General features: G+C 45.4%; 8 protein-coding genes across 8 annotated transcripts; 5 read left to right on the forward strand and 3 right to left on the reverse strand.

Moving 5' to 3' along the window:
- LOC8079524 (heme-binding protein 2) lies at window positions 948-2838 on the forward strand. Its single transcript, XM_002454912.2, has 2 exons — window positions 948-1283; window positions 2128-2838. The coding sequence occupies exons 1-2, from the start codon at window positions 1060-1062 to the stop codon at window positions 2567-2569; spliced, it is 666 nt and encodes a 221-aa protein (XP_002454957.1). The 5' UTR covers window positions 948-1059; the 3' UTR covers window positions 2570-2838.
- Window positions 3332-6373, forward strand: LOC8079525. The gene is made up of 4 exons (XM_002454913.2): window positions 3332-4078; window positions 4574-4774; window positions 5103-5699; window positions 5908-6373. Exons 1-4 carry the CDS (start codon window positions 3820-3822, stop codon window positions 6240-6242), a joined length of 1392 nt encoding a protein of 463 aa, XP_002454958.1. The 5' UTR covers window positions 3332-3819; the 3' UTR covers window positions 6243-6373.
- Window positions 6330-7896, reverse strand: LOC8079526. The gene is made up of 4 exons (XM_002457103.2): window positions 7148-7896; window positions 6951-7067; window positions 6772-6852; window positions 6330-6685 (listed from the first exon to the last, which is right to left on the reverse strand). The coding sequence occupies exons 1-4, from the start codon at window positions 7649-7651 to the stop codon at window positions 6527-6529; spliced, it is 861 nt and encodes a 286-aa protein (XP_002457148.1). The 5' UTR covers window positions 7652-7896; the 3' UTR covers window positions 6330-6526.
- LOC8081422 (cationic amino acid transporter 5) lies at window positions 14316-16438 on the forward strand. The gene has a single exon (XM_002454914.2). It carries the CDS (start codon window positions 14435-14437, stop codon window positions 16271-16273), a length of 1839 nt encoding a protein of 612 aa, XP_002454959.1. The 5' UTR covers window positions 14316-14434; the 3' UTR covers window positions 16274-16438.
- LOC110433278 lies at window positions 17448-34400 on the reverse strand. The gene is made up of 5 exons (XM_021455071.1): window positions 33317-34400; window positions 30922-32002; window positions 21956-22057; window positions 21367-21517; window positions 17448-17456 (listed from the first exon to the last, which is right to left on the reverse strand). The coding sequence occupies exons 1-5, from the start codon at window positions 34398-34400 to the stop codon at window positions 17448-17450; spliced, it is 2427 nt and encodes an 808-aa protein (XP_021310746.1).
- LOC8081423 (gibberellin 2-beta-dioxygenase 1) lies at window positions 36909-40031 on the forward strand. The gene is made up of 3 exons (XM_002454916.2): window positions 36909-37667; window positions 38717-39068; window positions 39529-40031. The coding sequence occupies exons 1-3, from the start codon at window positions 37201-37203 to the stop codon at window positions 39769-39771; spliced, it is 1062 nt and encodes a 353-aa protein (XP_002454961.1). The 5' UTR covers window positions 36909-37200; the 3' UTR covers window positions 39772-40031.
- On the reverse strand, window positions 44476-48027 carry LOC8079529. Its single transcript, XM_002457105.2, has 2 exons — window positions 47320-48027; window positions 44476-44896 (listed from the first exon to the last, which is right to left on the reverse strand). The coding sequence occupies exons 1-2, from the start codon at window positions 47901-47903 to the stop codon at window positions 44800-44802; spliced, it is 681 nt and encodes a 226-aa protein (XP_002457150.1). The 5' UTR covers window positions 47904-48027; the 3' UTR covers window positions 44476-44799.
- On the forward strand, window positions 52329-61154 carry LOC8081424. The gene is made up of 11 exons (XM_021455340.1): window positions 52329-52484; window positions 55667-55795; window positions 56377-56489; window positions 56654-56834; window positions 56943-57043; window positions 57345-57428; window positions 57538-57586; window positions 57670-57761; window positions 58827-58944; window positions 59099-59175; window positions 59271-61154. Exons 2-11 carry the CDS (start codon window positions 55703-55705, stop codon window positions 60886-60888), a joined length of 2526 nt encoding a protein of 841 aa, XP_021311015.1. The 5' UTR covers window positions 52329-52484; window positions 55667-55702; the 3' UTR covers window positions 60889-61154.

A 65395-nucleotide genomic window follows, 5' to 3' on the forward strand; every position in this document is an offset into this window, starting at 1 on the left:
GTGTCCAAAGATTCGATGGGATGGATGAAAATTTTTTTTGGGGGACTAAACAGGGCCTAAGCTCACCAACCCTTGCAACGACACCGAAGTTGGTCGCTCCCGTGCTATATTTAGCACAGACTAAAAGGCCACTTTGTAACGCGGAGTTTTCTGTACGTTCTCTGTGAAAATGAACCTAAAAGTCTGTTTGCTTAAACTTATCTATCTACTAATTATTTAATAATGTTTTTCTCTCATTACAAATTATAGTTACCAGTGTTTTATCAAGCGAACTGAGTCGATTCAGATATATGCAATCTTTTTTTTAAAAAAAAAATCTCAAATACCTGCAATCTGAAACTGAAAGCAACCGCAAATAATGTTTCAGTGTGGGCAACTGCCACCTGGTGTACTTGAATCAACGGAAGAAATATATGTTGTCACGTACTTGAATCAACCGTAAATATATGCTGAATAGCTGACAAATTCCGCTAATAAATTCAAACGAACAATGCCAACCCACAACCACAATTAGCGTCTCAAACAGAGGCCTTGTTTAGTTCGCAAAAATTTTCAAGATTTCCTGTCACATCGAATCTTTGATCGTATGCATGAAGCATTAAATATAGACGAAAATAAAAACTAACTGCACAGTTTAGCTGTAATTTGTGAGATGAATCTTTTGAGCCTAGTTATTCCGTGATTGGACAATGTTTGTCAAATAAAAACGAAATGCTACAGTACCCTAAAACGAAAAATTTTGCGAACTTCCAGAATCAAGAAAAAAAAATCTCAGAAACCAACAAAACTGGGTGCTTTCTACGTGTTTCTGCAGCCAACCTCACGTCTGTGGACTCTAGCAAGACCCCGAGATCTCGAACGGTGGCCAAGCGCTCGAAAACCAGCGACGTGGAAGCGCCCGCGCCGCGAGCATCCTGAGCCGGGCAAAGCAAAGTATTTATCGCAGCCGCACGGACGGAGATCGAGCACCAGACGTCCACACCCCATCCCACTCCAAGACCCTCCATCCTGCCATCCATCAGCAGCAGCAGCAGCAGCGCAGGCAAAGCAAGCAAGAGCATGGCGCGCCGTGGCAGCCTGCTCGCCGTCGCCGCGGCGCTGCTGGTCGCCGTCGTTGCCGCGGCGGTGCCGCCGACGTGCGAGCGCATCGAGTGCCCGGCGTACGAGGTGGTGGACAGCGCGAACGGGTTCGAGATCCGGCGGTACACGGACGCCATGTGGATCACCACGGCGCCCATCGAGGACATCTCCTTCGTCGCCGCCACGCGCACCGGCTTCCTCCAGTAAGCGATCTCCCTCGCCTTCCATTCCTTATTGGGCCACCTTCAAATGGGCCACAGCCTAAAGCCAGAGAGATGATATGCGCTCGTAGGCCGTAGCTGTGGCTCTTGCAGGTCTAATCACTGCCTAAAAATTAACAAGGGCCTGTTTGATACAAGGACTAATCACTAGCTAGTTAAAAATTAGGTAATTTTTTTGCTTAAAATATATACAAGATTAGCTCTTTAGTGAAGGATAATAGATGTGTCAATGTTTTAGTCAATCTTTAACTCTTTATTAACTAGAATATTAGCCAACTAGCTATATTCAACCGTAGCTGGTTTGAGCTAGCTTTGGTAGGGCTCCTCTCTGGCTTGGCTCCTCAAAAGGAGCTCTGCCAAACGTTTTTTAGAAAAGCTATTTTTTTAGTAAATAGCAAAGAAATCAGAGCCATTTTGACTAAGCCACAAATTATAACTTCTTCAAAACGGCTCTAGCTCTTTAGAGGAGCCTCTCGTGAGAAGTCGTGTCAAACATCTCCTTAGTACTCCCTCCATCTCAACAAATTGTAAGTCATTCCAAGAATCTTGAACAGTCAAATTTTTCTAAGTTTGACCAAATTTATATGATAAAATAATTGTTATTATAATACCAACTAAGTATCATTACATTCTTCTTTAATTATATACTCACTGTACGTTACAAATTTTAGTATTTTTCTTTATAATTTTGGTCAAACGTAAAAGTACTTTGACTCTCCAAGATTTTTAGAATGAGTTACAATTTGAAATGGAGGAAGTAATTGCTAATTAGCCATATGTATCAAACCAGCCCTCACACTGTATACGCGTGCGTGCGTGCGTGCAGGCTGTTCAACTACATCCAGGGCAAGAACTTGTACAACGAGACGATCGAGATGACTGCGCCGGTGCTGACGCAGGTATCGCCCAGCGACGGGCCCTTCTGCGCCTCCTCCTTCACCGTCAGCTTCTACGTGCCGGCCAAGAACCAGGCGGACCCGCCGCCGGCCGAGGGGCTACGCGTGGACCGCTGGGCTGGGGCCAGGTACGCGGCCGTGCGCCGCTTCGGGGGCTTCGTGGCGGACGCCGACGTCGGGGAGCAGGCGGCGCAGCTCGACGCCAGCCTCCAGGGCACCAGGTGGGCCGCCGCCGTCAACGACGCGCGCAGGGCTGACCCGGCATCGCCCTACACCGTCGCGCAGTACAACTCGCCCTTCGAGTTCAGCGGCAGGGTCAACGAGATTTGGATGCTCTTCGACGACGCCGCTGCCGCCGCCACCAGTATGTGATGTGATTTTCAAACGTGCTTTAAGGCACTGAGCGAGGCGGTTAGGAAAGGACGTGCATAAAGCACCTATGCTAGCATTAATATTTCGTACTCTTCTGCGCTAGCTACGTTTACTTTTGAGTAACAATGAGGTGCCTCTTGTGTAAGCAATAATGATAAAACTAATCCTACTTGTAATCACATTTCATGGCACAACTGTATATGCAATTTTGAAAGTTTGGGACCTAGATGACACTATCTTGCAAGTTTAAGTATTATATCCAACATGTTATATTACGCCATCTCTACTCGACAGTACATGTCAAATTGGCGAACGGAGCGGATCGAAACTCGTTTAGATTTTACTAGTAGTGGAGCCTGTGCATTTCTAGAAATCCAGAAATTAAGAAAAATAAAAGTTTAGAACTTGGATAAGACTGTTTATTCAATTTACCACCACCAATGAATTTTATTCTAAAAACAAATCAAATTGTCAAAGTTTGATCGCACCCTCGGTCCTAAAAGTTCGAGACAGAGGATGTGTATGTTAATATTATCACATCTATGTAAGTATGTAGAGATTGAAAAGAGATAGAATGGAACTGCTAGCACTACCGCGAAACACCTTAAGAGCATCTCCAAAAGGCTCTCTTTAGAGCCGTTTATCACAAAATTTAGAGAAAAAACAGACTTTAATAAACTCATTAAATCATTATCCGTATCTTCAAATTTCTAAAATCATCTTTCGCTCTCTCTCCACTTAAGGTGAGGCTACACCACTCTCTATATTCAATATATGGAAAATTTTCAAAAGAACTTTTTCATACAATGACAATTATGATAAGTCAATGGAGTATAGGTATAGTAGAGAACGAAAACATAGAAAATATACTAGAGATATATAAAGAATATTCATAAGATGGTTCTCTAGATAGAGATATAGATATTGAAACTTAAAGCTTGAATTTGCTCTAAACAGTTGAGAAACAGGGGGCGTCCGCAACAACCGAGCCGGGGGAGGCTGCATGCATACGACGCAAATGAGTACTGTGAACGCCGAAAGCTACTGCGTTCACTGCCTCAGTCTGCAACCAACTCCTAGTATCACTCGCTCTGAGTGCCCGGTCCACGCGCGCCAAGCGATCTGTTTATCAGGAAGAGTGGTCGAGCGCAGCAAGGCCCGGGCCGGCAGAGCCAAGCGGCAGCCAAAGCCAGGCAACCGCCGGCCGGCTGCACCGCACGTCCAGAACCGCCGTCTCCGGCGTGGCAGGCATGGGGTGGCCGGTGCGCGTGCGGAGCCCCCCGGTGCTGCAGTCCAAGCTGCTGTGCCTGTCCCTGCTCTACCTCCTCACCACGCTCCCGCCCGCGCTCTACGTCTCCTTCACCGACCCCGGCCGCCGCGGCTGCATCCGCCTCCTGCCCTTCCCGTCCCCGCCCAAGCCGCTCTTCCGGTACCCGCCCGGCTACGGCGAGCACCGGCACGCCCTGCCCACCCCGCGCGCGCTCTGCTCCAACCCCGTCGCCTTCGCAGGTCAGGTCCGCCCGGCAAGAGTTGCACTCCGCACTGTATGCACCCGTTTACCCGTCGCCGTCTGGCCGGGCGATCTTCGTTCTCTCGTTGCTTGCGTGACGCATCTTCTTCCTTTCCCGTTCAGGCGATGATGATCCGTAACGATCGGAGCCTTTGACATGTCTGCCAGATAGCCGTGGTTGTTCGTTTCATTTTGGAAAGATTTTAAATTTATATACACCGTCTGTTTCAAATTGTACGTCGTTTTGACTTTACCAAATGCATAGTTTTGTGGTATAGGAAAAGCTATATTATGTCAAGAAAAGTCAAAATGAATTACTACTTGCAACGGATGTTTATTAGTTTGGCGTTTTGCTCATTTGACTTGGTGTTTGTGGAACAAAAATCTCGGATCATGTCAGTTGCCATGCATACGATCTTTGCTAGTTATAGTGATGCTCAGGTGTTCTTTTTTTCCCCCTAAAGAAAGGTCTTCTACACTCACTGCTTGAGCAGACTACAAGACTGCCTTGGAAGAGATCCATGGCCTTTGCCGCAACACGTCGGCGTCCCCAACGTTGCGGTACCAGAGCGGCAGGAGGGTCACGTTTGCAGGCAACTTCTCGACCGAGAAACGGAGATTCTTCTTCAACCACATCGACGACCGAGTGGCGATTCCCTGTGGGTTCTTCCGGGAATTTCCAGTCCCAGAACATGGTGAGCTCCATCATCTAACTAATCACATTCACACCACGCATGGAAAACTGGAGATTTGGCGCGATCGTGCCCATAATTTGGAGAGCATTCGAGTGGCGGGCGGCCAGTTGTCTCTTGTGATCGCACGCCATTATTTCGCCTTCGGATGCAAGCCAAATGATACACAAGTGACAAGTGCTTTTGCTGTCGTGGTGCAATCATAGAGATTAAAGATAGGGTTTACGTACGCTTGTTCATAGATATGAGTGCGCGTGAGTGTATGTGTTATACCATGTAATTGTATAAAAAAAAGAACGTCACTGAATATTTTAACGTTGACGGCTTTCAGACAGACTGGCCATGGACAAGTGCAGGGGCGTGGTGGTGGCGTCGGCGATCATGAACGACTACGACAAGGTCCGGCAGCCCAGGGGGCTGGGTGCCGAGACGCTACGCACGGCGTGCTTCTTCCTGTTCATCGACGACGCCACCCGCAGGGTCCTCGCGCGGCAGGGCATCCTTCCAGCTCGCGGCGCGCGCGGCGGCGGCGGCGAACGCACCGCCGTCGGCGCGTGGCGCGTGGTGACGCTGGGTGGTCGTCGCGCCGGCGACAGGCGCCTCCCCTACGAGGACCCGGCGATGAACGGCGTGGTCGCCAAGCACCTGCTGCACCGGCTGTTCCCCAACGCCAGGTTCAGCGTGTGGGTGGACGCCAAGGTGCAGCTCACGGTGGACCCGGCGCTGCTGGTGCACGCGCTCCTTGTCCACGAGGGCGTGGACGTGGCGGTGTCCAGGCACCCCTTCAACCGGCACACCATGGAGGAGGCCATCGCCACGGCGCGGTGGCGCAAGTGCCGCGACGTGGACGCCGTCAGGGCGCAGATGGAGACCTACTGCGCCAACGGCCTGCAGCCATGGTCCCCCAGCAAGCTTCCATATCCGTCGGGTAAGAAATGCAGACGCCGGAAGGAGACACGACGCGTCCACGGCGGCATTGATTCTGTGATATCGTCTTGTTCGACGGAACCAACAAGATTTATGACCACATGTTGCCATGTTCTGTTCTGATGCAACAAGAACAACACGCCCGTCCAAAATGTTCAGAATCCTGAATCATGACCACTGTACGTGCTGTGTGTGTTGCCATGCTGCAGATGTGCCGGACTCGGCGGTGATCATCAGGAGGCACGGCATGGCCAGCGACCTCTTCTCCTGCTTGCTGTTCAACGAGCTAGAGGCGTTCAGCCCGCGGGACCAGCTCGCGTTCGCCTACGTCAGGGACCACATGAGCCCCAAGGTGAGCATCAACATGTTTGAGGTCGAGGTGTTCGAGCAGATCGCCATCGAGTACCGGCACAACCTCAAGCCTGCCGGCGGCCGCCGAGGGAAGCAGCAGCAGGGGGGCACTAGGATGGCATCCTCGAGAGACATCGCCGGGAGCAGCTGCGAGGGTTATCTTCTCAAGATGTGGGGGGAATCTGCTGACTGACTAAGGCTTTTGAAAATGCAGATCATTTCTAATTTTTATTTATCTTTTAAATTTTTGTTTGCACGGGTGTAACATATGCTGGAACAATTGACAAACTAGAACTTTTTGTAAATAAAATATACACTGTAAAAAAAAATTAGAAAATTTAGTGACAGGCATTGGAATTGAAACGACTTGACAATCACAAGACACACAGATTCATCAGTCATCCCTGGATCAGTCAGCACTCAATAGAAATCTTCAGCGTCAGGCAAACTGCAAGCACGGTGGTGTTATATCAGCTATCAGGCGGTGGAATCTGCTGCCCCCTTGGCTAGCTCGCTCTTGTTCTTGAACTCCTTCCAGGCGTCCATGGCAGTCTTGGTCATCTTCTCAATGTCGTCGTTGGTGGCCGTGTCAGGGGACAGCATGGCTTCCACTGCAATCATCATGTTGATCACAGCCTGAAGAAAACATGTAGCGTATTCAGAATTCAGATTCAGACCAAAGAAGTTCAGAAACCCTCAAACCCAAAACGTACAAATATTACCAAGTGAAGGTAAGGCCTCGAGTCACGCTGGTATCGTCCTGTGAGCTGCTGGCAAACTTCTTTCGCCCTCTGCCAGTCTCTCTGCGACGCATGTCGAAAATAGGGTTCTAGCTCAGATTACCAATGGAGGAAGATTGCATTAACATTTAACACATGTGCTGAAAGATGAGGCAGGTCACCTGATTGATCAGAACGTCAGTGAGCAGCAATCCGAGGTCAAGCTTCCTTTCGGAGTCGCGGGAAGCAGAGAACTCCTTCTGCAGCAGGCTCGTCAGCTTCCCCCTGTCGGTGATATGCTGCGCACGAACTCCACACCATTAGCATCGGCCGGTGGCTGTGTGCAATCGATCACTGCGAGTAGCTAGAAAGGGCACACCTCTTTGGTGACTTGCTCAAAGACGAGGTCCATGAGCGTGGCACGGTCCCTGGGCGAGTCCTCGCGCCGGAACAGAGAGTCCGAGAGCGCGTCCACGCTGGTCTTCATGGTAGCCGCGCCGCGCTGCTCCGTGGAGGCGCGGAGCGCGGCGTCGGTGACGGCGTTGAGGGCGCACACCATGGCCGGCTGCGTGACGGGGCCGGCGCCGGCGCTCCCGCCGCGCGCCGTCCACGAGACGCCGCCTAGCGCCAGCGCCAGCGCCACGCCGGCGCCCACCTTCAGCGCGGCGTTGGGCGTCGCCCGCGGGCCTCGTCCCGTCGCCGAGACCGCCTGCTGGTTCTGGTGGAGATCGCCCGTCTCCCCCGCCGTCCCCTTGTGGTGGCGGTGGGCGCGCACGGCGCCGCCACCCCTGTGCGCGCCGCGGTGGCGCACGGATGATAGCAGCGGAGCGGCATTTGCTCCTGCGGTCACCGTGGCGTGCGGAGTGCACAGAGACGGTTCCATGCGCTTGACTGGATTGTTCAGCTCTATTTGCTGTCAGATGGCGGGTGATCTTGTCTTCTCCGTTTTCTTTCCGTCTTTTGCTTTTATCCATGGCATCATCTTGTGCGCCATGCATGCCCCCGGCCGGCAGCCGGCATGGTGCTTTGCGTCGTCGGCCACCGCAAGCAAGGCATCTAATGCGCTCTGCCTTTAGCTAATCAACTGAGCTCAACTAGGCCCTAAGCCGGAGTTCTTTTGTGGCCAACACATGTCCGTTAGATTATGGAAGCATAAACCTCATTTTTGTTTCTCATCACTGCACTGATCACGGACTGAAACTGAAATCATGTGGATGTTCTTCTTTTCATCCCCAGACCTATGGTTTTTTCGTCCACAGTTTTTCTGATTGAAAATGATAGGAGATGCCAAGAGCCAAGCAAAGCAAGGCCTGCTACAAGTGACAAGTCGGTTGCGCTTGGGCTACTCAAAGTTGTTTCATCCCACCCCTATTTCCCCTTCCCGTTTCTCTTTTATTTATTTATTTATTTATTTATTTAATTATTTATTTAGTTAGTTAGTTAGTTATTTAGAGGCTATTTGAATCCGTTAGTGCTAAAAATGATATAAAGACTAAGACAAAGATTAATCATATTGTGTGTGTAAATTGATTAGATGACAAGCAAAGCTTACTATTAAGAAAGAAGAGACATGAACATGTGCATATGTGTGGTCTCATTTGTTTGAAATCTCCTATCTACGTGATATTGAGATATTGTATTCATTTTGCCAAACAATCTATGAAAACATGTCAAGCTATATGAAGAAATCAAGTGGCATGATGAAAATGTTTTGGTTTCATTGGTAAATGGTTGAAGAAGATTAAAAGGAATATCAATAGGCATCCTTGTTTAACAGATGAAAACAAATAAAATGAATATCGAAGATACAATTCTTGGAAATTTATGATTCGTATCTCAAATGAGATGAAGTAGAATCTTATGCATATTTATGGCCACTGACGATCCGCGTGAATTGGTTAATGGCAAATTGGAATCTCAAACATGTGCCTAATATTGTTGATGTAAAGTCAGGCTTGACTTGGGAATGATTAGGTAGATTGAATACTTAAACAAGGATTTGATTTCTTGGGATTAAGTAAGGGTGAAGAGCAAGAGATGGCTTGGTACTAAGGAACCAAAACTAGGGTGGAGGACTAAAATGCTTGGATTAACACCAAGGAACTAATTAAGACATGAGGAGTCATGGATGTGAAGTATCAAAAGTCATTCTTGAGTATATGTTTGCCATACCATATGGGGATGCAATCTAATTGAATGATAAGTCAAAAAGTGATCAAGCTAAACCCATGATCGAGTGAAGCTAAGAGAATTTGTAAATGAACCGAGAACTATATATCTCTTTATAATTGCTTTGTGATATTCTTATTAGGTTATTTGGTCATATTGGCATATACTCAGGCACTCAGCATAGTGTGTTTATAATGTTACCGATGTAGTTTTTCGAGTATGGGACAACCCATGAGTACTTGCTACCCGCATGGACATAAGTATGCGTGAGAATTCGTACCCACCATCAAGCATGAATTTCTTTTGGTAGATATGTTTATCCTATCGGGTACGGGAATGTGTAGGCAATATGAAACAAGTTTATACCCATTGTCTCCTACGATGCCGACGACTATGACCTCAGAAGCTGCCACAGAGTTGATTTATGATTATTGTGCATTGGGCTGCGTGATGATCTCTCCTCTCGTCTAAGGATTGACTCAAATTTAAACCCCACACTATGCATTAGTCCAAATAAATGATATTCTTTTTGATAAATTACAACCACCATACAACATTATAGTGGGGCTATGTGTATAAAACCGTCGATGCATTAGTCCATACAATTTTTTTTCTCGAATACGCACGAGTATGCATATCGTTGTACTAGAAGGAAATGTTTTTACAAGTAACTAGAGTGCCGCTCCCGACGTTAGTGAGTCCATACAACATCAAACATAAAATGTTTTGATTCTCTAAGATTATTCGAATGACTTATAATTTGGGATAGAGGAAGTAAAAAGTAAGAAAACAAACCGCATAGAACCTAGACGGTAAGGGGGAAGAAAGTGATGGGGCTATGTGTATAAAACCGTCGATGCACTTGGTTGTGGTATGTTTGCACATTTTTCAACTTGTTGGACCAAAATGATACACCCACCACTGGCCACCCCGGACGGCCAGCCGGGCTCCTCGCAAAAATATAAAAAGAACTTTTCTTTATATTTACATAGAATTCTGTAATTTTATAATTAAATATTTTTGCTTAATGAGAATTGACTGGGCTCCTAAAATCTTCTGCCTTCCACCCATATGAGTTGTTGTATGTTGGGTACTATTTACTCATTCTTTTGAGCACTTTGAATATGAATAGTCCACATCTAAGGGATTAGTGCCAATGCTAATCGAATAATCGATCCTCCTCACTTTTCAGTCTGCCGAGATTCGGTTGGGTCCGTCTATCGCATCAACACGGTTGCCATTCAAAACCGCTGTTTAATCTTATTTTTTTGATGAATATGTTTAATCTTATACTTGACTGGAAAAAAAATCAGTGGACATCTCCATCTATGCATGATCCTATCTCTTCCTGCGCACGATATTTCCAGAAGTTACGTTACGTACATCCTGCAACCTGTGATGATATACTAGCTTGTAATCTAATGACAAAGAAACTACGTACCCTTGAATAGTTGAATGAGATGCGCAGACAACGTGTTTGTGGCACACACGAAGGTTGCTGCTGCCTGCTGGTGGTTAACTCATCAGCGCCTCACTAGAGAATCCCTGATGCGTTACAGCGTTAGTTTAGCTTCTAGATGCATGGATTTTTCTTACATAGACTCTGTACTTACAGAAAAAAAAAGGACCAATGCAAGGAGAGAGATCAGAAGATGGTTGAGGTCGCCGTCGCCAACGACCGGTTTTCTGACCTTCTGCCAGGACCAGCCGTGGGGGAAGCGTGGTCCACAAGAGCGTGATGGGCATGGGCCTAGCGCCCCGGCCGAGATGCTACTGGCGTGTGGACTTGGGCTCCTGCGGTCACGCCGGAGAAAAGAGCGCCAGAACGAAGGCCCACTCCCCCGTCTTGTCTCGTTGACAAATTTTGAATCTGCCTTGTTTAAGCCTTTTTAGATGCACCCAACAACCCAAAACTTTACAAGATTCTCCATCACATCGAATCTTGTAACACATGTATGAAGCATTAAATATAAATAAAAATAATAACTAATTACACAGTTTACCTGTAAATTGCGAAACGAATCTTTTAAGTCTACTTACTTTATGATTGGACAATGTTTGTCAAATAAAAACGAAAATGCTACAGTGTCAAAATCCAAAACTTTTTGCATCTAAACAAGGCCTTAGTTTCCAAATTTTTTCAAGATTCTCCGTCACATCGAATCTTGTGGCACATACATGAAGCATTAAATATAGACGAAAACAAAAACTAATTCTGCAGTTTATCTGTAAATCGCGAGACAAATCTTTTGATCCTAGTTAGTCTATGATTCGATAATATTTGCCACAAACAAACGAAAGTGCTACAGTAGCGAAATCCAAATTTTTTTCTCAAACTAAACAAGGCTGCTGGTACGCTCCTTCCGTCACATAAAAAGTAGGAATGTATGATTGTCTTTCTTAAAAATAAAAAATAAAAAATGTCATTGTCACTTTCAAAAAGAGTAAAGATTTTAAACTTTAACTAAATATAAACTAGAAAATATTATTATTTACGATATTATCACTGTATAGATCGTTAAATATATTTTTATAATATAAACTTCTTTGGATATATAAATATTGCTATAATATTTTTTACGAATCTAGTTAAATGAAAAAAAATGTAACCAGCACAAGTTTCATACCAACTCTTTTTATAGGACAGAGTAGTCGACGTGACTCAAGGTCATCTCGCTGTGAACCATTCTTTGCCACTTTGTTTCGTCGATTCGTGGCACAAATGCAAGCCACGCTCCTCGGGTATGTTCTGATGATAACTGGGCAAGCAACATCTCTCTCTCTTTCTTTAAAATAAAGTTTGTGAAATATATAGCAAAACAAGGTTTACCTCGCCTTTTAGTGTTAGTGAACCAGATACCTATATCCAAGACCACTCGTTTTCCTTCTGACTACTTGGATCCCTTGATAACCAATAAATCTTCTTTTTTTTGTTTTCCTGTGAAATGACGTATCGTATTGATCTCACCACACAAGGTTTAAGTGAGACCAAAATCAATGGCGGATCCAGGATGGGGATAAAAGGAGGCTAAATAGTAAACATTTAGAATTAAAACTAGAGATTAATTAAGATTTAAGGTTAATTAACATTAATTTGATGGACAAATCAGATACTTAGGGGGGGCTGGAGCCCACCCAGCCCCCCTTTGAACCCGCCCCTCATCAAAATATATAGGACATCGCAATTGCTTTAACCAAGATATTTATTGTTGGCCTTAATTTGCAAACAATTTCTCCTTCCACCTTGGGTTCTTTAAGATCTTGGTTTGCTCAATAGACCGCCAATATTTTAGGCTAGCTTGTGGTCCGGTGTAAAAATATAAATTAGGCTTTTTTTATAACCACTGTAAATGTAATAAATCTACCATTTCAATGCAGTGATGCACTAGAATCCTAAAACTGCACGAGCGATGTGAATCATGCGAATGCGATCAAGCGTCATATAAAATGAATAGTAACCTACTTCCTCCATCCCATTATAATTGTCGTTGTAAGATTCAAAATATGACCCCAAATGAATGTCGTTTTAGCCTTACTAGGTGTGAGTCTCAGCTATAGTACGGAACCTGTCCATCCATCGTATCATTGTCTCCACAATTAGCTTCTCGTTCATTTTGTTTAAGGGTAAAAAATACCGGTGCATGGAATGTGGCAAGCCAAAGCGTGTTGGGTGTAGTAGTTTTTAATGCAAAAGCATTCATATGTGAATGCTTTTCATTCTCGGTCTGCAGCATGTCTTCTCAATGTATAGGGATATTCCCGTATTTTACCTCCTGCCTTAGGTTTTGGACTCAAACACTATAATTATGGGACAGAGGGAGTACTCTCACCTCATCGGCCAAAATGCATGGTGGTGCATGGCCCCTCTACCTCTACCCCTCGACAGCCTACCAGTGCCCAAATCAAATACTCCCATTTCAAGCTTATATGCTTTAATATCCAAAAACGACATTAAGGTGTTTTTATCAGCTAAATTTATCAAGACCGAATACTTTTCTTTTGATCGTTGACGTCCTGAGTGTATCTAATACGAATCCAGAACATTTTGCTAAGGCGGTTTATTCGTTTCCTTTTCTTCCACGAGTAAGAACAACTAAATCATCCTCAAACAAAAGATGGTCTATGCTAGTGGCTCATAGGCGTACTTTGGACCCATCACATCATCGAGTCTGTTTACTTAGCTGAAAAATCATAATTAAAAGTAATATTTTTTAATTTATTGTGAGAAAAAAATATTATTGAATGGTTGGAAGATAATCTCAAACGAACAGGCATATTTTTTTTTAAAAAAAGGAGGAGACTTCCTCTGCTTTTTAGAAAGCAAAAGTACAAAGTAAACAACGAACAGGCATATTGATCCAAAGGAGCCCTTAATTAATTTACCATCCATTCTACAATAATCCGGTACGTTCCTTCCATCACACTCACACACTTGATAATAATAATAGTATGTACCCATCATCTGTCAGGAAAACCTATTTTTAGCATCATGGCAAGTTTTGAAATCCCGTCCCGCACGAACGATCGTTTCCAGCGAATCCATCCCCGAGGGCACGCAACTCCGATGGAGTATTGGTGGCGGGTAGTATGAACAATCCAAACGACACAGCCGGAGCACGGCGCGCGTGATGGTGATGCCGCGTGATCCGCGGACGGCGGACGCCACTTGCGAGCGCCGGCCCCGACCCCGATGGGCGACTTTTTGGAGGCTTCCTCTCCGCTGTCCACGCTCCTCGCCCGTGTCGGGTTCCTCCGCGTGCCCGCATGTGGCTCCAAGGGCTACGGAGCTCTCGCCTTGCCGGCGTGCACCACCTCCCAGCGAATCTGTTGACCGACGAGCACCCATGCGGTACGGTCCTACCATCAGACGACTCAGCCCATGCGATTGCAATGCAATCATTCAAAGAAGCAGGTAATGTACGTGCGTTTGCTATCGGCCAACCGGAGCGCACATCCGCCGGCACCTATCCATTCCAGCCATCCAGGAACTATACAAGTACAAGAAAAACAGGACACATCGATCACAGTTCGCCTCAGATATGCATGGGCCAAGATACAACGTGCTTCTGCCTGCTCCAGCTGACGCTGCAGCAGCTGTTCATGGTTCATTTTCCAAATTTTGCCTTTGCAGTCCATCATCACTTCATAGTACGTCATATAATGCAGGAAAACGCAATGCGTCCAATCAGAACCGCCGGTTTTCCTGAAAAAAGATGGTTGGCGATCGGCGTCGCGCTGCAGTTCTAACACAGGACTTGGGACCCAATCGGTGTTTGAATAGGCAGCTGCGTGCCTGTGCCTCCATCCTGGGTCTTGCAGCGCAAAGCTCCAAGCCAAGACGTCCCGCTCGGTGAGACGGCGACCGAACGGAACGACCAATCCCGCACTCCCATATCTCCACGGCTGCCGCGGCCCAGTTCGCCACACACACTCCCCAGTCCCCAGTCCCCGCCTCCACACGAAGCGGGAGGGCAGCAGGATTGGCGTGAGTGCGACCATGGCGCCCGCGGAGCACGACGAGGGCGCAGGCAAGGCCGCGGTACCGGCGAGGAGCTACTGGCGGTGGCACAGGGACGACTTCTTCCCGGAGCCATCGTTCGCGAGCTGGGGCGCGTACCGTCGGGCGCTGGGCGAGACCCCCTCCCGCCTCCGGGACCGCCTGGCGGGGCGGTCCACCGACGCCGCGGAGCTGGGCGCGCTGCGGCGCCGGAGCGAGAACGAGATGCGGCGGTGCCTCACGTGGTGGGACCTCACCTGGTTCGGCTTCGGCTCCGTCATCGGCGCCGGCATCTTCGTGCTGACGGGGCAGGAGGCGCACGACCACGCGGGCCCCGCCATCGTGCTGTCCTACGTCGCCTCGGGCCTCTCCGCCATGCTCTCCGTCTTCTGCTACACCGAGTTCGCCGTCGAGATCCCCGTCGCCGGGGGCTCCTTCGCGTACCTCCGCGTCGAGCTCGGCGACGCCGCGGCCTTCATCGCCGCCGCCAACCTCATCCTCGAGAGCGTCATCGGCACGGCGGCCGTGGCGCGGTCCTGGACCTCCTACCTCGCGTCGCTCATCAACAAGCCCGCCAGCGCGCTGCGGATCCACGCGCCGGGGCTCGCCCCGGGTTACGACGAGCTTGACCCCATCGCGGTGGTCGTCATCGCCGTCACCGCCACGCTGGCCATGCTCACCGCCAAGGGCACCTCCCGCGTCAACTGGGTCGCGTCCGCCGTGCACGTCGTCGTCATCGGCTTCGTCATCGTGGCCGGGTTCATCCACGCCAACCCGGCCAACCTCAGGCCCTTCATGCCGTACGGCGTGCCGGGCGTGTTCCGGGCGGCGGCGATCGTCTACTTCGCGTACGGCGGCTTCGACAACATCGCGACCATGGCGGAGGAGACCAAGAACCCGTCGCGGGACATCCCGCTGGGCCTGCTGGGGTCCATGTCCGTGATCACGGCCATCTACTGCATCATGGCGCTGGTGCTGAGCATGATGCAGCCGTACACGGCCATCGACACGAGCGCCGCCTACTCGGTGGCGTTCGCCAGCGTGGGGATGCACTGGGCGCAGTACGTGGTGGCGCTGGGCGCGCTCAAGGGGATGACCACGGTGCTGCTGGTGGGCGCGCTGGGGCAGGCGCGCTACACCACCCACATCGCGCGGAGCCACATCATCCCGCCGGTGTTCGCGCTGGTGCACCCGAGGACCGGCACCCCCGTGCACGCCACCGCGCTCATCGCCGTCTGCAGCGCCTGCATCGCGCTCTTCTCCAGCCTCGACGTCCTCTCCAGCCTGCTCTCCGTCAGCACGCTCTTCATCTTCATGATGATGGCCACGGCGCTGCTCGTGCGGCGGTACTACGTGCGGGGCGTGACGACACGGACGCACGCGCTGCGGTTCACGGCGCTGCTGCTGCTCATCGTCGCGTCGTCGGTCGGCATCGCCGCGTACTGGGGCACGTCGCCGGAGCGGTGGCAGGGATACGTGGTGCTGGTGCCGGCGTGGGCGGCAGCCACGCTGGGCATCCAGCTGCTGGTGCCCGCGGCAAGGGCGCCCAAGGTGTGGGGCGTGCCGCTCGTGCCGTGGCTGCCCTCGCTGTCCATCGCCACCAACCTCTTCCTCATGGGCTCGCTCGGCAAGGACGCCTTCATCCGATTCGGCGTCTGCACCGCCGTCATGCTCGTCTACTACGTCCTCGTCGGCCTCCACGCCACCTACGACGTCGCGCACGGGGCGTGCGGCGGGGAGGAGGACGACGACGGGGACGCGGCCGCCGATGGAGAGAAGAAGAAGGTCGTTGCCGCGTCAGACGTGGAGAAGGCAGATGCAGCAGGCGGTGCACTTTAATTAGTCGATCAATCCAACAGTTCTATCGACTGTTCGTGTACCATGGCGCGCAAACGTGCATGCACAGTTACGCCTGTGAGTACGCGTACCAATACCAACTTCACGAGTGGCCTCAATATCTCTGATCACAGAATATTAAAGAATACGGACCTTATTATCCTCTAAGCTTGATTGGTTAAATTTTTAGAGAAAATCGTATCATCTTAAACTTGATTGATTAAATTTTAGAGAAAATCATCAACATTAATAACATGAAATAGGTATAGGTATAAAATATATATTCCATGATAAATCTAATTATTCTTATTTAGTAATATAAATATGATCAAACTAAAATGTCAAGCTTTATTTTTTATGGAGATGGTACTTGAATGTTTTGCAAGCAGGTCAATGATAGATTAGATGACAAATACCTCGGCGGTTGATTTAGCAAGGTAAGGGTACTTTTGATATTTGATCTCTTTCACCTATTTCTCGGAGACCATGAGAAATTGCTTTACCAAACATTTTCAAAAGAGTTGCATCTTTACCGAAAAAACTATGTTTTCATAGAAGTCAGAGCTAAAGTCATTTTCAAACAGACCACATAGCACTACCAAACAAAGTTCATAGTTGAAAATTATGGAATGCCGGACAAACATCGAACATGGACTCCGGTTACTTTTAGGACCTGAAATACAATCGGCCTTTCAATGGTGACATGTGGTCAGCAAGGCCGCGGGACGCGACCCAAGTTGGTCCGCTCCATGTTGCCGATGGTTACTTGCATGGAACTTTAGAGATTTAGAACGGATGATCAGTGGCGGAGCCAGGAATTATATATGGAGAGGCCGGACAATCAAATATATATAGTATACTATAAAATTTCAATATATATATACACTGACAAATTTGCAACAAAAAAATATAACGATAAGCATAAATGATTAAGGGAACTAACATGCTTCATTTAAATTTTACTCTGCGCATCTAAATCGCATCGAAGTCATCAATAAGTTGATCGGTTGTAAACTCCACTGCAATCTCCTTTTCAATGTAAATTATTAAGCAATCTCTTAGGAACCCATCTTCCATCTTATTCCAAAGTCTGGTTTTAACAAGTTCCATTGCAGAAAAGGCACGCTCTGTCGACTGTCGTATCGTAGCTGTGGAAACTGGTAGAGTTAGCACGAGCCTAATCAATCTGCAAAGAAAGAATATTATTAGCAAAAGCAACTCTAACAGTTTGCTAAAAGTACTTGGTATCTTAGGATTTTTGTCAAAACCATAAAAAAACAGCCTCTAACAAGTTGGCAAAACTATTTGGCAATTTTGCGAGCTTGGCAAAATTCCCCCTTCACTTGGCAAATATGCAAAGTCCTCCATCACTTGGTATCACGTGTATCTCAATTTGCCAACTAGTTTTGCCAACTTGTTGGAGGCTCAATTTTGTGATTTTGGCAAAAATCCTATAATGCAAGTTCTTTTGCCAAGCCCAAATAGCAAACTGTTGGAGAATGCCTATTTTTTCACTTGGCATTTGGTTTTGAAACTTGGCAAAACTATAGATTTGCCAAGTGAGTTTTAGCAAACTCTTGGAGTTGCTCTAAGAATGACTATGATTCTTTAAGAGAAAAATAACCAACTAATAGAGTTAGCACGACAAGCAGACTCAGATTTGTGTCTCGACGAAGGCAAGTATGGAACTGTTGTACCTGTACGTCGAGAAGGCTTGATTACCTACGTACATGGGCTAAATGGATAAATGGCTAATGAGTTTAGATCATATATCGGTATATGCATAGAAGTACAGAACTAATAATGAAAAGTTATTATTTTTTTCACGTAATATTGGATGGGGCCATGGCCCCCGCTGGCCCTCCCCTGCCTCCGCCACTGGGATGATGAAGTACCAAAAAAACGAATAATAACACCATACACACACAAGAAGAAAAGAATCTACCATGCCCCATTAGCAATTTGTCTCAACATGCATGGTGCCCATGTTATCCGTCTAGTATCACTTAGAATTAAAGCCTATTATCATTCTATCTCGACATGTAAGGTGTCCACCTTAGTAGTTAACTATCACTTACAATTAAAGCCCATTAGCATTCTATCTTGACATGTAAGGTGTCCACCTTAGCAGTCCATTATTACTTACAGTTAAAGCTCAGGGCATATGTATATGTATATGTATATGTATATGTATATGTATATGTATATGTATATGTATATGTATATGTATATGTATATGTATATGTATATGTATATGTATATGTATATGTATATGTATATGTAGATGTATATTTCTTATAATTCTAAACCTCACTAGAATATTATGACATACAAGGAGTACACCTCAGCAGTTCACTATCACTTGCAATTAAAGTTCACTAGCACAAGCAATACTTATATATCTATGTCAACGAGACACATCATCCACTAACAAATATTTAGTTGTTCATGTCAGCATGTCATGTTATCCACTAACATTAGTTTATTATAGTTAATCTCTTACTAAGAATTGTATGAATAGTTAAATTTCATTCCAAATTAGTAGTTTCGGCAGCAACGTACGGGGTGTTCTTCTAGTATTTTATAATCCTAAACCCCATTAGCATTTTATCTCGACATGCAAAATGTCTTCTAACTCAACGTCCATCACACGATCACTTACAGTCAAAGCCAACATCATTCTATCTCGACATACTAGATGTCCACATCAGCAGCCCATATACTTACAGTTAAAGTTCAGCGCACATGTAATTATAATATCCACGTCACTGAGACACATCATCCACTAACATACATTTAATTGTTCACATCAGCGTGCCACACTATCCGCTAACATTGGTTTATAATAGTCAATCCCTTCCTTAAGTAAATCTACGAATAGTTTAATATAATTCCAAGTCAGTAGTACCCTCAGCAACCACTACCAAAATAGTGGAGTTCTTCTAGTGTATTTAACTAGAAATAAAACACTACCAGTCTAGTCAAAACACTAGAAAATCTTTACTAGGAGGCATTTAGTAGGAAAATTATTTTGAATGGTAAAACACTAAGAGAACACTTCATCACTAGGAAAAATTAAAAGATCATGTTGTGAACGCACAGGATATACTTCTAGTTGTACATAAAGCTTATGACAACAAGATAAAGGTAAAAGAAAAATATTTGTCACTATTATGTTAGAATATCAACACACGAGTGACGGTTTCAAGTACGCATATGTTTAACACACGTGAATGTGGGGGTGCGATGTGGATAGTTGTTAATTGAGATGGAAAATTTTGTAAAGCAATTGATAACTAAATCTTATTATAACCTTGACAAAAATTTCCTGGCAAAACTGTGTGGAAACAAAATTGTGCAAGAAGTGTATAAGAAAAAGGCAATAATTTCCTGACAAAAACAAGAGAGATCAAAACAACACAGACATCGCATCTGGCCCAATAGGTTCGTACTTAACAGCTGTGCATTAGGCCCATGCACTACAGTGCTGGTACGTCATAGGGCTGGAATTCTAGGTGGGTCGGGCGATCGGGCCTTACGGCAGCGATGCAAAGCGAGAAAGCAGAACGTTTGATCCGTCCGCTACCATTTTTTTTAAAAAACCCAGGGCTATTTTAATCATTTTCTATCTAGAATATACGATGCCAGTTTGATTTTCCCCACGACATATGTGGACAGTTGGATGTTTTTTTTTAAGAGCACGTTTGGGTTGTTTTGCTCATCCAGCCAGTTCCATTCAAGTTTTACTCTTCATTGTTTAAATTCTTAGGGGGGAAAAAAAATGCAACTCTAGTTTTGGCATAGTTAAATTAAACATCCTCCTTCCCGACGGCGACGGGCGACGGGCGTGGGAGCTTCATTCATGAATCACGCGCTGCTCTATAGACTAGCGCATATCTGCATCACCTCCCATACCGGTCGGGCGTCCGGGCGACGCGCCGCGCCAAGCGCTTGCCGGCGGTGCGTTGAACCATCGCAATCCTGCTCTCGTGCGTGCTTGGATTGGAGACACCGTACGTACCGGTACGTGCCACAGGGCGATCGAGCCAGGCGAAGGCGATCGAACAAGTCAGCAACTGGCGGCTGGGCGGGCGGGCGGGCGCCGCTGCTTTCCCTTTCGAGGGCGGGTCGATCGATTCGGGCCACTAGCTTGGGGACCGATCGATCACCTCACCCATGGATGGATGCATCTGTGACAGCGGAGGTAGCCAGCAGCAGTACTCGATCGGCAACGTAACCAACCTGTTAATTGGCATCATTCTTTGCTCACCGAGCGAGATCACTGGGGAATTCTTTTCTCATCAGGCATGTTTGGTGATCTTGCTGGCCGCTGCTCGTTAGTGATCTTGCGATTCGCGCGCGGGGCAGGCAAGACTAGCAGGTATCATAGGTTTGCAGGTGGTCCGGCTCCGGCCGCACGACGAGCAGGATCCAGCAGGAGCCCGGGCCGGTTTGGGCAGCATCAGATGGCTGACTGGACGTGACGTACCGGACCAGAGCTGATGGACGCACGGACGGACGGCAACAAACTAGCAGGCGTACGTCGTCGACGTCCATGTCGATGGATGGATGGATGGATGGATGGATGGGCGAGCGCGCGAGAGAGGTGGGGCTAGCTAGCTAGCTGTGGAATGGCCTGTATGGCCGCGCGTCCAGGTTCATGGCACGCTACTGTCGCTGCCAACGAGCCACGCGGGCCGCGGGCGCGCGGACGGAGCTAGCTAGGCGCGCGGACGCGTACCCTGCCTTTTGGGCTTCTATTACCAGCATAAAAAACACTCTAGTAAATAATTGTGTTATTCAGGTGCATAAAGGAAATTCTAGCATTTGGTCCACGCCTTGGTGTGACATTTGGAATGAAATTTACAACCATCTTAATCTACCTGTCACGATTAACAATCTACCTAGTCGCATAGCTGATCTCTGGGACTCTCACAATCTCTCTTGGAACAATGATATTATCAACTTAATTTTTGACATGCAAGCGGCTATTTCTATCAACAAAGTAAAACCTGTGCCTTCAAATGAAAATGACAGAATCATTTGGAAACCCGCCAACAATAGGGATTGCTCTGCAAAAAAACGCCTTCCGTTACCTTAACAATATGTCCAGGTTTCAGCTCCCAAACCAAGGCCCCAGAAGTATCACAAATGAAGCGATGGGCATCCTCAAACGTGTCTGGAACTGTAAAAACATCTCTCCAGTCATTAAAACTTTCATCTGGAGACTCATAAGAAGAGCCATTGCTACAGGAGAGCGTGTGAGCGCCTTCACTGACAAAACTGACAAAGCTTGTGCTCTCTGTGGCTTTACAGAAAATGATATGCATCTGTTCTTCCATTGTGAGTTTGCCAGAGCTGTCTGGTTCTCTGCCAAAACCCCTCTGCTTTCTTCTGTTTTGCCTCAGGAACATGATAGGGTGCAACAATGCCTGGCGCAAATCATAAGTCCTCAAGTCTCGGATGAAATTTTAACGCAAATCACTACTTATCTGTGGTTTATTTGGAAAGCCAGGAATGATCTTCGCTTTCGCAAACGCAGTTGGTCTGTTTTGCAGGTCCACTTGGCGGTACATGCGCACATTCATTCTTTCTCTAAGGTGCTCCTGAAAGAGCAAACCCAAAACTTAATGGAGATGATTTCAGCAGAGAACAATCAAGTACAGGTCCAGGCAAGGCACTTACCTAGTGCGCCCCAGAGCAACTTCCAGCACATGCAAAACAACAAAACTCTTTGCAGGTTCCGTGAGACACTCAGTGATGCACGGTGTTTCACTGATGCTTCCACTGATCCAGATGTGACACACAGTTCGCCAAGGAGAGCGAGGTTAGGAATCTTCTTTCTTGACCCAAGAGCCAACAACAGCTATTACATCAAGCTGCAGATCAACAATATCACCTCTGTCGTTATGGCTGAGGCTGCTGCCTTAGCTTTCGCTGCAGCCATCGCATCGGCACTTGGCCTTCAAGATATCACCTTTCTCACAGACAGTCAAATGCTGGCAAATTATTTCAATGGACAAAATCTCAGTTGTCCCCCTTTCTGGGATGCCAAATCTTTCACCCAGAAATTTCTCAATTTTAATGCTGGCAAAAGATCTCAAGTTCTTAAAATTCCAAGAAGTAGGAATTCCACAGCTCCCTCGTTAGCGAGCTCAGCTTTTAGACTGTTTAGATTTAATTGTAATCCGGTGAGCTATTCTTGTACCAATGCCAATCATGTATGCAGTTGCCCACTGCGATTGGCACTGCAAAATGTAAACTGGGACATAGTCTCCTTCGTTGCAGCTTCCTGCTGCTAATAATAAAGTTGCCATTTGTCAAAAAAAAAAATCTCAATCTATGCATGCACGGACATCCAAGTAGGGAGAGGCCGGCGGTCGGTGGTGTGGTGCACGAGCGGGCTCGTCTCGTAGGCTCGTAGCACGGTATAGGTACGTAGCAGCAGTTACGAGCACAGTGTACTACAGTACTATATATGACACGTAGATGTCCTGACCACCCGCCGGGAAGAATTGAACTCGCCCGAAACCCGCCGGCATATCCCGGGGCGAGAGATTCCGGCATGTTTGGATGTTAGCTATAGTTTACCATAACTAACTTTAGGCAAGTGTGGCAAGCCACAAAAAGTGTGGCTAACAAATTGGTTGCCACACTTTGCCATGTCTAAAGAAATCTTGCCACACTTTTTAACTCTATGACATGTGGAGCCCAAAAAAATCATATACCTAAGCTTAGTTGTCAACCAAACACTTGACAACTTGATCAAACTTGCTTAAGATAAAGTGTGGCTAGCAACCAAACAGTCTCTCCATGCGGTGTGTCTCCGCCAACACCAGCAGATCATAATTAACGAACAGAATCCCCCACGCTCCACTCCACGAGCAGGAAGCACGGTCCCGGCCGGTTTTCCCGTCTGATGATCGGCGACGCACTGCACGCACGCGAGACGGCGCGCGCGATCCAGAGTCGCGGTCGCCCGCCGCGCGCGCGCGGTCAGGTGACTGCGAGACGGAGTCGGCATCGGCGAGCGCAGTGGCCAGGGGGGGACGGCCCCGGCGGGCACCACGCGTCGCAGCCCAGGTGCCTGGACCACCGGGGGGGGCGCCGGGTCTCGGGTTCGGCTGGCCGGCCGGCGGCCCCTAGCTAGGTAGCTAGCTCGTTGCCGTGGACCTGTAGGTAGGGGTCTCCTCCTGAGTGCTGACCGGCCGGTCACCTGTGCGGTGGGTGAGACTAGTAGTGTGCCAGTTGCCGACCGCGCGCCGGCCGGCCTGCATCGGCCCATCCCATCCCATCACGCATTCGCGCTCGCGCCCGTGCCGGCCGCTCGGCTCGGGTCACCACGGCGGGCCACACGTACGTACTACTGTGCATGGCAGAGCAGCACGACGCCCCTCGCCAAGGCCCAAGAGACACTTTACTGTAGATTCCAAGGCTCATGGCTCATGCTCATCCATGGCCAGATGGCCTATCGGCATTTGTTTTTTTTTTTAACTCTACAAGTCTACATTGCTGCCTGATACTCTGATAGATGCATGGCGGTAATCAGCGTGCTGATGAGGATGCAGATCTACTGTACGAGTGCGATCCGTCCATTTCCTCTGGTTGCATGCAGACACGTCGTCGTCGTCCGATCCAGCGCCATGCAAGTTGCTGCCGTGCGTCCGTGCTTGCATGTGCACCCTGGACCAAGCGGCTGATAAGAGCGCAGGCTAAAGTACAAGCGCCTGTTCAGTCACCAAGTGTCAACTCGGACGCGCACTGCTGGACTATCAGGCGTCCGTATGTGGAGGACTCAAACAATCTCAACTCGATAAAATACAAATACAAATAATAATAACACTTATGATTGTGTATAAGCATTATTAGGCTGGTTCCAATAGATGTTTCACGTCCCAGTTTCTTCCAAAACACTCTCATGTGTTGGAAATATTGTTGACAAGAAGTTTTATTCTCATAAAACTTTTATCATCTCTCTTTAGATATTTTCTTATTTAATGCACATGAAATTTCTATTGAGACTACTAGCCTTGGATTAACTATGTCATATTTTTTTTCGTAGTTAACCTGTCTAGAGATATTATAGTATTGATACTATTTTTTTTTAAATCTAATTAAAGTTAAGATTGACGACTCCTCGAAATACAAATACGTGAGGGAAACTTAGGCCTTGTTTAGTTCTAAAAAATTTTGCAAAATTTTTCAGATTCCCCGTCACATCGAATCTTTATACTCATACATTGAGTATTAAATATAGATAAAAATAAAAACTAATTGCACAATTTGGTCGAAATTGACGAGACGCATCTTTTGAGCCTAGTTAGTCCATGATTGGATAATTTTTGTCAAATACAAACGAAAGTGCTACGGTGTCGATTTTGCAAAAAAATTTGGAACTAAACAAGGCCTTATTTTAGGACAAAATAAGTGAGCACTGCTCCTATTGCATGTCCTGATCATGATTGATGCCTCCACCTGCATCAACAGTTGAGCGCACAAAAATCCATACTCATGAGTCATGATTCACGGAGGAAGCTAGGGTCTTGTTTAGTTCCATTTTTTTTCAAATAGAAATAGTATCACTTTCGTTTGTATTTGACAAATATTATCCAATCATATACTAACTAGACTCAAAAGATTCGTCTCGTCAATTCCGACCAAACTGTGTAATTAGTTTTTATTTTCATCTATATTTAATGCTTTATGCATGCGTCTAAAGATTTGATGTGACGAAGAATCTGAAAAATTTTGCAAAATTTTTTAGAACTAAGGCCTTGTTTAGTTCGCAAAAATTTTCAAGATTTCCCGTCACATCGAATCTTTGGTCGCATGCATGGAGCTTTAAATATAGACGAAAATAAAAACTAATTGCACAGTTTACCTGTAATTTGTGAGATGAATCTTTTGAGCCTAGTTACTCCATAATTGGACAATGTTTGTCAAATAAAAACGAAAGTGCTACAGTAGCCAAAAACCCAAAATTTTGCCAACTAAACAAGGCCTAAACAAGGATCGAGGCTGAGGCTACCATAGAAAAAACACCACCACTCCGTTGTCTGATCCTGGTTTTTAAGCACGAGGGGGAAATGGAAACCGTCGCTAGCTTGTGGCTCGATCGCGCCTCGAGTGAACGGATGAACATGAAACATTCATGCATGCGTTCATCATTTCAGGTGTCCCCATGCATGTCAGCCAGCCTTGCAGGCTACTGCGGCGGCCTCTCATCTTTATCGCTCGGGCCTTGTTTAGTTCACTCCGAATTCTCTGTCACATCGAATATTGCGGCACATACATGAAGCATTAAATATAGATAAAAATAAAAACTAATTACACAGTTTGTCTGTAAATCACGAGACAAATCTTTTGATCCTAGTTAGTTTATGATTGGATAATATTTGTCAAATAAAAACGAAAGTGCTACAGTAGCGAAATTCGAAATTTTTCGAAACTAAACAAGGCCTCGTAGACACTGCTGGATTCGGTCGGGCAGGTGGCTGATTTGTCTGTGTGAACCGCAGCTACGGCTACTACAAGCATCCAGCTACATGAAGGAGAATTCAGGTGTCACTGGCCGTTCTAGACACCTGAACGCATGTTGCCGTTTGGAAATTGGATCCACAACGAGGTTATTGGCTTTGTTTCTCCTGCTGGTTTCGCTGGGTTCTTTTTATTTCATCTGACGGCTCACCATCTGATCCATGCAATGCAACGGGAGCATTACAAATTCAGGGCACGCCCAACGCGGGCTATATGCCCCAGCCTCCATGTAGATCAAGATGCAGAGGCTGCTCATCTCACAATGCAGGCAGCTAGGCTGCTTTGGACTTGGTACCATGGAGAAACATGCATACATCAGCAACTTTATTACCGGTCCCACGGTGCATACTATTCCTCCTTCCTATCTTCTCACAACGCGAGTTGCCTACACTTTTTTGTCAGACGAGGCATACGCAGCTTCTGCAAGCGCTTCTGACTCTCTACGAAGCAACCATCGACGTGGGCAGCACGCCAGCGAGGCGCGTTGGAGAAGCCCTCAGGCCTTGTTCAGTTCCCAGAAAATTTTGCAAAATTTTTCACATTCCCCGTCACATCGAATCTTTAGACGCATGCATGGAGTATTAAATATAGACGAAAATAAAAACTAATTGCACAGTTTGGTCGGAATTGACGAGACGAATCTTTTGAACCTAGTTAGTCCATAATTGGACAATATTTGTCAAATACAAACGAAAATGCTACAGTGTCTATTTCCCAAAATTTTTCGGAACTAAACAAGACCTCAGTAGCAGACTAGCAGAATACTGCCTGCAGGATGCAACACACACTTCAGATCGCGAGTCGCCGTCGCTGCTGCGATCGCCGGTTCGGCACTGTGGCTCTACAGTGGCGACGAAAGAGACCTGCCCTGAATTCTCCTGCAATTGGTGTATCATATCATGGGCCGGGGCCCCCCTCCTGGATCCAACCATTTCGTCAATGACAGTCGACAGCCGGACAGCGAGGCAATTTGACGGCTGCTCCTGCTCACATCACCCACTCACTACTCAAATGCAAATTATCGATGATGCCTACACATGGTCCGTGCTCTCTCCTTCTCCCCTCTGCCTGTCTCCCTCTCTCTTTTTCTGTGTAAAATAAGTGGACAGGTAATTTATTAGGTTTTGCTCTAATTAGGTAATTTATTAGGTTTTGCTCTAATTTGTCCCATTATCTAAAAATCAGCTAACATATTTACGCCGAACGATATTCTTTCCTTCCATATGTATCCATCCACGCTATTCGGTAAAAAGATTTTTGCTATATATCTGTCCCTTTTTTTGTTCTTACATTCAAAATTTGTCCTCAAATATAATGCATTTTAGAGAACAAAACCTAATTTCGCATTAAATACTTTCTACTATTTGTCAGTCAATCATTATAAATCAAGTTGATAATAGCGTCCGATTAGGGAAAAAAAACAAGAGTAGATGTGTCTTTTATGTTCTCTTTTAATTTGTTTTAAAAAAAATCTAAAATGCACTATATTATAGGACAGATGGAGTACAATGAGAAGAAATAACTGTGAAGTGACTCGTTACCTTTGCCCCCCGGGGGGGGCACAACAACTAGTTTGATATTACCGAGAGCTTAGCCTACCTAGGCCCTTGGTTTGCGAGTTAAATTTTAATTTCCATCACATCAAATGTTTGGACACATGCATGAAGCACTAAATATAGAGTATTTACAAAACTAAAAACATAACTAGAGAGTAATTTGTGAGACGAATCTTTTAAGTCTTATTAGCCCATAATTAGATAATAATTACCAAATAAAATGAAAATACGGTACCTGTTAAACTTTAACACTCCAATCAAAATCCCTTTAGTTGTTATTCCAACAATCGAATCCCACATCTTTTCACACATCGTGTCACGTCAATGAATCAATCGCGCCCTCCGTTTTCGCTCAAGTTACTGTCGAAATCTAATGCCGATAGCGATCTGCTGGAACGGAACGTGTGTGAAAGCTTGTGTGGAGGAGCTAGAACGGGAGTATCAATCCACGTTGCAATTCGACGCATAGTAGATGGCTACTGACAGTGACGACAAGTAAAAACGAAACCACAAAAAAGACTCAAGAACAGCGAAACATTCGCTGAACAGAGAGCGATCTCGAGGATCGTCTCAAATGCAGTACTGGTACAACGAACGAGCCTCCATCGAACATATGCATGCCATGTAGCTAGTGCTATTTTTTGACGCTAGGAAACATACATCTAGTTCTTGATTCGTGTGTTTGGAAAGGGGAGAATCGAGAATGACGGCCCAAGATAACATGATATCTCTGAACTGAATTTTGCAGATATTTGTTTTTTTAGATTTCGAGCAGATATTTGTTTGGTGGGCATGGATCGATGGGGGGTGAAGGGATCGCACCTAACTAGCTAGTTCCTGAACCAGCAACTATGCCAAACCTCATGTGCTGCCAGCGTTTTGATAGAGAAGTTAGACCGAAACTATATCGGCAAATTAACTGCATGATGCGAGCTTTTGAAACCAATACAGACTTTTTACAAAAAAAGATGACCTCACAAGAAGTTCACATCTATTTTGGAAAAGATTAGCGCAATGGCATTCTTCCAATCGCATTCGAGTACTAGAAAGTCGATGGCAGGCTATGTGGTCCTTGCCTCTCCAGTAGAGAAAGAACGGGGAAATAAAAACACGTTTGCTCTTCTCCAACGTCAGGTGTCGTGCACCACCTTCTCTTCCTAGTTGGTAATTACCCATAAATCATTAAAAATTAATATATTTTTATAAGAAAAAAAGTTATTTTTTCTAAGATATATTAATCATATCAAATCATATTTTTTGTATAGATTAAATAAAGATAATTTTATATAAAAAAATATAGATTTTGAGTTTTTTTTATTTGATATATATATATATATATTCAGCCATGTGGGAAATTTAGACTTTTTACACGATTTGACATCGTTAAAGCCAAATCTGACTGAAAAGACATAAAGGATAAAAGAGTTTAGAGTAATGACACATGCGAGAACTTAACTTCTTTAATGACTTGGAAAAAATTGCTAACTTTACTGTCCGTACGAGTAAAAAAAAGTGACTGGTGATCTGTTACAAGTTTATATATCGACTGATTATTGAATGTTAATATTATGTTTTAGCGCCGTTGTCCAACACTAATTGTTGACTGTTATGTATGTAGTGATAGAAGATGCCCCAAGATCTGGACAATACCTGATCGAGTACGCCTACGTGGGTTGAGAAATATCTGGCACTGGCACAGAACCACTTGACAAACCCCCAATGCAATAAACCAAGCAGCCAAGCAATGACAACTTAACCTTAAGTCATCGTTAAGATGTACACGGCACCTCTTTTACCTTTGTCGATAAAAAGGATCATGACAGCCAACCACTTGTAAATCTACCTTTCCTATTTCTTGATTCTTAGTTGAAGATAATAATGGACAACTCACATGGAGCTATACGAGAGACATCTCTCCTTTTCAGGGGTGTACCATGCATGCAGGCATCGCCTAGCTAGGGCCGTGCCTAGGGCTATGACAAGGATGTCTGGACGAGTGGATGTGGAGGTTTAGGTCATGTAATTAACTAACTCTTTGGTCTTCTACATTTAGTTTAGAGAAGGGAAAGGTTTACTGTAGAAAAGAAAAAAAAAGAAAACGTTTTGTGTGATCGAACTCAACAAAACATTCTTGGAAAACGTCATTTCAAGTTTTCAACCAACTTAAATTCAAAACACAAACTTAAAGCTACTAGCCAGGGATTTCTAATATATTGGATTGGATCATTGAAGTGTGCATAGTATGCAGTGACCGATCTAGGATTTAAAATCTATTTTTTTTGGTGAATATAGGATTTAAAATCTATGGTATAGAAATAGGAGGTAACGGGATGACCATCCTGGTTCCCGGTTCCGTGTTTATATAGTGAAGGGAAGAGCCCTCTTCGTGGCTGTACATGGAGATCGTTTACAATAAAGACTTGACTTAATCTACAAGCTCTTCTAGCCTATGCATGTATGGCGTCTATTCAATACTGCTGAATATTGTGCCATGTGTCATGCTTCTAACATATTCAACACACTAACATGCACCGCTAACACACACACTATTTTCAGCTACTATATTCTAACATCCTCCCTCAATCTCAGCCACTTTGGAGGTTGAGATTGTCTCTAAATTTCTTCAATTTGATTACCGGTAATGCTTTGGTGAAGCCATCAGCTAACTGATCTCCAGTTGAGATAAACCTGACTTCTAGTAATTTTTGTGCCACCCTTTCTCTGACAAAGTGAAAGTCTATTTCGATATGCTTTGTTCGTGCATGAAAAATTGGATTTGCAGAAAGGTAGGTTGCACCTAGATTATCACACCATAGTCGTGCTCTAGGTGGGTGCCTAACCCCAAGTTCATTCAACAACTTCTGGACCCATATCATTTCTGCAGTTGCATTGGCGAGTGCTTTATATTCAGCTTCAGTGCTTGATCTTGACACTGTTGGTTGCTTTTTAGCAGTCCAAGAAATCAGGTTGTTGCCAAGAAATACAGCAAAACCTCCAGTAGATCTTCGGTCATCCACACAACCGGCCCAATCAGCATCTGAGAAGGCACTTACTAACATGGATTCAGATTTGCTAAACTTAATGCCAAGTTTGGTGGTCCCTTTGATGTACCTCAGGATCCTTTTAACAGCGCTCCAATGTATAGTGGTAGGTGAATGTAAGAACTGACATACCTTGTTTACTGCGAAGGATATATCTGGTCTTGTTAGGGTTAAATATTGCAATGCTCCTACCACACTACGGTACTTAGTAGCATCTTCAGATCCAAGTTTGTTCCCATCTTCTATACTTAGTTTCTCTGAGCTGCACAGTGGTGTATCAACAGGATGACACTTGTCCATACCAGATCGTTTTAGTACCTCTGTGGCATATCTCTCTTGGGTGAGAAGCATACTAGTGTTTCCCCTCTTGACTTCGATGCCCAAGAAATAATGAAGGTCACCTAAGTCTTTAAGTGCAAAGTCATGTTGCAGATCAACAAGCAAGGCCTTGGTAGCATCGGGAGATGAACTAGCTACTATAATATCATCAACATAAACAAGGACAAATAGAGTGTACCGTCCCTTGTTGAAGTAGAAGAGTGATGCATCTGCCTTGGAAGGAACAAATCCAAGAGACTCAAGTTTTGCACAAAGACGAGCATGCCATGCTCGAGGAGCTTGCTTTAGGCCATAAATAGCTTTGTCTAGTTTGCAAACATAGCCTGGATACTTGGAGTCAACATAGCCAGGTGGTTGATGCATATACACTTCCTCTTGAAGGACACCATGAAGAAAAGCATTTTTGACATCCAATTGGCGAAGAGACCATCCTCTGGATAGAGCTACAGCCAAAACAATGCGAATTGTTGCAGCTTTGACAACCGGACTGAAAGTGTCCTCATAGTCAAGACCATAGCGTTGTCGATAACCTTTGGCCACCAAACGCGCCTTGTACCGTTCAACTTGACCATCAGCTCTCTTTTTGATCTTGTACACCCATTTGCATCCAATGACATTCTTGCCACGTGGAGGTGGGACCAAATGCCAAGTGTGATTATTGAGAAGAGCACGATGTTCTTCATCCATAGCCATAGACCAACGTTTATCTTGCATGGCATCATCAACAGACGATGGCTCTTCTGTCGTGGCAAGGTTACACCAGCGGACAGTGCCGTCAGTGCGGCGCTTAGGCTGCAGAATTCCATGCTGAGAACGAGTGGCAGGACGAGGTGGTACTGGAATAGAGGGAGTCGGTGCAGACGTGCATGTAGGAGCCGCACCAAGTTCAGGAATAGACGCACCAGACTCCACGGCCAAATTTGGTTGTGCGGCCGCATGCTGCTGCGATGAAGCTGCACCAAGTCCAGGAATAGGCATTCCAAACTCTGAGGCCAAATTTTGTTGTGCGACCGCATGATGTTGCGACGAAGCACCACCGAGTCCAGAAATAGGCGTTCCAGACTCCATGGTCGAATCTGGTTGGGCAGCTGCATGCTGCTGCGACGAAGATGGATCGGATGCGACGGGGTCAGCGGTTGGCCCTGACAAGGCCGCATCTCCAATGGTTGGAGGAGGGCCTGATAGACTCGCAGCTGCGCCTGAAGTCGTTAGCGATCCGGAGAGGAAGCCGATCCCATTTGTGCATGTGCTTGTTTCACCTGCAGTCATCAATTCTCCAGTAGAATTTGATGATGAGTTAGTAGGTAATGAAGAACTCACACACTGATCAAGTACTTGAGTTTTCCCAAATGTGGAGGTTGGGTTGAGAAGGATATCAGGTAGAAGGGTAAGCTCTGCACGGAGTTGGGCACCCGCATTAGGATGAAGTTTGGAAAATGGAAATAGATGTTCATCAAACACCACATCACGGGAAATATAAATGCGACCAGTAGTGGGCTCAAGACATTTGAACCCTTTATGATGGTTACTGTAACCAAGAAATACACATTTTTTTGATCGAAACTCAAGCTTTCGAGGATTAAAAGGTCGAAGGTTGGGCCAACATGCACATCCAAAGGTGCGAAGAAACATATAGTCAGGAGCTTGTCCATGAAGACGTTCATGAGATGTGTCGTGGTCTATGACTTTGGTGGGTAGTCGATTAATAAGAAAGACAGCTGTGATGAATGCCTCATCCCAAAATTTGAGAGGCATAGAAGCATGGGCTAAAAGAGTGAGGCCGACCTCGACAATGTGTCGATGTTTGCGTTCGGCGGCACCATTTTGTTGATGTGCGTGAGGGCATGAAATGTGATGGGATATCCCTACACGTTTAAAGAAGGAGATAAGAGTTTGATATTCACCACCCCAGTCTGTTTGCATAGCACGGATTTTGCAATCGAATTGACGCTCAACAAGTTGCTGAAAATCAAGAAAGCATCGAAACACCTCAGATTTTTGACGAAGTAAATAGATCCAAGTATGTTTACTATAATCATCAATGAAACTTAAATAATATTTATTCTGACCGACAGATTTGGGAGCGGGGCCCCATACATCAGAAAAAACAAGATCAAAAGGGTGTTTTGACACACTAGTTGACCTAGGGTAGGGCAGCTGGTGGCTTTTTCCTTGTTGACACGCATCACAAATACTATGTTGACTGGAATCTTGAACAAAAGGGAGCTTATGGTGGTTGAGGACACGCTGAACTACTGGAGTGGATGCATGACCAAGTCGATGATGCCATAGCGAGGTGGATGGTTTGATGGTGGCAAGCACTTCTTTGTTGGATGACTGGAGTGGGTAGAGGCCACGCTCACATCTGCCTTGGAGTAGGGTTTTCTTTGTTCCCTGCTCCTTGACCAAAAAATGATCAGGGTGAAACTCAAGAAACACATTATTATCACGAGTAATGCGATTGACAGAGACAAGATTCTTATTTGCTTCTGGGACATGAAGTATGTTACGTAGACGAAGGTTGCTATTAGGGAAACTCAAAGTACTGTGACCAATGTGATTGATCTTCATACCTGATCCGCTAGCGGTGTGTACATGGTCGTTGCCGTTGTAGCGATCGCGGATTGTAAGTTGATCTAGCTCGCTAGTGATGTGGTCCGTGGCACCAGTGTCCATGTACCAGTTGGTGTCCACGCCGTAGGAGGTTGTTGCTGCGGATGCACACTTCTTTGGTGGGTAGCCGACATACTTGTAGCAGCGATCCGCACCATGGCCTTCCCTGCCACAAATCTGGCAGATCACACCTTCGAGAAAGGTGTTGTTGGTGAAGTTGTTGTTGTTGTTGTGGCCACCACCACGACCACCATTCCGACCGCTGTTGCGGCCACGCCCGAAGCCGCCGCGACCACCACCACCACGGCCGCCACGGGAATAGGAAGGACGACCACCACGACGGCCGCCCTTTTCTGCAGAGTTGACGGAGGAGTGGGAGCCGCCATCGCGGATCTCACGGCGTTGTTCATGGCTCACGAGCTGAGCCTGGAGCTCTGGGAGAGAAATCGGGTCGGTACGGTTTGCAACCGCAGATGTAACCGACTCGAACTCCTCTCCAACACCCATGAGGATGTAGGAGACGACCTCATCGTCGTCCAGCTTCTTGCCCGCCGACGCCATCTCGTCGGCCAAGCCCTTCATCTTGGTGAAGAATTCCGCCACGGTTGACGACCCCTTGGTTGCCGTGGCGAGTGCCATCCGCGTGGACATGATCCGGGCGCGGGACTGGGACGCTTGGAGCGTCTGGATTGCGGCCCACAATTCGGCCGCCGTGGTCGCGTCCGCGACCTGGGAGAAGGTGTCCTCGGAGAGGGATGTGAAGAGGTAGCTGCGGACTTGGCTGTCCTTGGCCAACCACTTCTCATATTCCGGATTGACGGCCGGTTCCGCCTTGTTGCCCGCCGCCGCAGCAGCGGCGGCGTCGACCTCAAGAAACTCAGGAGGGGGTTTGGTGGTGGGTTTGGTGAAACTCCAGAGCTGAGCGCCCTGCAGAGTGGCTGTGACTTGAGCAAGCCACATGTTGTAGTTGCTACGAGTTAGTTTCTTGGTTACTGGTGGGAGAAAACTAAAGAAGGAAGCGGCAGCTTCAGAGGAGGTTGCCATGAGGATCGATGTATCCGTGAGGATTTTTAGGCTCTGAATACCATATAGAAATAGGAGGTAACGGGATGACCATCCTGGTTCCCGGTTCCGTGTTTATATAGTGAAGGGAAGAGCCCTCTTCGTGGCTGTACATGGAGATCGTTTACAATAAAGACTTGACTTAATCTACAAGCTCTTCTAGCCTATTCATGTATGGCGTCTATTCAATACTGCTGAATATTGTGCCATGTGTCATGCTTCTAACATATTCAACACACTAACATGCACCGCTAACACACACACTATTTTCAGCTACTATATTCTAACATATGGGACTAAACTTGTTGGCCCTAAGTCAATTAACACAATATTACACATAAACACATAATTGCAAAATTTATAAAGGAGTTAAATATATCTGAGGCCTCACAATTTATACATTGTCGCTATACGAACGAAATGATGAGACAACTCTACACCTTTTCTTCGAGTGCCCCTACTCTCGTAAGTTCCGGGGGTTGGTTTGCACTTTGGAGTGGTTGCTTGAAGCTTCATCTGCTGCAGTCGAGGGAGGAAACTGAACTGGAAGACTGGTTTGTACAAGTTCTCAATGGAGGAAGAAAGATGGGACATAGGCTAGCAATCGTGACTCTTTAATGCTTATATGGAAACAAAGGAACACGGTCATTTCCAGGGCAGCAGGAAACTGGAGCAGGACATGTTCTTTGAAATAAAAGAGACGTGCCATATGTGGTCTTTAGTAGGTGGCGAAGTGTTTAAACCCTGTCAGTCGCCAAGCTACCTAGTATATAATAGGATTTTTTTTCCTGGACCACCGTAGTCTAGGATGTACTCCGTAGCTACTAGCGCAACTCATGCGTGTGAATGTTGTTTGCTAAACCCTTCTTATGATAAATCCAAACTGTGTAACCGGATCTTTTAAAAAACAATTTATATATAGTTCGATCGCTAATGGTATTTAACGAAACATACCTAGTCCCACAATATATATATATATATATATATATATATATATATAACGCATTTCTTTTACACGCGCGTGTAGTTACTCTCATCTATGTATCTCTAGATTTAAGGTGTATATGACCGGACGAAATGTATATAGACAAAGTATATGATCATACTAGACCATCTAGAGTGATATGTACGTTAAGTATGCATACATACATAGAGTATATGGTTATACTTATTGTATATAATATAGTAGTGGAATTTTAGTAATATATTTAAAATATAATTTTTTTTGAAAATTTTTCGCGTGGTAAGATCTAGAGTATCTTAATATGAGTATATAAACATACTCAAACTGATAAATAAGTATGAATACATACACAATGTGGTTTATTGAAGATGAGAATAACTACACGTACGTGTACAAAGGAATATTCATATATATATATATATATATATATATATATATATATATATATATATATACAAGTGCTATTCTACACCAAACTACTATACTGAACAGATTTCAGTATCGTTCAGTATCCGCATTTTAGTATTGTTCAGTATTTCGTGGTCCTAAGTATAGTGTTGGATGATACTGAACACTCTCCAGTACTGCTCAGTATTTTTTCTGCTCAAATTTGGCTTGCGGTGTAGAATAATATTCTACACCTAGGGTGTAGAATAGCGCTACCGTATATATATAGTCGCGTTTCTTTTACACGCGTGTGTAGTTACTCTCATCTATATATCTCTAGATTTAATGTGTATATGACCGGATGAAATGTATATACACAAAGTATATGATCATACTAGACCATCTAGAGTGATATGTATGTTAAGTATGCATGCATACATAGATTATATGGTTATACTTATTGTATATAATATAGTAGTGGCATTTTAGTAATATATTTAAAATATAATTTTTTGAAAATTTTTCACGTGGTAAGATCTAGAGTATCTTAATATGAGTATATAAACATACTCAAACTGATAAACAAGTATGAATACATACACAATGTAGTTTATTTTAGATGAGAGTAACTACACGTACGTGTAGAAAGGAATTTCCCTATATATATATAGGGATAGGGAGAGTATACTCTGTAGCTAGCTACAAAATATGTTATTCTATAGTCACCTCCATTTACGATAATTTTATATACTAATTTACGATAATATGTATATATATTTATGATAGTTGGGTTACTATAACACATGAGGATATTTACCGTAATGTTATAGTAAACCACTTAGTAAGGAGTTACTATATTTGTAAATTAATATAGTAATTATCGTAACTCAAAGTGGCTATAAAATAAATTATTTTGTAGCCAGCTACAGAGTAATAGTTCTATATCTATCTATATATATATATATACACACACGAGAATAAACCCATCTCTTGGTCAATACCAACTTGACACAAAAGATTGAGATTACAATTAATCCTAAGGATACATTCCAAATTCAACCGGAGTCATAGAAATTTTGGAGCAATCTCCTCACCCAAGCAATCCAACAGTCCAGATCGAGTCTCTTTAGATTATTGGCAAAAAATAGCGGCAATCAAAAACTTACAATGACATGAATGAAGGCTACTTGCCTACTTGGCCCTGATCTTGGCCAATGATGCTTTATCAGACGACCAGAATTACCGCACCACGCTGTGCTGAGTTGCTGTCATCTGCCGACTCCCCGCGCGCCACTGCTCGGCGTGTCTGTCCTATATAAAAGAGGCTCGCTCGCGGCACTCTTGCTCTCGCGCTCTGTGCACAGAGGAGACGACCTTCCCTTCCTTAATTTCCCTCTGCTTTCCTCTGCTTCACTCATTCCTCGATCGGCCATGGTGGTCCTCGCCAAGGGTGAGCTCGAGCAGATCGCCCTGCCGGCGGCGGAGCCGCCGCCAGCCGACGTGCGGTCGGTGGACCTGTCGGCCCCGGCGGGCCCCGCGCGCGAGGCCGCAGCGCGCGCGCTGGTGGCGGCGTGCGAGGAGCACGGGTTCTTCCGGGTGACGGGCCACGGCGTGCCGCCGGAGCTCGTGCGCGCCGCGGAGGCCGCGGCGGCCGGGTTCTTCGCGCAGCCGCAGGACGAGAAGGACGAGGAGGCTCCCACGCTCGGGTACGGCAGCAAGCGCATCGGCGGCAACGGCGACCTCGGGTGGGTCGAGTACCTCCTGCTCGGCGTCACCCCCGCCGGCGCCGCCGTGCCGGCTGCCTCCGCGTCCTCCTCGACATTGCCGTGCGCTGCCGCCGCCGCCGCCGCCACCGCATCGTCGCCGTCCGCGCCGGCCGGGTCGGCCGGGCTGTTACGGTGAGTACGTCCCCACTCGCAGCGGGGCAGAACGGTGCCGGCGACCGGCGTTCGGCGTTGCACCGGCATCGCGCTTCGCTGCTGGCTTGCCTTGCCTCGAGTTTACTTGTCTGCCTGCATACATGCACACACATGTCACCTCCTTGCATTGCTTTTCCTTTCCTCAGCTCCATGCTCTGCTGCTATTGCAATCTGTCACGTGGAGCAATACCACACCAAGCATACGCACGTGCTCGTAGCACAAAAACCCAAGAAGAACAATCTCGTAGCAGCAGTGGATTTCAATAAATCTATTATATGATCAATAAACAACAAATATAAAATCCTACTACTCCTGCTGCTACTAGGAATGAATCTACTGTATTCTGGAGAAAAAGAAAATGGTATCGTATCCGTACGTGGAAGATAAGACTGCCGGGAGGTACACGCCATTTGACCCCGCGCGCGCGTCCGTGTCGCGGGCTGTGCGCGCGCGACGTCGGTTGCGTTGCATGGTCTCCGTCGACGCGCCGGCGCCGCCCATCGCAATTGATTGCGGTGCGCGCTGCCGGCCGCGCGCTCTAGTGACGTGAAAGTCCCCGCGCCCGCGCGGGCCGCCGGCGCCGGTCGATTCGACACGAACGCAAGCGCGCCATCACGCATTCACGTCGCCGGTCCCTATCGACCTGCGTCTTCACTACTACTCAATCCATACCAAATTGTAAGTCGTTTGACTTTTTTTAATATCAAGTTTGACCACTCGTCTTATTTAAAGTTTTGTACAAAATATCGCTTTTTTTGTTGTGTATTGGTTTACTAATAAAAGTTCTTCAAGAATGACTTAAATTTGACTATATTTTCACAAATTTTTTGAATAAGACGAGTGGTCAAACTTGGGGTAAAAAAAGTCAAACGACTTACAATTTGGAATGGAGGGAGTACGTACTTAGCTCCAGACGTCATTTTGAAAAGAAAAAAAATAGCTTGATTTAAATTCGTCATGTGATCACTTTCTCGCCTGCATGATGTTGATGCGCGCGTCTGACAACGTATGGTGCGGTGGCACGCAGGGACCTTCTGGACGAGTACACGGTGGCGGTGCGGCGGATGGCGTGCGCGGTGCTGGAGCTGATGGCGGAGGGGCTGGGCATCGCCGGCGGCGCCGGGGACGGGGACGTGCTGGCGCGGCTGGTGACGCGCGCGGACAGCGACTGCATGCTGCGGGTGAACCACTACCCGCCGCGGCCGGCGTTGAACCCCTGCAGCCTGACGGGGTTCGGCGAGCACACGGACCCGCAGATCATCTCGGTGCTCCGCGCCAACGGCACCTCCGGCCTGGAGATCGCGCTGCGGGACGGCGCCTGGGCCTCCGTCCCGCCCGACGGCGACGGCTTCTTCGTCAACGTCGGCGACACCCTGCAGGTACGTACCTCGACCTGCTTATACTATTTAATCCCTCCTTTTCTTTTTATTTACCGCCATGTCATCATCAGCCAGCTCTAGCTAGCTAGCTAGCTATAGTACTCAGTAGGAGCTAGCGAGTAGGGATGAATAATCAGGCACCCAGTCGTACTCGAGATCTTTTTCGATCGATCAGTCAACATCAACAACCATCCGTCAAACACAGCTTGCGATACGTAATTAGCACGTACGAATTACGTACGATCATATACCTAGGTGGTAAGGCCCCAATTAAGCTGTCCGTGAAGCGCTGGTACGCGTATGTACACATGTACCCGTAGACTTAGAGCCATAGATAGTATATAGCCTAGCCTTCGTTCAAACGGGCCGGAACGAATGCATGCATGCTAGTTTTTCTTTGTTCCTGCGACGTACGTACGTACGACGACTGATGAAGCTAGCTGTACGTGCGTGCGTGCAGGTGTTGACGAACGGGAGGTTCAGGAGCGTGAGGCACAGGGTGGTGGTGAACAGCGAGAAGTCCCGGGTGTCCATGGTCTTCTTCGGCGGGCCGCCGCCGGGCGAGAGGCTGGCGCCGCTGCCGCAGCTGCTGGGCGACGGCGGCCGGAGCCGGTACCGGGACTTCACCTGGAGCGAGTTCAAGAACAGCGGGTGCAGGACCAGGCTCGCGGAAGACCGGCTGTCCCGCTTCGAGAACAAGTAGTAGTAGCTTGATTATTAGCTAGCAGGGGCAGGATCGATCATGCATATGTATGCTTTCTGATGTATGCAAGGTTCGCATGATGGGCGTATATATATATGACGAACGTGCTAGTATATATAGCTACTGGCACTGGTCTATAATTAGCAGAGGTCATGATCCTTGCTCATCGTGTATTGTACACGTGTATGCACGCATGGTGCACCACACGTACAGGCCAATATATCTAGCTATCTCTAGCTATCCATGGATCGAGTACGTAACCATGCATGGTTCTGTTAGCTTACATCTCGTACGTCAGTGCGGCAGTGCTTCGAGACAGCTCACGCGTCGTGCCTGTCCATAAACGAAACAGCGGTGCCATATGTGTAGGCATGACATACGCAGATCTGAGCCACTCATGCTGCTGGCACATGCAGTCATGCATGATGATAAGCATGCATGACTGCATGTCCTGATGTCGCTTTCCGTCTCCTGACGTCTATCTATACGTGACTACTACAACTGCCTCACGCGTGATGAACGCCTGGATGATCGATCGATCGACGATCGATCACGAAACAGTCAGCACAACACTAGCTAGGACTAGGAGTAGACAGCCAGCCTGGGTGTTTGCATGCGTTGCACTGCATTGTGTGGCCCTGGCCAAAGTTCCAACATCAGTACTTGCAACTCTGACATGTACGGCCTGCAGATGCCACGGCGCTTTTCCTTGCAAAAGGCGTCCTGTGCACGGGAGTACGTGCGGCACTGTGACCCGCGCTGTGCGGCTGATGCCCCCCCACCCCCTGGTTCGGAGGCAGCTCCAGCGGGGCAACAGCGAAACGCGCGCAATCACCAACAGGGCAACAGGGCGTTCCATCGATTAGAGGTGAACAGACAAGGGTTGTACTAGTGGTGTTTGACCCTAGGAAAATGACATTGTCACCTACGTACTTACTGTGTGTGACAGCGTTCCAGGTCATCTCAGTCAAACCAAGAACAGGCCAGCAGGCCCTCCTGGACCACTTGAATTAAGCACCTGCGTTATCATTACTAGTCATTCAGAAAGAGATCTCGGTGCAACAGGGTTTTCCAGCTCGCTTTCCAGATGCTATAGTACTCCACTACTTGTCAGTTGTCATTAATCATTCAGAAACAGATTTCGGTGTAACAGGATTTCCAAGCTAACTTTGATCCGGTAACGGGTGTAGTATGCCTTAGCCTTTTTATCATTACTAGCAAATCCGATGATCGTGCGTGAGTTGCAACGGAGTTTGCATCTTGCGTCATCTGTTCTAATATGTTTTAATTAAAATCATACTACTTGTACCGATACATGGTTGGAAATATGTTATTCTAACTTATTACTCCCTCCATCCGAAAAAGAACATAACTATAGGTTGTATGTCGATTAAAGTGGTTCATGTTTGACTAAGTTTATAGTGAATTGTATTCATATTTATTTATGGCTTCAAGTCAATGTACAATGAAAATACATTTTGTAATTAATCCAATGATTTTTATATCATAGATATTAATTTTTTTATTTATAATGGGTTAAACTTAAAGATACTAGAACGTGAAACTGTACTAGAATTGCATTCTTTTTTTTGATGAAGGGAGTATATGAGTATTGGTCGTGAGTTCGAGTCACAGATGGGACAATAAACCAGTTAGAACTCTAGTCTCTTATTTATTACTATGTATTACTACTCTTAGTATGATTCATATGTCACCGAGAGTGGAGGGACACATGGACAGGAAAAAAGAGTGTGATGGACCAAAATTTGAAGGAAGAATTTTTTGCTCTGACTCTATAATATAATTTGTCTTGTACTATTAATCTTAGTAAAACTGGCTAGAACGTGTACTCTTATGCTCCATCTATCCGCATGGACTCCATATATTGTTGACAGATTTCTTGGTTTAAAGTTATTTGTGTCTCTGTCATATCTTCATTTTTCCAACTTGTACCCGTGGGTGTGAATTAATTTTCTACTTAATTACGTCAAATAAAGGTATAATTTAGTTTTAGCTACCTCGGTAAAACTATTGTACGATCCAAATCTCTCGTAAATTGTTTCACTTCTTTGACCTCTTAATTTCTTGATTTAATTTTCGGATCACCTTATACCACTGGTCGATCATGATTTTAGCCCTGCTATATCCATGCCATATATTCTACTACACGTACTGCTGTCAGTCATGAGGCCACGGCCCACGACGCATGATGCATGCTTTAGCTTACATCTGCTGATGCATGCATGCTTACTGTCTCATTAGTCCATAGGCGGCCTGGCGTGGCCCTGGTTCATCTTCATCCTCGAGTACTATTTACCACGTACGCACGCACATGCCACATGCATTGCGCATTGCATGGACCATGGCCCGGACTGAACGTACTCGACATGATCGAGGGACTGAGGGAGACATGGATCCAACACTTTAGCTATAGAAGCTAGGCAGCGCCAGCCAGGCCATGCCATGGCCCTGGCGGATCGGAGGAGCATCAGATCGAGCTTGCTAGCTGCGGCGTCAGCTGATGAGACGGACCTGTCTGTTCGAGATCTGCCCAGTCCCTGTTCCTAGCTAGCTATAGCAAGCACAAGCAGCAGCACTGCCCAGTACTGGCCACACACACTGCTAGTGTGGTGTAGTGTAGTGTAGCTGGGGCCGTGCCTGTGATCGGAAAGAAACCGATCGCCATGCATGCATCGCCGCGCGCCGGCCGGTTGGTATACAGTGCCATGCTCACGCAAAGCCGCCGGCCCGCCGGCCGCGCGGCATGGCGAGCTGGCATGCACGCGCGCCTACGCCGCGACCGGACGGGACGGTGGCCAGACCCAGACGATCGAGCGAGCGATAGATAGGCTGCCGGCGTCGGGGACTCGATCGGGGTCCCGTCCCGGTCCCCGGGCCCGTGCGCGCGCGCTCGCTGCTGCCGCCGCGCATGGCGCATGCACGTGGTGAGGCCGGCCCGGACGCTGGCCCGTTCGTCGGGCAAACATTACACAGCAGGCGGCAGGGCAGCGATCGAGCGGCGACAGTTGTACGTCGCGCACGAAGGCGTGTGCTTGACGGCCGGTCTGATGATGAGTCAGGCTTCGCTGTTGAAGCAACGCAACCTGCTCCATGCTGGCTGGAAGCTGGATGTGTGCCCCAGTCGGGTCGGGCCGTAGTCACATTACTGCTACAGGGCTTCGGAGTAGTGTTGGCAATGGGTAAATCCCCATCGAGTATGAACTCTCCAGACCCATCCCCGTGACAACAATATGACACCACGAGTATCCCCATATACAGTGATGGGTGGGGGAATTTCCCCAGACCCATACCCGGGTGGGTAAATTAGACCCGGCGGGTCACCCATACCCGCCAAACATCAACAATTCACAAGCACCAGTCACGTAGTAGCAATTCACAAGCATCGTCACATAGCCATTCACAAGCATCGTCACATAGTCACCTCACCATATACCTAGCAAATAGCAACATAATAATTTCTGCTGCAACCACTAGTCACAACACCATAATAGTTCATTGTCCATACAAATCACGTAGTAGAGAGTAGTACTTTGCTGGCACTACATAGGGTTTCAGTGTATGGGCTGCCGGTGGACTGGTGGCCGGTGGGCTTCTTTAGTTTTGGGATGGGTATTTTTCACCCATGGGTAAATGGGTATGGGGACTACTAGAACGTCCCCATACCCGCGTACCCAATGGGTGAAGGGTTTGCTCCGTTTGTGTATCCATGAGTACTGGTTTCACTCCATATTGGTACCCTAATAGAGTAAATACCCATCGGATCGCGGGTCGTGGGCCCCCATTGACATCTTTACTTCGGACCGGTGCAGTGGCGGAGCCACCGCCCGGCCGCCCGTGGCCGGCCGGGCTCGTGGCCAAGTTCATAAATAAAATTTTTTATATCAAAGTAGATTTTTATAATGTTCTAGCTAAATATTCTTATACAATAAATTTTGCCCGGGCTCCTAAAAACTTCTGGCTCCGCTAATGGAGCGGTGGTACCACTGATCACACTGCTCTGTTAAAGCTCTTTTTGGCAACGAGAAAAGTTTTAAATTCTTGCTGGAATCACTGTCCAACTCCACAAAGAGATACTAAGAGTTTTGCTATGGTACGTACACCCTTTTACTTCTTACTCCCTCTGTCCCCCCATATAAGGCACGATTTGACTTTGTATTCAAGAATATATTTTGAATTATATAGTTCCAATCGCATGCAACAATTGCGAACGATTAATTAGTGCCATCCGACGCTCTACAAGAACTGCAACAGGACAGCGCGAGAGGGTTTTCTTTTGTGGGACCAAGGGGGGAGCTGCCCCATTTTCCAAGCACTGGATGCGCGCTTCATATATTGGCCGGCTTGCATGATGATTGATTCACGTTGATTGCTCATGATCGAAATGGAAAATTGGAATTTGGAGTTGGGATTGCCAAATATATGCTTTGAGTAATTGGCCCAACCCAAAAAGACCAGCCCATATATATTGGCCCGGAGGTGCCACCTCCGTCCCTAATCGGCTGTGAAAATATTTTTCACATAGAGTTATATATAATATAAAAATATTTTCCGAAATAGAACTCATATATTGCTGCTCTTTACAAACCAAATGGCTAATCACAGCTAAATAATGGTTTGGCTTAGAACAGACCAAATGGCCTTGTAAAAGGATCAGCGGACGAGGTAAAAAAAAAAAAGTAGAACAGCAAGTGAAAAACAGGTTTACATTAATTCTAATCAGCAGTAGTCAGTAGATGACTAGACAAATCTCAATTCTCAAAGGGAACTTGGACCGCAAGGGCACAATCTTCAAACGAAGGGACCGATCCAGCCTTCTAAAATCTAAATCCCAACTGGATTTCATATCAAAGGCACAAAATCCTTACAGATTCTTCAACGTTCGGTGTTTATTTGGTAATTTTAAAAACAAGACGGGTCTGCCAGGGAACTCAAGGATCCACAGTCTGCATCTCCCCTTGATGGCAGGATCCTCTAATGATTCGGTGCAGCAGCTCAAGTCAAGTAATATCAAGCTTTCAACTTCGTTGAGCGGTGCTGCAGGGATACCTTCCGTGATTTTTGCTTCAAGGCTATTCCCTTCTTCGGTGGAGAGTGTCTCACCCTCCTAATAAAAAGGATAATATCGAAAATGGATCAGAATACCGCCTATGAGTAAGACATACATATAAATTGCCATTTTTTCAACGAAAGCAAATAATTAAACTTGAGTAAAAGCCCATGCAATTTATATTCTCTTTAATTCCATAGGTACAACACACTCAAGCCTCAGATGATGACATTCGCCCTCCTAACATTCACTACAGAAGCAACCGATCATGTATGCACCAATATAAATGTAAAAGTGCACTCTTGCTGAGTATCAAACATTATAACGAGTTCTCTCCTAAAATGTCAATATCAGGACCACAACAACAAACCAATGCAGCTGCAAAAAACTGAAATTCTACCCAGGTTGTCACTGCAGTGAAATGGTGCCACTAGCACCTGGGTCTTATCTACTAGGTTCATTGAATTTTGTCCAACTATGCAAGCAAGAAACTAATGTTTGTGCCTAGGAAATTACCACAATAAGCAAACTACGAAAACACATGTTCTGTTATCACACATTTCGAACCTAAGAAATTATACTTCCTTGTAGAATTTTGGACTAAATCTTAATATTAGACAATCATTGTGTCATCGGTGGTGAAAAATCCAGCAATAACATAAGGATAAATTCTGCATCATATGAAGGCATAGATCTTACGGTTCCAGCAAACCAACCCCCTACATGTCAAGTCAAGCTCAAGCCTGGCCCAGCAAGGGGCCATGTTCTTTGCATAACTTTAATAGGTAGATGCCATTTAAACTAAGTTAACGGTTGTTTCAATATAACACTTGGAAGAACAGACTCAAGGATGTAAAACTCCAGTGTCACCACAAGTCCACAACTCATGCAAAACTCAAACTCACAAGAAGTTGCTCTCACCAAAGGCAGTTGCTCACAAAAAAAACATGGGTAACCCAGCATGGTATCATGAGACCATCACATCTCACCAAGGATCCATTTCTAATCCAAAGGAGTTATGAAAATCAGAAAATGTACATAGCAGAGATACCATTGTAAGCTCTGTATACAGCACAGCACACCAGCATTACCATTCAAACACTGGTACTACCTGCCCAGCCCAGTTCGCCAAGCTTTCCATGTCTGGGGTTGGGTCTGCGTCTAACCCTGACCACCACCTTGTGATTGCTCAGCGTCTGAAAACTCTGACCAAAGTCTGTGGCGGCAAGCAAGTCAAGGTTCTGATTCATCGTTAACGTCAGATGCGCTATTATGCCATATGTATGTTATGCAAGTATTGATGGCTTCCAACCTTCCAATCACTGAATTTTACACAGGCCATAGCTCTGCTGCATCGCTGATGATTGCATGGACAGTGGCTAGCTCATGTAGTTTCTACCCAGTTAGAGGATTCTTCCTGAATATATTCAGGAAGACTTGTCATTTGGGGCTGAAGAAAGAAGTGAACAAGCTTGGAACCCATTCAACTGCAAGTTGTGATTTTAATATTCACATCACTCTATTGTGATTCTGATTAGTATCTAGGTTTATTTTTATTTTATTTCTTAACTTTATTATCTACAAAAACTAGTGCAGTCCAGTTGATACCTTGGAGTACACTATTATTTGCTAGTTGATACCTTGGAGTACACTATTATTTGCTTTCTGGCTAATCATTTTCTTCATGTACAGTAAACTATTATTTGCTGAAATTTCATTGTCTAAAACTAAAAGGGCAGTTGATACCTTGCATATTTATTTGGACCTGTATTTTCACTAATTATCAACAGGCACATCATTTACAATATCTTAAGCTCTCTGAATTATGGCGCATTTAGCCATGAGAGAACAACTCATGCCGCTGTACAAAATAGCAAATCAGGCAATCTTTTAGGTTTCATGATACTGTGACAAAAATATTTATTTCTTTGTAGTTTGTAACAATGCTTCTCACTCAATTTTATTACTCTACATTCCAGGTTAGTGGCAGCAAACAGCAAACCATGCCAAGATTTTGCAAGGCTGAAGCATCTATTGACCTAGGAGGCTAGGAGTACAAAGTGAAACCCTAGCTGAAACAATCATGGAAAGACAATATGTTGAGTTTACTACCATTGATGAATCAATTACAAACTTTACTTATGACCTTATATCTGAGCTTAAGATAATTACTATTTCTGTAATGTGTTAAGTTGCTAGAATGATATACTAATTCATATCTCCATTTGTTTGATTTGCATTTCTGATCCTATTATTCACCCAAACATTCAGAACTAGTCTAATACTGTACTTCTAAACAACATTTTACAAGTGGAATATCGTCGACCGGTTTTCTTGTGCACATCAAAATGCAAGTGTAAGCACTTTGCAGGAGTATATATATTCCCGTAACGTCCAAACAGGGCCTCAAGATTTCTAGGCACACAAACATTTTATCAAGGCAATCACTGATGAGAGTGGAGAGGTGCAGAGATCCTCACCTCGGTTTCTCGGTAGCCAGGCGCATCCCGGTCCATGGGAACTTGGCCCCCTCGTCCCCAGCTTCCTCCTTCATCTTGCCCCCACCCCTCCTCTTCCTCCCCAGCCTCCCAGGGTTCCCGTACACGACCTTCCCGCAGCCGGCCCGGGAGAAGCCCTCCCTTTCGTTCTCCATCCAGTGCTTCCGTTTGCGCTCGCCCTCCACCTCGGCGCCCTCGACCGCCTTCCTCCTCGCGGCGGCGGCGCTGGCCTTGCGCTCCCGCTCCTCGAGGATGGCCCCGATGGGGAACAGGTCGCGCGAGACCGCGAGCGGCGCTCGGAGCGTGACGTAGGCCTTCTTGTAGTCGGGCTTGGCGGCGAGGAAGGGGCCCCGGCGGAGCTTCTTGCCCTCCATGTTGAGCGTGCGGACCTCGGCGACGGAGAAGCCGTACATGGACTCGAGGCAGCGGCGGATGTCCACCTTGGACGCGGATGGGACGGTCCGCACGGCGAACTCCTGCACGGAGGAGAGCGGCGCGGGGGGCAGCATGAGCTTCAGCGGGAGGTTGGCGAAGTGGATCACGCGGCGCCCCAGGCGGCTCCCCATGGCTGCCGCCGTGCCTCTGCCGGGCGGTGGATGGTTTTCAGGCGGCGGCGGCGGCGGCGGCGGTGGATCAGGAGTTCCCGACTGCTGCTTCGAATTGGTGGGAGAACTGCGAGCTGATGCCGCTGCTTGGAGTGTTCCTGTTGGGCTTGGGCCTGTGCGTGTGTGGCCTGGTGGGCCGAATTGATCCACGAGTAGATCCTTTCTGGCTCGAAGCTGGACGAGTCCGCGTAGGAAGGAGCACGGACGCACGACGACGATTCGAGTCCGAACAGGGCGGATAGCCAAACAAGGCCCCAGGTCGCCTCGCCGCGTGCTCAGATGCGTGCACTACTGCTCGCCACTCCTGCGTAGGCCGCGCCTTGGCGTCGCCCACGCACGCGCCCCACGCTGCCACAACTCGGCCTTCACATGTGCGCTGTCGCTGCTCGCGCATATAGAGAGAGGAGGAAGAAAAAAAAGGGCATTACGTCCATACAAAAATACCGTATGCAACTATCAGCCTGCAGCTGGGCCCAAGATAACGTTAGACGCAGAGCATGATGTATTTCAAGAAGCAGTAGAATTATAACGGCATATTTCAAAATAGATGAATAGTGATGGTGTTTCTCAACATCGTAGAAATTGTAATGGCATCATTCCAATTAACCCTTCTTTAAAGCAGCGTGCGAGGAGGTACAGTGATACATTATCATAATGGAGGAGGATGTCGAGGATGAGTACTGCCTGGCTGGGAAGCTGCACAAGGATGACCTAGACACGGAATGGATGAAATGATATGCTAGGGTTGCGAGGATGTACCCACCGCGCTAGCTTCATGTCCCCAAATCTCGGCGAGTACATGATGTACCTAGAGGAAGACGAACATGACTATGCCATTGGGCTAGCCGGTTGTGTTGGTATGTTGGAGGAAGATGATATATAGTGGGATTAAATTCGCATGCATGCTCCAAAATCAATAGATTGAGCATCACTAGAGGGTAGACAAAATAATAGAAAAGGAAGAACATAAAGTCGAAAATGATTTGTTACAGCATGTAGACCCTAGAGGTGCGACATGCACACTTCACTCGTCGTTCGATCAATCCCGCTCCTGCACCCACCGCCCGATCCTAATCCCGCACCCACCGTCCTTTTAGGAAAAGGGCACTTGCTACCGTTGCGGCCCCTTCTCTCCCACTCACGCCCGCACGTCCCTAGCTGTGTCTATCTTCCACCTTCTCTCTTTCCGGCGACATCCTCACCGGCGTCTGGCGAGAACCTCCCCAGCGCCCTCTTCCAAGTGCTCGCACACCATCAACTCCCCACGTTCGCGCCCGTGCCCCACCACCTAACACGCACGCGGCCATTGAGGATGCGGCGGACGTGGCGACAGATCCATCGGATCTAGTGGCAGGTAGGTCTCTTCTTCTTCTTCTTCTTCTTCTTCTTCTTCTTCTCTCCTAGATTTGCTTTATGGGATTCAAACGAGCTCTCCCCTATCTTCCCCAACTCGGGTGGGCTATAGAATGGCCGATCAGGAGAGGTAGGTAGGACAAGCGATGGAAATGAGCAATGGGCGGCTTAGGGGAGCTGGTGGCGACAAGGGCAGTCGGGCCAGGTCGGGTCGGGAAGGCTCACCGAAGTTGGAGTAGATGGCGGGGGGCGAGCTTGCCGAAGTTGGAGAAGATGGCGATGGTGAGGGAGGGGAAGAGAGTGGCCGCCATGGCCGGTGGTGGGGACGAGGACGCCAAAGTTGGGGAAGAAAAGATCTGCTTTGTTTTTTTCTCTTTTTTTGCAACCAAAATAGTTTGTTTTCCAAATTGAAGTGTGTAGTCGGAAATTGAAATTTCTGCACGCACACGCTATAGTAAAATTTAACATAAATTTAAAGGTCAGAGTGGATCAGTCACTGTTTTTGTTGTATGAGCCATTGTTGCAGCGGGTTCACTTCTCTTTAAAGCTAGCGGTTTGGGCTATAGTAACTTGGAAGCTGCAGCTGTAAAAGTGTCGAACAGTTTAGAAACTCGGTCGCAGCTCCTGCTCCCAAATTAGATTAAACTAAGAGAGGCAAGAGTCGATTTTGTCATAAGTATCAAACAACATTGCTTTTATGAATATTCATTTGTCCCACAATTGGATAACTTCATCGTGTTACATATAGTATGACCGAGTAGTGTGCCATTGTCATTTCCGATCACATTAGGTTTTTAACGAGAAGATAGGAGCTATGCTGCTCAATTTAGAAGATAGAATTAGCACAGAGACAAAAAAAAACTGGTTAGACACTACAAGATCTTTTCAAAGTCCTTGAAATGTTAAGAATAACATGAACAAAAGTATTTTTTTTTTCTAAAACCATTATTTGAATCGGCTACAAGATCGACAATATATATGTTATAGAAATAAATTGTAAAAAACATCTACAACTCCTTTCACGGCATATGCAAGAATAAAAACACTAAGTGGAGAGTCATTCCAGCCAGCAATTCCGAACCTTAAGTCAAAATGTACCGACGTTTTGGCTTGTGTGCTTCCTCCCTGGGGAGGCATTTTTGTGGCGAACAAGAACCCCTAGTTAGTGTAACTTTCTTCTTCTCTAACATATTGTAAATGCTTTTGAAGTGCATAGGAGATTGGGGTGAATCTCCCACATTTGACAGAGATGAAACTTTTAGATATTGGCGATATAACAAGCAATCACAATAATATGTACATGTTTTTAGTATTAGAGATAAGAGGAGTTGCTCGAGACCTTTGCTTTTTTTTTTACCTCATGTCAAAACAGGTCATCGAGAGTGGGCCTTGTTTAGTTCACACAAAAATAAAAACTTTTCAAGATTTCGCGTCATATCAAATTTTACGGCATATTAAATATAGATGAAAATAAAAATTAATTGCACAATTTGCCTATAAATCATGAGATGAATTTTTTAAGGCTAGTTAGTTCATGATTAGATAATATTTGCCAAATATAAAAACAAAATGCTACAATACCCAAAATCAAAAAAATTTGAGAACTAAACCATTTTTTTTTTGCAAAATAGACATTGTAGCACTCTTATTTATATTTGATAAATATTGTTCATTTATGGATTAATTAGACTCAAACGATTCGTCTCGCAAATTACATTGTGCAATTAGTTATATTTTATCTATATTTAATGCTATATTTAATGCTCTATGTATACGTCGTAAGATTTAATGCAATGAAGAATCTGAAACTTTTTGCAAATTTATTTTAACTAAACAAGGCTCGAGACGCTCTAAGAAAAACTGCACGACATGCCACCGTAGAAAAAACAGCCAAGCAACTTAGGCCTTGTTTAGTTCACTCTGAAAACCAAAATCTTTTTAAGATTCTCCGTCACATCGAATCTTACGCCACATGCATGAAGTATTAAATATAGACGAAAATAAAGACTAATTGCACAGTTTACCTGTAAATCACGAGATGAATCTTTTAAGCCTATACTTTATAATTGGATAATGTTTGTCAAATAAAAACGAAAGTGCTACGGTTCCGAAAACTTTTCAGTTTTCAGAACTAAACAAGGCCTAAATCGAAACTCTGAGGAACAGGCTCCCTTCTATTCCAAACGCGAAGCCGTCTCTGAGGACGCCTTCTGCAAGGCTGCAGTGGCCTGAAAGCCTGCTGATCAGACTGCAAATCTCCCCACATCACCTCACTGTGCAAAGGGCCCGCCCCGTATTAAACCCAGCCCACCAGCCCACCAGTCGAACACCCCGATCCGGGCCCACACCAAGGGTGCCGCCGCGGCTGCGACCGCTCGTCTCAACCCACATGTGGAGCTCGCAGTCACTTTCCCCACCCCACCACGCTATCTCCTGCCGTCAATGGAAGCCAGCCCACTGATCCCGGTTGGCGGTTGCGTCCACGCATCCGAGCCCACTCACTGACAGCCGGCCCGCACAACCTTCCGGCCCCGGTTTCCAGTGGTCAGCAGTAAATAACCCCCATCCAACCGCTTTGCGTGCGGGTCTCACTCGTGAACGGCGAACGGGATATACGGATGCGCCCGGGAAACGACAAGCCATCCCTGTGGCCACGCGTGTACGAGCACCCGGCCTCCCCGCGACCGACATGTGGTCCCTCCAGTCGTAGGGCCCCACGCCCCGCGCGAGGATGGCATGAAGCAATGCGCATCGCCCAAAAGTACACGGCCCGCGTCAGATGAGAGAAACAAGAAAAGACCTGACGGCCCGCGTCCGGCACCGTCGCGCGCGTCTAGCCCAAGTCACCGTGAGCTTGACCCCACGCATCCTCTAGACCCACGTGTCGGCGTTCCAGAGCGAGGGGGCCGCGTATCTCGCTCGCTGGGTGCGGGGATGGAGTCGTGGTGCCAATTATTAAAGACTTGCTTCTCCTTGGACTCGGAAAAAAAAAACAAAAAGGCCAGGACGCGTAGGCTCTCTCCCTCTCTCAGTTTTTATTGGGAGAAAGAGGGGGGAAGCAGCGGCGGAGGGGATAGAGATAGAGGGGGCGCGGAGGAGTTCTCTGAGGGAGACGACGTGGGAGCTCGAAACCCTAATCCCGCGGTGGTCCGCGGCGGCGATCGCTCCGCTTCTCTTCTCTTTCTGAACGTGAGTTCCCCCACCCGCTCCAATCTCCGATCGCAAACCCTCCCATTTCGTCTCGCTCTAGAGCTTTCCGATTCTGGCAATGCGGGGTTCCGGGGGCCATTTGGCCGCGGTTTCCCGGTGTTTTGGTGCGTTTGAGCGGCGTCATCGCTGTTTCTCAGCATTGCGCGGGTGGTTGAATGCTCTAGGGCTTTGTTGTGGCGGGGCGGGGGTTTTGGTGAAAATTTGGTGGGGCTTTTGTCCCCCCCCCCCCCCCCCCCCCGTGGTTTTGAGTGTGCTTTGCTGTTGAATGCGGCGGTTTGCCGCGATCACTCCCGTGGTTTTGGTCGCGGTGAAATGTGGGATGTTTTGGAGGGCGATTTTTTTCCCGGTATTTACTGATTATTTAGGGCAACTACAGAAGTTTGTTCTGATTGCAATATCTGTGTATCTAGGCTTGCCTATTGACTGTTGTTAATCAGCTATTGTTTTGCTTTGTCTGGAAATCGATGCATCACAGAGAAAATGCCTCGGTTGTCTGGAGTTTTGGTATTATTTTAGTGAGAGGTTTTGGTGGGATTGGTCACTGCTATTCCTTTTTACTGTATAATAAGTCTTTGACTTGGAGCATTGAAGACTAATTTAGTTTGAGTACGAGATTAGTTGTTTTTTTTTGTCATTCTTAAACTCCCATTATGATCTGGTTTAGAGACCATCAATAGATTTTGGAGCTCCTGTTTAGGTGTACTTTTGCTGCATGCACCTCTCAGAGTTCAGGATTTGCATGTGACCCCTGATTTTTTGAGGACTTTTTGTTGTTGTCAATGCAACTTACAAAAGTTCTGGGACTTAATGAACCGTGTAGAGATTCTGTGAGAGGGAAAGTACAGCACACAACTAGCATATTTTGGACTATTACTCATGTGCATTATGATGATGTAGCCTGGGTGCATCTTTCCTTCAGGCTTTTGGAGCTCAGGAACTAATCTTGCACTGCCATTAATAGCCCGATCAACGAATATTCTATCGGTGCCAGCTAACAAATAGAAGTATTTAGTATAACGTGTGTAACAGGAGTCCTATTTTGGTACACAGTACACAGTAGAAATTGCTCGTTTAATTTATTGATGGACTGTAGTGTAGAGATGATTTGGCGTAATATTTTTCTTAGCATGATAATGATTATGCCAAAGAATAGATATGTGATCTGTTTATTCTAACAGTGCAACAACTTGATAACATTCGTAATTGCAGACTAAATATTTGCTTTCCTTTGAAGAAAACATCCCATGCTTTGTACCAGCAAGCAATAGGTGAATAACTAAAATTACTTGAAACAAGCTTTTAATACGAACTATCGATCTTGGGGTCTCACTTATGGAATGTGCCAATTTATAGACAACTTACTCAGGACGTGAGTTCCCCCACCCGCTCCAATCTCCGATAAAAAACCCCTCCCATTTCACCTCGCGCCGGGCTTTTCGGTTCTGGCAATATGGGGCTCCGGTGGCCATTCGGCCGCGGTTTTTCGGTGTTTTGGTGCATTTCAGCGGTGGCCTCGCTGTTTCTCAGCATTGCGCGGTGGTTGATTGCATAATGCTTTGTTGTGGCAGGGCGGGTGTTTTGGTGAAAATTTGGTGGGTTTTTTTTTTTTTTGTTTTTGCCCCCGGTGGTTTTTAGTGAGCTTTGCTGCTGAATGCGGTGGTTGGCCGCGATCACTCCCGTGGTTTTGGTCGCGGTGGAATGTGGGATGTTTTGGTGGCTGTTTTGACTGGTATTTATTGATTATCTAGGGCTAGTATGGGAGTCGGTTTCGATTGCAATATCTGTGTATTTATTAGGCTTGTCTGTTGTTAATCAACTATTGTTTTGCTTTGTCTGCAAATCAATGAATCACAGAGAAAATGCCTCGGTTATCTCAAGTTTTGGTATTTTAATTTTTATTGAGGGTTTGGTGGGATCGGTCACTGCTATTCCTTTTTATTACTATATATAATAAGTCTTTGACTCTGAATATTGAAGACTTATTTAATTTGAGTATGAGATTAGTTGTTTTTATGTCATTATTAAACTCGCGTTATCATCTGGTTAGTAGATCATTACTAGAGTTTAGAGCTCCAGTTTAGGTGTACTTTTGCTGCATGCACCTCTCAGAGTTCAGGATTTGCATGTGGACCCCTGATTTGTTGAGGGCTTGAGGGTAGATAAGCATGCGTCTTTGTTTTGTCAATGCTGCTTACAAAGTTCTGGAACTTAATGAGCTGTGTAGGAGATTCAGCAAGAGGGAAAGTACAACACAGAACTAGCGCATTTGGACTATGGTTTGTACTCATGTGCATTATGATGATGTAGCCTAGTGCATCTTTCCTTCAGGCTTCTGGAGCTCAGGAACTAATGTTGCACTGGTATTAATACCCTGATCAATAAATATTCTATTGGTGCCAGCTAACAAATAGGAGTATTCAGTATAGTGTGTGTAATGGGAGTCCTGTTATGATACACAGTAGAAATTGTTCGTTTAATTTATTGATGGAATGTAGTGCAGATATGATTTGGCACAATATTTTCCTTAGTGGGATAATGATTACGTCAAGAATAGATACATGTGATCTGTTGATTCTAACAGTACAACAACTTGCTAACATTCATAGTTGCAGAAAGTTTATTACCATACCGAAGTTATGCCTAGCTTTAATAATTAGTTGACATAAAAGCTATATTTTCATATTCCTTGATTAAACTGACAATAGGTCGTTTGTGTTCAGTGGTGCTGGCAAACTCTTGTAGTTTTGTTGTTTTCTGATAATGAAATTAGGTTATACTTCTACCTGGGAGAGAAAAAACCTTGATTAAATTGTGCATATTTGAAGAGATACTTTTACTAGGGTATCCTCACATGGTTGCTCACCAAAGTTACACTTCTTGTTATTTGATAATTTTATTGTCACGTTGAATCCTGATCTTTCAAGCTTTATCATTCATAATTCAGAATTATTGATATAAGTTTGTGCTATGCTTAACAATGCTTTTTGCATATCTGAAACAAATCCAATGATGCCTGCTGAAGTGGTAGATGCATTGCTATGGCAATCGAGCTTCGTATTTTGCAACATCTCTCTGATGCTGTTGTTTAGATTAATCATGTTCTGAAACTGTACATCCTTATATTGTATCATATTCTGGTAAGATAACTCTTCTATTTTCAGTTATCTTGCTTCTTCAACTATTAAGGCGGAGTCACCATGAGCGACCAAACTAATGAGAAATGTCCACTTTGCTTGAACAAGATGGATTTGACAGATAAACAACTGAAGCCATGTAAATGTGGATATGAGGTGAACATCCAAGGCTTGACTGTTTGAGTACCATTGTGTTGTGCAGGCAATTTGTTTTATGTTGTTTCCAGTCTTTATTTATTTGGATGTATGAATACCTTCTGTTTGCTAATACTCTTCTCTCTTCTCAATACTTGTAAATCTATATTATTATACAGCAGTTTTTTATATGATTATATTTCCATTTCTCATGCTAAAAGATGGGTAATAGATACCGTTTAGTAATGTGTTCTCTTCATCGTTTGTGAAGCTTATTTTGTATTTTTTGAAAAAGGGAAAGACCAAGAGATGTCAGTATTGCTCTTGTCCAGTACTGATGTAGTATGTTTTTAGAATTTGTACTGCTGTAGCATTGAGAAGTGAAACAAATTAAATGCTTCTTCCATTTCTGTAGCATCCTATTTTCGATAACACGACCCGGTTAGTGAAATAAATTAAATGCTTCTTCCATTTCTACCTTCATGATTCAGTATTGTGCTTTTAGTTAATCATGGTTTAGTTAAATATGTACAGCTCAGATGATGTATTTTCTTGTGTTTCTTGTCAAGTTAGCATATTTATAATCATCATTTTCTTGGTAGATATGTCTTTGGTGTTGGCATCGTATAATTGATGAATCTGGCGGGAGGTGCCCTGGATGCCGTTCTGTATATAACAAGGATAAGATCTTGGAGACAAGCGCCAGGAACCAAATGCATGTGCTTTATCTCTTAAGATTCGATGTTTTTATCAGTAAAAAGTCCACTTCACCATATGTCCATTTTCATTTCTGAAAATGCTAATTCATCAAACTTATTACAAAATGCAACAATAATTGATTGACTTGAATTTTCTCTTCCTTATTTTCCCAAATGCCAGTTTAAAGGAACTTTGTGCTGATAAGTCCAACTATCAAAAAGAACAAACCAAGTCTCATAAGCAAACATCTGCAAAAGTTCAGTTGGGACAGTCAGAACCAAAAGATCCAAGTAGTGTTCGTGTGATTCAACGGAAGCTTGTCTATATTGTTGGTATGCCGACTGAGTTCGCCAGCGAGAAGGTAAATGCTTTGCACTGAGAGTGCAAGCATTATGACCATGGTTCTTTCTTTTCCTGTAAGATCTCTTGATGCACCAAGATAAATTCTAACTGTATGCTACTCATGCAGGTGCTGAGACAGAAGAGTTTCCTTGGACAGTATGGAAAGATAGAAAACATTATCATTGATAATGTTGGAGCTAGCCAACAGATTCCTGACTCTGGCCGTGTGTAAGTGATTTGGATATACAATAGATAGAATTCTTTATATATTTGCTGTTATGACAAACAAAAGTTGCAAAATTGGGAAATTTGCTGGCATGACCTTAGTGACCTGGCCAACCACCTTTGTTTGTGACATTTGATATGATTTTGCTGCAAGGGTTGCAGTTCTGATTTGACTTAATTTTGTTGTTGGTTCCTACTAGATACATTTTGTGTGGAGCAGAAATTACTCTTAGCAAACTTAATATTTATAGCATGTTTGAGATCAGATGCTTTATTGTGTAACTCTTTGCACACATCTCTTTAGATATGTTAGATTCGCAAAAGAAGAGGAGGCTATCAGATGCATACGGGCAGTTGATGCTTATGCCTTGGATGGTAGACCTTTAAAGTAAGTTGGCTCTGTCTATACTGCAACTTGACTTAAAGGAACCATGATCCATCTTGTTATTCGTCTTATTCTAATGGTATGGCTTGCTCTTTTTATGCTTACCATATAGAGCAACCTTTGGTGTCACAAGATATTGTCATATATGGCTCAACAATAAGGTATGCCTTATATATTCAATTCCCTAGAGCTGGAGCCATTGACTTCTTTCTTTTTTCTGATAATTAGTTGTGCCTTGGCTCAGGATTGCTATAAGCCAAATTGTTCATATGTGCATTATAAAGCCTCAGCAGAAGATATTTGTACAAAAGATGATGTTTCTGTGGTGTGTGCAAGGTATATTTTTTTCGTACTAACATTTTATTATGTAATACTAATAGTCAATGTGAATCCTCATTTGATGGAGAAAAAGCTGAAAACAATGTAAATTGGAAGCGCGATAGAAAGAGGGTCAGGTCAGTTATTATCTGGGTTATTGGATTCAACACTGGAGGACTTATTAGATTGTTGTGAAACATCCATTGAATATGTCAACTTCTTTTTTTGGACCTATGTTTGTTGTTGATTAGTAGCAAATACTTTGCATAAATAAATTGGTCAACCACATTTATTCACTGGCATCTAGAGATTTTAATATCTTATTATAAAAGACGCACTTATGTTTGCTGTTTCCTAATCTCGCCTTTCGGGATATGAAAACTTCTTGATATGCTTAGGATAATAGGCTGATTCGAAGATACCTATAAGGGTGCCTAACTGCGAACAAGCAGCAGACATTATAAGTATGATGAATGTATAAAGCATTTAAGTACCACATGTGTTTTGCTCTAACTAAAACAAAACAAAAAGAAGAGGGTCATCCAACTGGTTGATGTTAACACTGGTTATTGCATTACCTGGATTATCTATATGCTGGTTAGGTTGCAGATTTGCACAGCACTTATTGCTTTAATGACCATCATGTTTCTACAAAATATTTAACTTCCATATAGCTCTTTTGCCCATCAAGTATCTCATCTATTAAAGCCCTTTGCTAGGGCCAACCGAGTATGAAGATGAGCAGTCCACCTGAACATGTAGAACTAATAACTTAATAAGATTGATCGATAAAAAATGACCTTCATAAGATTCTTTGTGCAACAGCTGTTGTTAAATTGGACCCTTGAGTTGCGTTGACAGCTCCTGATGCTGCAGTTAGCATGTCTGAATTGAATTCTTCTTCAGTTCTGCCATGTAGCATAATGATTAGCCGAATCTGTACTTTCGAAAAGATGACATTCTACTACAAACTCATTTATATCCAATGTTTCTATGCTCAATTTGGATTGATACATGCTAGGTTGCACAGGCACGTTAGGGTAATATCTGTTAATATTACCTTTGTTTCATTCTGGAGATTAGGTTGCAGCACTCGATGGGTATGAGTACCAAGTGTCTCCACTATCGCTCAGGACGTACTTTGCCCCCTCCATGTGACTGCAGTTCAAGAAATACAACTGGTAGTGGAATCTCCAAAGATGTAAGAATCACAATGTCATTAACATTCTATTGTTATGTTTTCTTATACAGCTTTATGGTTTTGCTGCAAAGGGATAGAAGGATTGTGTTTTGTTTATAGTTTGTATGCATTACCTACCCATCATTGTACTAACTGTGAGTCTTTTTGTGCATAGATTTGCATCAATGATGACAGATTACTACCTAATGGTGCTAACAAAAATACTAGTTTACTACCAGTCATCAGTCCATGGTAAATGCTTTTGTTGCTAGGGCCAGATCCTAATGTATATTAACCTTCAGTCCTTGACCAATAAGTGAGGACCACCCTTCTTTTTTGTGTTGCAGGGACTCGAGCCTTTCTTCTGGCAGTCCTCCATCTATGGCACATATTGTTCTTCATCAAAGAAATGACCATGAGAGATTACACAATAATCAACAAAATTTGTCTGACCTCAAATCTCAAAGATACATACCACCTGGAGGGCGTAACTGTTCAAGTGAAATGACTACATCAGTAAAGCATATGCAGCCTATTGATGGCGCTTCGTTGCAGAGCTCATCAAATGAGCATTTGGGCTCCAATAATGACGAATCTCAAGCATCTTCACAGTTAGGAAATGACAATTCAAATCCCAAGCAAATAACCTCAGCAGAAAATGGAACATCTGACGCCTTGCAGCATAAGCCACAGTATGCTGATATAGTTTCACAAGGACAAGTTGCACCAGCTCGGCGTCTTACTGTACTTAGCAGGCCGTTGATTGCTTCTAGTGATCCTAGGCCTAAAGCAACAGGACAAGTTGACAATGGTACTTCAACAAAACTTACTTTGGTACAAAAAGCGCAAGGGAGCTGCATTACAATTCCTAGAAGCCATCTAGTTTCCCAGAACCCAGAGGAACCTGCGCATCTGTTGGCTTCAGCTACAGCTAGTGTTAAATCTCATGCTGGAGTAGAGATAAAGAATGAATGCTCAGATATCAGTGAAAAGCTAGTTCTAGGAGATCATAAGCAACTACCAGAGAGCACTGTGTCACACAGATTGACTGCACCACAGAGTATGAGCGGTAGAACTCTGCCTGGTAATCTTTCTGCATCTTATGCCAAAACTCAAGGTTCAGCTGAACCACATAATCTTTCAGATTTGAACATAAAGCTTGTAGCACAGAATCAATCACAGCTGGTAAATCAACAAAATGCACCTGTTTCAAGTACAGGTATAACAAGAGCAAGTTTCTGCCGCAGCACTCTTAATAAGAATGCATCTTTGGTTGATGGTGAGAGCTTGCACAATAGGGACACAATTCGGTCTGGTCATATTGTTTCCTCTCATTGTTCAGATAGCACTATGTTATCAAGATTAGTCAATGCAGTATCATCCACTGATGTGGCATCTCTGCATAGAAAGGAAAGGAGACGAGCTTGTCCTCCTGGATTTGAGAAGCCTCATCAGTATTCTGATACAGACAAAGCTTGCTCTGGACATAGCTCTGCATCTGATTCCCTGGTACAAGATTGTGGTATTCCAGATCAACAGGACTTCACTAGCTGGGCTACAGACTGCCTAAAAGATGATGGAGATGTCACACAAAATCTAAGCTTGAGCATCTCTTCGCCACCCCTAACTGATACCAACCTGAACCGGAGTCAGAGTCACAGACAGTTTCCAGGCACCCTCTTTGGTTGGTCAAATGACCCTCACTATTCATTTTACCCTAGTGGCTTGTTACATGCACATCATAAGGCTGAAAACCAGGATGGAACTACCAGTAGTTACATGGCTACTGGGGGACACAATGTGTTTTCCCATGGGACAGCTTCAGGCATGAGGGGTGGTATGGCAGGCCCATTGCTCCAACAGCCAATAATGTCAAGTCGTGATGGATGGACTGATGGAAGCAGAGATTCTGGAACGAACTGCCCACAGGTTGACATTTCGTACCACATGTACAGCCTATTCTAGCAGCAGGGTGAGAGGTCTGCTTCGCAGACCCTAACAACAGACATGTACAAGTCATACCTTCTAACCTAGATGGCAAGATGTTGGATGGTGCCGAAAATGGTGTTAGGGAGTGCTTCGTGTTTGTTGCTAAAGCTTGTAAAGATCAAACATGGAGCTTCATGTACAAAGACTGCAGGGGATGGTCCTTCAGTGAACATTTGGTAAATAACCATTGCTAAACTGTACTGCCAACCGTGTCAATGTGCTGGCACATTGTCATTCTTTCACGCGTTTGCATTTACTTTGCTTGGGCGAATCTGCTTTCTAGTTATTTGCGACAACCCTCGAGTATCTTGTTGGTTGTGGGCTTATCGCGGGTACCCAGGTAGGTGCCCGGCGCATCTCCTTTTCTGGCCCTCTTTTTTGTTTTTGTCCCCACGCTTTCAGCGCAGCATGTTCTATACAGTTCAATGTTGTGTTGTGATGGAATCCATCGGCGAACAATGTGAGCCGTTGCTTTCACGGCCCATAAAGATCCCTCACCCGAAGGAACGAGGGACAAGAGCGCTGCTGCACACTTCTTGGCTAGAAAAAAAAGTGAAGTGATGCTTGCCTTTAATCTATTGCTTGTCTTTTAGATTCCTTTTGGTTGGTCAACCAGGCCAGGGATCTTAATCATGGGCTTTTAGGCCAGTCTCAATGCGTAGTTTCATGGCACAGTTACCAAGACTATAAACTAGGTAACCGAGCTATAGGATGAAACTTCTCTCGCATCTGATGAAACTCCTTCATTTAATGACTCTGTCATGTTAGCAATTTTGCTTATGTGGCACCCTATTTAATGTACATGACACTCTTATGAAACATGCATTGAGACTGGCTTTAGTAGCCAATTGCTTTCCAAAGAGAGCATCTTTGGGCGACAGAATTGCTGTTCTTCCATTGAAGTGAAAGGGTAAGAAGGCCTCAGAAAGAGTATTAGTTAGGTCCACTGTAAGTACTCAACCTTTGGTTCGGCATCAACTCGATGCCGCCTCCAGTAGACAATAGAACTGCTATACAACCAGCACTGTTAAGCTCCATTTCTGTTTGACAGCTGTTCATCGTTAGTTAAGCAGTGCGCTCACCCTCTTTCTTTGTTCAAAGAAAAAAAAAGGCTGCAACGCAAATACCATATACATAGCCTTTGCATTGGAAATACTAGCGCTGTACGAATCGTATGCTGAAAACTCGAAATATCTTATCTGCATTCGGACGGACCTGCATCCCAGTCAAACGTGGCATGATGCAACGCATGGGTACAACAGGACAAGTTTGACACCCTGTTCACTTGCTGGTGCAAACTCAAGTCCAACTTTAGTTTTTCTAAAGAACCACAAGAAGAGACCACAATGGCAACTTGGCGAGGCCAAAGCCTACATTTGCTTCTGAATTGTGACGCAAAGCAAGTCCTTGAACATAGTACCAGCTCTATGGTTTACCGTTCCCAACTTGCATTTGTTTGTTAGCTGGGAAAAGGGAAGCTTCCAGGATGCCCAAGCTCTGACCGCATGGAGCATTGTGACACAAGCCACAGGGATTAGGAGATCCATACTCAAAGTTGTAGCCTCCTTAATTGTCAAAAAAAAAAAAAGTTGTAGCCTCCTTTTTTAGGAGCTGTTGCCTGCTTTCAAAGTCTCCGCCACATGAATTTGTTTTCCCTTCGTTCACTGGCAGACGAAAGAAACTCGTCTCCGTTGACGCGTCGTGACACGGATATGATATGAACTCTTCTTTGGGTTTGGCCGTTCGGGTCAAAAGGAGCCAAGGAAGTCTTTGCACCCGTGCGACGCGACGACAAACTCGACCGAGTTCCTGCCTGTCACGGTAAAATTTTGGCGAAATTCACGGACAAAAATGTTCTAGTGCAATCCAAAACGAATTGAGGCTCCTCCTCGTAAGCCTGCCTTGGATTCCACGGCCTTGGCATTTGGCGCTATCCTATCTATCCCAATTGCAGTTGGTCTTTGTTTACTTCACTCATGGCTCCAATATGTGGTCCGTGGATGAAAACCAAACAGCGGTTTATATTATATATACATATACCATAATAGTATAATAATCATGTAAGCAATTCACCTTGTGTAGCTCCCTAGTCCCTAATCACTACTAGTAATCAGGCAAGCATCAGCACCAAATGACCGGCTAAACTGTTCCTGCGCGGCCGGATGCGCTGTCAAATTACAGCGGTGCAGGTGCAGCCATAAAAATTGGAGTCATGTGAGTACGGGAGAAAGTGGCTGGGAATTGGTCTGATGATACTCCGATTCCGTCGAAGACGGGGCATCGGTTTTGACACTAGTGAATTTCTTGTTCCAGCAGGCAGCAGCTTAGCCGTCCGTGCGTTTGTGCCCCCCTGGTTTCGCGTAAAACAGTGCAGATGCTGCTCTAACGACCCCAGCTTTCCACTCTTGTCAGATTTGGTTTACAGCAAACTTTGTCAAAGGAGAGAGGAATGGCCATCTAATGTTGCTCGCTCGGTCCGTTGCTAAGTCATTTTCTAGCTTGTGTTAATTTAAGTTTCTCGGGTTTTGACGAAATTTACAGAAAACATTAGCAATGTTAAATAAATGCACTATCAAAACATATTCCTAACTATTTTAGGTAATAAAATTACTTTGACGTCATAGATGCTTGTGTTTTTTAAGGAAAAATACAGAAATATTTTCACAAGATGGCAGAATATACAGTCAAAACTATATCTTCGGTGAAAACAAATGGTACCCAAATGAATATGCTCTAAGAAGGCTCTTATCATAAAAAGGGTACCCACCATGGCTCCTTTGTGTGCAAATTACACCGTGCTATAGTAGTTTTTTAATAATTAGAGGGTGTTTGGATTCAAGGAGTAAACTTTAGTCCTTGTCACATTGAATGTTTAGATATCGATTAGGAGGACTAAATATGAGCTAATGATAAGTTATGACTAATTCACGAGGCAAATCTATTAGCCCATGTGATGCAATAATAAACATGTGTTAATCAAAAAATAATTAGGCCTAATAGATTCATCTCGCAAATTAGTCACAACTTATGCAATTAGTTTTATAGTTAGCTCAAGTTTAGTCCTCCTAATTGGCATCTAAACATCTGATGTGATAAGGACTAAAATTTAGTCTTGGGATCCAAACACCATCTTAGATTTGTATGTTAGTGAATTTCTTGAAGATTCATCCCAAAATATTATGCTAATCTACTTCCTCACAATAAAAATATTAGATATTAAAACATTCAAACTGAGCCTTTTCAATTTTCTAAAAAGTCATGGTGGAAAGTACTGTTCGCTGATTTATTGTGAGAAAAATATTATTGAATGGCTAGCAGATTCAGCAGATAAGCTCAAGCGAACAGACTCTTTATCCTGATTTATCATAAATTTTAGATGAATCAATTTCTCCTACAAATTCAATAACTAGTCTAGGCCCTAGTCATGTACAAACCCATCATTAAGGGGAGGTTAATGCGCGACGAGTCACACCGTTGTCTACCTCGTGCCTCGTGTTCTCCCTCGCCCTCTTCTCCCTCCCCTTGCTCCTCCTCCTCGGCTCCTCCCTCGCTGTCATCCTCGACCCCGCCCTCATCGTCGTCCTTGCACCTATCGCCAGCCATCGCCCCGTCGCGGGCGCTAGGGTTCGCCAGAGCGGCGAACCCTAGCACTCGCGGCGACCATCTCTTTCTCCTCACCCTCTCGCTGGAGCTCTGCCATGGCCATGCTCGCTAGCGAAGCCGAGCACCGATCTCTGGCCATGGCGCCCGCCCCGATCTGGCCCTACCGCCACGACCGCAACCACACTCCCTAAACTGCTCGACCTCCTTTCCCATCCCCTAGCCGACCTGCCTCCCCGTAGATGACCATTCTATAGCCCGCTAGATCTGGGGAAAAGGGGTTGGGCGCGGCGGTCAGGACCCTAGCGCCGCCATCTTCTTCGTCTCTGGCACGGACAGATCTAGGAGGACAAGGTTCAGAAGGAGGAGGAGGAGGCCTACCTCATTGGTGTCGAAGAAGACGCTCGTTGGAATCTGCAGCCGCTGAGAAGACGACTCGCCAAAACCCTAGTCACGTTGTCGTCTTTCTTCGACTCCGGTGGGTCGCGGTCTCGGGCAGTTGCGGGAGGGAGAGGGAGATTCGGGAAGAAGACAGGGTCGCGCCGTCACAAAGAGCACGACGGATCGTGTAGGAGAGATTTCATCATTAATGTCTATCATCAACCTAACCACTAGGAGCAAAATATAGTAAGCATAATATCTCTTTATCATGATCCTAGTATACCTTGCATTTTATAACGAGGAAGAATACAAGCAAAATATCTCTCCACAATTGAGATAGTAAAGCTAAATGGAGAGGACCCTTGATTTGGACATCAATCCATTGTCGGAAACAAACAATCAAAAAAGAAAAGAAAATGAGATGAATATATCGGATGGAAGGAAAGGAAGGGAGGAGGAGGTAAACAAGGCAAACCCGTGAATTGACTGACAGCTTCAACTC

The sequence above is a fragment of the Sorghum bicolor genome, chromosome 3, assembly GCF_000003195.3.
Source record: "Sorghum bicolor cultivar BTx623 chromosome 3, Sorghum_bicolor_NCBIv3, whole genome shotgun sequence".
In the NCBI taxonomy this organism is placed as follows: Eukaryota; Viridiplantae; Streptophyta; class Magnoliopsida; order Poales; family Poaceae; genus Sorghum; species Sorghum bicolor.

What these genes read in the sequence shown, in the direction of transcription:
- LOC8079524 (XM_002454912.2), top strand. Translation starts at nt 1,060, where the DNA reads ATGGCGCGCCGTGGCAGCCTGCTCGCCGTCGCCGCGGCGCTGCTGGTC. An exon ending in ACGCGCACCGGCTTCCTCCA is followed by an intron (nt 1,284 to 2,127) that starts GTAAGCGATCTC and finishes GCGTGCGTGCAG; the next exon opens with GCTGTTCAACTACATCCAGG.
- LOC8079525 (XM_002454913.2), top strand. Translation starts at nt 3,820, where the DNA reads ATGGGGTGGCCGGTGCGCGTGCGGAGCCCCCCGGTGCTGCAGTCCAAG. An exon ending in CAACCCCGTCGCCTTCGCAG is followed by an intron (nt 4,079 to 4,573) that starts GTCAGGTCCGCC and finishes CTGCTTGAGCAG; the next exon opens with ACTACAAGACTGCCTTGGAA. An exon ending in CAAGCTTCCATATCCGTCGG is followed by an intron (nt 5,700 to 5,907) that starts GTAAGAAATGCA and finishes GCCATGCTGCAG; the next exon opens with ATGTGCCGGACTCGGCGGTG.
- LOC8079526 (XM_002457103.2), bottom strand. Translation starts at nt 7,651, where the DNA reads ATGGAACCGTCTCTGTGCACTCCGCACGCCACGGTGACCGCAGGAGCA. An exon ending in CTGACGTTCTGATCAATCAG is followed by an intron (nt 6,853 to 6,950) that starts GTGACCTGCCTC and finishes CATGCGTCGCAG; the next exon opens with AGAGACTGGCAGAGGGCGAA. An exon ending in CGAGGCCTTACCTTCACTTG is followed by an intron (nt 6,686 to 6,771) that starts GTAATATTTGTA and finishes TGTTTTCTTCAG; the next exon opens with GCTGTGATCAACATGATGAT.
- LOC8081422 (XM_002454914.2), top strand. Translation starts at nt 14,435, where the DNA reads ATGGCGCCCGCGGAGCACGACGAGGGCGCAGGCAAGGCCGCGGTACCG.
- LOC110433278 (XM_021455071.1), bottom strand. Translation starts at nt 34,400, where the DNA reads ATGGCAACCTCCTCTGAAGCTGCCGCTTCCTTCTTTAGTTTTCTCCCA. An exon ending in ACACACCGCTAGCGGATCAG is followed by an intron (nt 32,003 to 33,316) that starts GTATGAAGATCA and finishes TGATGACTGCAG; the next exon opens with GTGAAACAAGCACATGCACA. An exon ending in GTTGCTCTGGGGCGCACTAG is followed by an intron (nt 21,518 to 21,955) that starts GTAAGTGCCTTG and finishes GCTCTCCTGTAG; the next exon opens with CAATGGCTCTTCTTATGAGT.
- LOC8081423 (XM_002454916.2), top strand. Translation starts at nt 37,201, where the DNA reads ATGGTGGTCCTCGCCAAGGGTGAGCTCGAGCAGATCGCCCTGCCGGCG. An exon ending in GGGTCGGCCGGGCTGTTACG is followed by an intron (nt 37,668 to 38,716) that starts GTGAGTACGTCC and finishes GGTGGCACGCAG; the next exon opens with GGACCTTCTGGACGAGTACA. An exon ending in ACGTCGGCGACACCCTGCAG is followed by an intron (nt 39,069 to 39,528) that starts GTACGTACCTCG and finishes GCGTGCGTGCAG; the next exon opens with GTGTTGACGAACGGGAGGTT.
- LOC8079529 (XM_002457105.2), bottom strand. Translation starts at nt 47,903, where the DNA reads ATGGGGAGCCGCCTGGGGCGCCGCGTGATCCACTTCGCCAACCTCCCG. An exon ending in CTGGCTACCGAGAAACCGAG is followed by an intron (nt 44,897 to 47,319) that starts GTGAGGATCTCT and finishes CCTTTTTATTAG; the next exon opens with GAGGGTGAGACACTCTCCAC.
- LOC8081424 (XM_021455340.1), top strand. Translation starts at nt 55,703, where the DNA reads ATGAGCGACCAAACTAATGAGAAATGTCCACTTTGCTTGAACAAGATG. An exon ending in CATGTAAATGTGGATATGAG is followed by an intron (nt 55,796 to 56,376) that starts GTGAACATCCAA and finishes TTTTCTTGGTAG; the next exon opens with ATATGTCTTTGGTGTTGGCA. An exon ending in ATATATGGCTCAACAATAAG is followed by an intron (nt 57,587 to 57,669) that starts GTATGCCTTATA and finishes GCCTTGGCTCAG; the next exon opens with GATTGCTATAAGCCAAATTG.